Genomic DNA, 71,656 nt, shown 5'->3' with positions numbered 1-71,656 from the left:
CCCTGCTGCACGCGGGTTTTCTTTAGTTGCTGAGAGCAGGGGCTACTCTTTGTTGCGGTGCACGGGCTTTTTGTTGTGGTGGCTTCTCTTATTGCAGAGCAGGGGCTCTAGGCATGCGGGCTTCAGCAGTTGTGGCTCACGGGCTCTAGAGCGCAGGCTTAGTAGTTGTGGCACACGGGCTTAGCTGCTTGTGGCATGTGGGATCTTGCCAGACCAGGGCTCGAACCCATGTCCAGTGCATTGGCAGGTGGATTCTTAACCACTGCGCCACCAGGGAAGCCCTTTTTTTTTTTAATTTATTTTTTTATGCAGCAGGTTCTTATTATCTGTTTTATACATATTAGTGTATACATGTCAATCCCAATCTCCCAATTCATCCCACCACCACCACCCCGCCACTTTCCCCCTTGGTGTCCATACGTTTGTTCTCTGCATCTGTGTCTCTATTTCTGCCTTGCAAACCGGTTAATCTGTATAATTTTTCTAGATTCCACATATATGTGTTAATATACGATATTTGTTTTTCTCTTTCTGACTTACTTCACTCTGTATGACAGTCTCTAGGTCCACCCACATCTCTACAAATGACCCAATTTTGTTCCTTTCTATGGCTGAGTAATAGTCCTTTGTATACATGTGCCACATCTTTATCCATTTGTCCGTCGATGGGCATTTAGGTTGCTTCCATGGCCTGGCTATCGTAGAGTGCTGCAGTGAACACTGGGGTGCGTGTGAGTAGTAATATTCTAAAAGCTCACAAGGTGGGGATGTCTTCCCATGAAGTATCCGTATTGTCCCACTCTCCAGAGTAGGAAATTAGTTTTATTATGAATTGAAAAGTGGTGAGAATAGACCTGGGCTTATAACATAAAGTTATACTTTTAGAACTTGGCATTATTTACCCTTTTTAAAAACAGGGTTTGTTTTTTTTCCTTCCGACATTTTATTAGGAAAAATTTTAAACATACAGAAAAGTTAGAGGACTTGAACCCCATGTGCCCGCCACATAGTTTCTACAATTCTCATGTTGTGGTACTTCCTTTTCTACATTTTATCTATCAGAACAGGGGCTTTCATCCTGAAATATTTTTAAAATTGGGTATGTCTATATTGGCCTTTTTCTAGGGAAAGAGTCCCTAACTTTTACTAGCTTCTCAACTGTGATACTCCCTTTCCCCATAAAAGTAGAGGAGTTTCATTTCTATTTAAGAAAACGGGGCGGGAGCCCTGTAACCACAACATCTACCTCTGGGGCATAGGCTTTACAAGGTGCTGTGCCCGTGGCTCTGTTGATGTCTGAGGTTAGGCGCTCTCTCCTTGGATGGCTGTAATTCACATAGTTAAAGCTGATCAGGGCTACTGTGAAGGTGGCTTTGTTTGGAGGGGCCCAAAGGTAGCACTGAGTACAGGGTCTAGGTTTTTCACTTCCATACAGAGGCAGTATAGTATCCTGGCTAAGAGCTGAGAGCCGGGAGTTATACTGCCTACCTTAAAATTCCAGATTCACAGCTGACTAGCTGTGTGACCTTGGGAAGGTCATTTAACTTCCATCTATGCCATCTGTAATATGGGGGCGATAAGGTTATTATCAAGATTAACTGAGCTAATATAAAGTGCTTAGAACACTGCCTGGCACCTAATGTTTGCTCCTGTGATGATTATGATTTTATTACTGTCTTAGTCTGCTTGGGCTGCTATAACAAAATGTCATAGACTGGGTGGCTTAAACAACAGAAATTTATTCCTCACAGTTCTGGAGGCTAGGAAGTCTGAGATCAGGGTGCCAGCATCAACAGGTTCTGGTCGGGTTTCTCTTCCTAGCTTGCAAGTGGCTGTCTTCTTGCTGTATCCTCACATGAAGGGAGGAGGTGAGGGGGAGAGAGAGAGCGAGCGAGCTCGTGCATGAGCAAGCTCTCTGGTCTCCTCTTATAAAGGTCACTATTCCCATCATGCATGCTTACCCTCATGACCTCATCTAAACCTAATTACCAGCCAAAGGCTCCACCTCCTAATACCATCGCAATGGGGCTTAGGGTTTCAAAGTATGAATTTTGGAGGGACACAAACATTCAGTCCATGACAATTATTATTATCCTGATCCCTCAAATTGATGGTGCCTTAAGGGTGCTAATTACTTAGGGGAAAAAAATCAGCTAAAATTCTCTCATGGCTTTGCAATAAAGCAAAAAAAGCTCTAGAGATTGTGGCAGAAGGGAAGTACAGGCAGTCCCTTCCCATTTCATACAGCAGCGTTTCTGCAAACTCATGGGAAAACCCTCCTGTGCGTGTGTGCGTGTGAATGAGAGCTGAGATGCGCCAGGCCCGAGAGGTCTCTGCAGTGTTCAGCCTGCGGGTTCACACACACAGCATTTATCCAGCAACGCTCATCTCAGGGCCTTGTCCAATGTACTGTGAAAATGAAATGTCAAAGGGAAGTTGCTCTGGGTGCTCAGGCTTAAACAAATACAGGTGAAGGAAGAGATAAACAAAGCACTTCTTAACCAGTTTTTCATATCAATGGATTGTTCTTAAGTCTATGGGTTTGGTTGAGTGGATAGGGTGTCCCGGTGAATGTAACCTCCAAGGTTTGGTTGGGAGGTAGTCCCAGATTAAAATTCCCATCAGGAAGAACCATGTTAAACTTGCTGGGGATTAGGAAGTTAGCTCATAAGAGTAGTTTCCAGAATCTGCTGAGCATATTTCTCACTGTGTCAGGTGGACAAAATAACTCCTATTGTTTTGCTTCTCTGTGTTAGGGGAAAGAAAGGAAATTGTCATTGTAACGGACTCTCTGGACCTCCATTACTTAAAGGATTCCTACTGCTCTGATTATGTATCTCTTTTGGTTTTCAACAGCCAAGCAGGTTGAGTATCTGGTCAATGAAAAGCACATCTATCTGCTGCCAAGTGGTCGGATCAACATGTGTGGCTTAACCACCAAAAACCTAGATTATGTGGCCAGCTCCATCCATGAAGCAGTCACCAAAATCCAGTGAAGAAACACCACCCAAACAAGCACCACCAAAGCGGTCCTCTGTCTCGTGTATTCCCTGCCTGCACAAACCTGGTTGTATACATCACAACTAGATTAGAGACTACTGAGGGACAGAAAAGCTGTTCTGGTGAGGTGATTTCTGTTTAAGCTGGCCCCACGGGAAGAGAACATCTCTTGAAAGGAAATGGGGATCTGGGATTAGAGCCCGTTTGGAGGCCAGAGCAAATTAAGGCTTTTATTTGAGAAGAATAAAAAGGTACTTTGATGATGAAATGTAGATGTCTTGCCCCCTCGCTGGAAGCAGGAGTATTGCCCATGTCACTCGTGTGCTCCTGTGTGTTGCTTTACTCTGTACAAATTCGAGTCCCAAAGATCAAGTTGTCTGAAGAGCCAAGTGTGATTGTGGGTGTCATTTGTGTCATTAAAACTCGTCATCTCGATCCAGAGTGTCTGTCTCCCTGCTCTTTCTGCATGGTTGTGTCCCTGTCCCTAAGCTTGAGTTCTTTAGAGTGACCAAGGTAAGAAATATATTTATATCTCACCCACACATTTAACTGACATGAAAGTTTCACAAAACAATATTTACCCTTGCTATGTGTAATGCATTCTGCTATTTTCTATTCTATTCTATTCTATTCTATTCTATTTCACTAAAGTAATAAAGTGAAAGTGCTGATTGAGGCCCATGGACTTGATTTTGTCATCCGCTAATGGGTTGTAACCCATGATTTAAAGTGAATGCTGGGGCATACAGAATGGACTTGAGGACATGGGGAGGGGGAAGGGTAAGCTGGGATGAAGTGAGAGAGTGGCATGGACATATATACACTACCAAATGTAAAACAGATAGCTAGTGGGATGCAGCCGCATAGCACAGGGAGATCAGCTCGGTGCTTTGCGACCACCTAGAGGGGTGGGATAGGGAGAGTGGGAGGGAGATGCAAGAGGGAGGGGATATGGGGATATATGTATGCATATAGCTGATTCACTTTGTTATACAGCAGAAACTAACACACCATTGTAAAACAATTATACTCCAATAAAGATGTTAAAAAAAAAGTGAATGCTAGAGTGGGATTTACCAGTTGCCAAAGAAAAAACTAAAATGTATTCCTGCAATCTGCCTCCCTTTAGTGAACTCACCATAACACAGCCCTTTGACAGTTTTGTCCTTCAGAGGCCAGCCATCTTCATACGTTACTTAAGAAACTGAACTTCATGGATTCATAGAAGGGTTGACATCACTCAGGGTGATTCTAGAACCCAGTCCCTCCCACTGTAGTTGGAGTACCTCTTAGTCTATTGAAACGATTAGAGCCACTTAAACATAGATCACATTTTCCAAGGAGTCCAAGGGACTCTCCAAATGATGATTTAGTAGAACTTGAGTCTTACTTAAAATAAGAGGGTCTACTAATTGGTGTCTTAAAATACTGAAAAATAATTCTTGTTATGTTAACAGGATCTGCCCCTTTTTAGGATGCCTTTGAGTTGTTATAAAATCCTACAGTCTTTTTTTTTTTCCAGACTGGAAGAATATATTTGCCATGCATATAATAGACAAAGGATTACTATTCAGAATTATAAAGAATTACTGTTATACAGGATTGCTATCTGGGATTTTTAATTTTAATTTTTAAAATCCTACAAATTAAAAGAAAAATACAGATAACCCAGTAGAAAAATGAACAAAGGATACGAACAGGTAATTCAGAGGGAAAACAATCAATTATAAACAATGAAAATGTTCTGAACATCGCTAGAAAAAATGGAAATGTAATGAAAGTAACAGGATACTATTTTACACTTAGATTGGGGAAATGGGACAAATATGTTGGAGAGCAATTTGGCAACATTTTGGAAAGCTGAGGATGTGTGTACTTTACAATCAAGGAATCATATGCACTTTATGTATGCACGTTAGAGAAACTCACTTGTGCACCTGGAGAGAGCCATGAGAGTGACCAGGGCACAGTGAAGAGATGAAAACACAAGTGTGCATCAGTAGGGGGTACATCAGCACCCCACATCCAGTACAGTCACAGGACTGGACATGGCACCAGAGCTGTGTGTGTCAATGAGGGTAAAGCTCACACATAATTTTGAGTGGGTGAAAGGTGAGATGAGATGCCGTTTATGACACCATTTCTTAAAATGGGCTGCATATTGCAGTTGCTTATGAATACATACATATGTAATAAAAATTTTAAATATAGGTAGGAAAGGTACACATCAATCTCAGGAAAGTGGTTACCAGTGAGGAGAAAGGGAGTGAGACGGTGAGGCGCTTAACCTGTAACTGTGATATTTTCTTTAAAAATTATGTATCTAAAAGAAATACGAGGAGAGGACTTATTAATAAAATTAACATTTACTGAATACAATTTGCCATTGTCAGGCACTATTGTAAGCCCTTGTATGTATCGGTTCACTTAATCCTCAACAATAAATCACTGTGGTAGGTACTAATGTTATCATCACCCTTTGCAGAGGAGAAAAGAAGCATAGTAAATCAAGTAACTTGCCTAATATAATATTAGTGACATGACTAGTAGGTGCTAGGATTTGAACCTAAGAAGTCTGGGTCCAGAGTCCATAAGTTTAAGCTATTACTCTACCCTGTTGCTGTGCCTTATTCTCTCTGAATCTCCTAAAGCAGGAAGGGCGAGTACGGAGCAGTTCTCAGGGGCTCAGAGCGTAGCCTGTGATTCGCTCAGCGTCGAGGGCAGAGTAGCCTACATGGCTTTCTCTGTCAGAATTCAGTCTTTCTGAAGCCTAATCTGGAACTCTGTGATTCCAAAAGGTACAGGGTGGCCACGTTCATCCGAGGCCGCCTCCTACACCTGCCTCTCCCTTCCTCAAAGTACCTGTCTGTTCAGTCTTCCACTCTTCCCTGTCAGGAAGAGGGAAGACACTCCTCACCAATTCCTTCTTCAGGATCTGCCAGGAATGGAACACCATATATCTCCTCATGGCTCCTGAGTTAGCAAATGGCACAACAGCCCCTTTGCCTTTCAAGGGTAGAACCACAAATCTTTCCCCAAGAATCCAGTTGTACTAGAAATAAAGTTTCCTTAGTGGCAAGGTAAGAGCTCCTCTCCATTCCTCATATCTGACCAACAGTGGCTGGAAGCCTTGTTTGGACAGATCTCATGTCACAATGGAGGATTCTGGAAGGAACGGGGGGGGCAGTGGGAAATAATTGGAATCTGGGAATCTAATGTTTACTGAGAACTCATAGGCATTATCTTAGTTAATCCTCACAACTACTACAAATAACCCAGAGGGACTTCACACCCAGTCCTTACATGAGGCTGAGGCTCAAAGTAGCTAAATGACTATGAGTCATGGGGCCATCTTAAAGTGGGAGGCTTCTGGGCTGGAGGTGGGGGCACCCAACACCTCAGCCTGGGGACCACTCTGAGGCTTAGAAACGAACCCCTGGAGTGTAGGTACAAGGCACTATCCTGTAAATCTTGTTAAGTCAGCAAATCAGGAACACTCCGTGTTGGGCTGCACACCACAGGCCTGCAAGCCCTGTACTTACCCAGCCTCAAGACCGAAGAAATAAAATCCTACAGTCTTGAAGGACGATCAGGGTCTTAGAAATCATTAACTCCAGCCTCTCTCCCAGTGCAAGAGTCTCTTCTATATTGTCCCTGACTCATCACTTTTAACTGGGGTGGGTTGGGTTCTTTCTTTTTTTTCTTTTCCCACAGCACGTTTTACATGCTTACATTAAATTATATGTTCATTTATTTATTTTTAATTTTATTTATTTTTTATACAGCAGGTTCTTATTAATTATCTATTTTATACATATTAGTGTATATATGTCAATCCCAATCTCCCAATTCATCCCACCACCATCCCCCCCCCCCCCCACTTTCCCCCTTGGTGTCCTTATGTTTGTTCTCTACATCTGTGTCTCTATTTCTGCCCTGCAAACCAGTTCATCTGTACCATTTTTCTAGGTTCCACATATATGCATTAATATACGATATTTGTTTTTCTCTTTCTGACTTACTTCACTCTGTATGACAGTCTCTAGATCCATCCATGTCTCTACAAATGACCCAATTGCATTCCTTTTTATGGCTGAGTAATATTCCATTGTATATATGTACCACATCTTCTTTATCCATTTGTCTGTCGATGGGCATTTAGCTTACTTCCATGACCTGGCTATTGTAAATAGTGCTGCAGTGAACATTGGGGTGCATGTATCTTTTTGAATTATGGTTTTCTCTGGGTATATGCCAGGTAGTGGGATTGCTGGATCATATGGTAATTCTATTTTTAGTTTTTTGAGGAACCTCCATACTGTTCTCTATAGTGGCTATATCAATTTACATTCCCACCAACAGTGCAAGAGGGTTCCCTTTTCTCCACACCCTCTCCAGCATTTGTTGTTTGTAGATTTTCTGATGATGCCCATTCTAACTGGTGTGAGGTGATACCTCATTGTAGTTTTGATTTGCATTTCTCTAATAATTAGTGATGTTGAACAGCTTTTCATGCTTTTTGGCCATCTGTATATCTTCTTTGGAGAAATGTCTATTTAGGCCTTCTTCCCATTTTTGGATTGGGTTGTTTGTTTTTTTACTATTGAGCTGCATGAGCTGTTTATATATTTTGAAGATTAATCCTCTGTCCGATGATTCATTTGCAAATATATTCTGAGGGTTGTCTTTTCGTCTTGTTGTAGTTTCCTTTGCTTTGCAAAAGCTTTTAAGTTTCATTAGGTTCCATTTGTTTATTTTTGTTTTTATTTCCATTACTCTAGGAGGTGGGTCAAACAAGATCTTGCTGTGATTTATGTCCAAGAGTGTTCTTCCTATGTTTTCCTCTAAGAGTTTTATAGTGTCCGGTCTTACATTTAGATCTTTAATCCGTTTTGAGTTTATTTTTGTGTATGGTGTTAGGGAGTGTTCTAATTTCATTCTTTTACATGTAGCTGTCCAGTTTTCCCAGCACCATTTATTGAAGAGACTTTTTTCCGTTGTATATCCTTGCCTTTGTCATAGATTAGTTGACATAGGTGTGTGGGTTTATCTCTGGGCTTTCTATCCTGTTCCATTGATCTATATTTCTGTTTTTGTGCCAGTACCTTATTGTCTTGATTACTGTAGCTTTGTAGTATGGTCTGAAGTCAGGGAGCCTGATTCCTCCAGCTCCATTTTTTTCCCTCAAGACTGCTTTGGCTATTCAGGGTCTTTTGTGTCTCCATACAAATTTTAAGATTTTTTGTACTAGTTCTGAAAAAATGCCACTGGTAATTTGATAGGGATTGCATTGAATCTGTAGATTGCTTTGGGTAGTATAGTCATCTTCACAATATTGATTCTTCCAATCGAAGAACATGATATATCTCTCCATCTGTTGGTGTCATCTTTGATTTCTTTCATCAGTGTCTTAATATTTTTCTGCATACAGGTCTTTTGTCTCCTTAGGTAGGTTTATTCCTAGGTATTTTATTCTTTCTGTTGCAATGGTGAATGGGATTGTTTCCTTAATTTCTCTTTCTGATCTTTTGTTGTTAGTGTATAGGAATGTAAGAGATTTCTGTGCATTAATTTTGTATCCTACAACTTTGCCAAATTCACTGATTAGCTCTAGTAGTTTTCTGGTGGCATCTTAGGTTTCTCTATGTATAGTATCATGTCATCTGCAAACAGTGAGTTTTACTTCTTCTTTTCCAATTTGTATTCCTTTTATTTCTTTTTCTTCTCTGATTGCCGTGGCTAGGACTTCCAAAACTATGTTGAATAATAGTGGCAAGAGTGGACATCCTTGTCTTGTTCCTGATCTTAGAGGAAATGCTTTCAGTGTTTCACCATTGAGAATGATGTTTGCTGTGGGTTTGTCGTATATGGCCTTTATTATGTTGAGGTAGGTTCCCTCTCTGCCCACTTTCTGGAGAGTTTTTATCATAAATCGGTGTTGAATTTTGTCAAAAGCTTTTTCTGCATGTATTGAGAAGATCATATGGTTCTTCTTCAATTTGTTAATATGGTGTATCACATTGATTGATTTGCGTATATTGGAAGAATCCTTGCATCCCTGGAATAAATCCCACTTGATCATGGTGTATGATCCTTTTAATGTGTTGTTGGATTCTGTCTGCTAGTATTTAGTTGAGGATTTTTGCATCTATATTCATCAGTGATATTGGTCTGTAATTTTGTTTTTTTGTAGTATCTTTGTCTGGTTTTGGTATCAGGGTGATGGTGGCCTTGTAGAGTGAGTATGGGAGTGTTCCTCCTCTGCAGTTTTTCAGAAGAGTTTGAGAAGGATGGGTGTTAGCTCTTCTCTAAATGTTTGATAGAATTCACCTGTGAAGCCATCTGGTCCTGTACTTTTGTTTGTTGGAAGACTTTTAATCACAGTTTCAATTTCATTACTTGTGATTAGTCTGTTCATATTTTCTATTTCTTCCTGGTTCAGTCTTGGGAGGTTATACCTTTTTAAGAATTTGTCCATTTTTTCCAGGTTGTCCATTTTATTGGCATAGAGTTGCTTGTAGTAGTCTCTTATGATGCTTTCTATTTCTGCAGTGTCTGTTGTAACTTCTCCTTTTTCATTTCTAATTTTATTGATTTGAGTCCTCTTCCTTTTTTTCATGATGAATCTGGCTAAGGGTTTATCAATTTTGTTTATCTTCTCAGAGAACCAGCTTTTAGTTTTATTGATCTTTGCTATTGTTTTCTTTGTTTTTATTTCATTTATGTCTGCTCTGATCTTTATGATTTCTTTCCTTCTATTAACTTTGGGTTTTGTTTGTTCTTCTTTCTCTAGTTCCTTTAGGTGTAAGGTTAGATTGTTTATTTGAGATTTTTCTTGTTTCTTGAGGTAGGCTTGTATTGCTCTAAACCTCCCTCTTAGAACTGCTTTTGCTGCATCCCATAGGTTTTGGATCGTGTTTTCATTGTAATTTGTCTCTAGGTATTTTTTGATATCCTCCTTGATTTCTTCAGTGATCTCTTGGTTATTTAGTAACGTATTGTTTAGCCTCCATGAGTTTGTGTTTTTTATGTTTTTTCCCCCCTGTAATTGATTTCTAATCTCATAGCATTGTGGTCAGAAAAGATGCTTGATATGATTTCAATTTTCTTAAATTTACCGAGGCTTGATTTGTGACCCAAGATGTGATCTATCCTGGAGAATGTTCCGTGCACACTTGAGAAGAAAGTGTAATCTGCTGTTTTTGGATGGAATGTCCTGTAAATATCACTTCAATCTATCTGGTCTATTGTTTCATTTAAAGGTTCTGTTTCCTTATTTATTTTCATTTTGGATGATCTGTCCATTGGTGTAAGTGAGGTGTTAAAGTCCCCCACTATTACTGTGTTACTGTCGATTTCCTCTTTTAGAGCTGTTAGCAGTTGCCTTATGTATTGAAGTGCTCCTGTGTTGGGTGCATATATATTTATAATTGTTATATCTTCTTCTTGGATCGATCCCTTGATCATTATGTAGTGTCCTTCTTTGTCTCTTGTAATAGTCTTTATTTTAAAGTCTCTTCTGTCTGATATGAGAATAGCTACTCCAGCTTTCTTTTGACTTCCATTTGCATGGAATATCTTTTTCCATCCCCTCACTTTCAGTCTGTATGTGTCCCTAGGTCTGAAGTGGGTCTGTTGTAGACAGCATATATATGGGTGTTGTTTTTGTATCCATTCAGGAAGCCTGTGTCTTTTGGTTGGAGCATTTAATTCATTCACATATAAGGTAATTATCGATATCTATGTTCCTATTACCATTTTCTTAATTGTTACGGGTTTTTTTTTGTAGGTCCTTTTCTTCTCTTGTGTTTCCCACTTAGAGAAGTTCCTTTGGCATTTGTTGTAGAGCTGGTTTGGTGGTACTGAATTCTCTTAGTTTTTGCTTGTCTGTAAAGGTTTTGATTTCTCCGTTGAATCTGAATGAGATCCTTGCTGGGTAAAGTAATCTTGGTTGTAGGTTCTTCCCTTTCATTACTTTAAATATATCATGCCACTCCCTTCTGGCTTGTAGAGTTTCTGCTGAGAAATCAGCTGTTAACCTTATGGGAGTTCCCTTGTCTGTTGTCATTTTTTTCATGTTGCTTTCAATAATTTTTCTTTGTCTTTAATTTTTGTCAATTTGATTACTATGTGTCTCAGCATGTTTCTACTTGGTTTTATCCTGCCTGGGACTGTCTGTGCTTCCTGGACTTGCGTGGTTATTTCCTTTCCCATGTTAGAGAAGTTTTCAACTATAATCTCTTCAAATATTTTCTCGGGTCCTTTCTCTCTCTCTTCTCCTTCTGGGACCCCTATAATGCGAATGTTGTTGTGTTTAATGTTGTCCTAAAGGTCTCTTAGGCTGTCTTCATTTCTTTTCATTCTTTTTTCTTTATTCTGTTCTGCAGCAGTGAATCCACCATTCTGTCTTCCAGGTCACTTACCCATTCTTCTGCCTCAGTTATTCTGCTATTGATTCCTTCTAATGTATTTTTCATTTCAGTTATTGTATTGTTCATCTCTGTTTGTTCTTTAATTCTTCTAGGTGTTTGTTCTTTAATTCTTCTAAGTCTTTGTTAAACATTTCTTGCATCTTCTCGATCTTTGCCTCCATTGTTTTTCCGAGGTCCTGGATCATCTTCACTATCATTATTTGAATTCTTTTCCTGGGAGGCTGCCTATCTCCACTTCATTTAATTGTTTTTCTGGTGTTTTATATTGTTCCTCCATCTGGTACAAAGTCCTCTGCCTTTTCATTTTGTCTGTCTTTCTGTGAATGTGGTTTTCCTTTCACAGGCTGCAGAATTGTAGTTCTTCTTGCTTCTGCTGTCTGCCTTCTGTGGGTTGGGTTCTTTCAATGCTTGGTGAAACATCCCATTCTACTGATGGAGTAATTTCATTACAAAGATCTTTTACCTTGATCCAGAATTTGATCTCCAACTGTCCTACTCACCCAGTCCCCCTCTTCTCTTCCTTTAAACCACAGACACTAATTGTACTGGCACTTCTAATTGATGACTTTTCAAATATTTGAGAATAGCGGTTGTTATCCCTTGTTTTTGCTTCTCCCTGTGAAAATCCTCCCTCCAAGATTCTGCAGTGTTTGAGCACAGATTATGGTTTCCAGATCCTTCACCACCCGGCTGGCTCCCTAGCATTCCTTCAGAAAACATGTGCAGGTGCATGATTGGGTCTAGTGGATGGGAACAGATTTCAAGTGATGAGATGACCTTGCACTCAACTCTTCATTACTTTCATTCTATTTTTCTTTCTGTCAATATTTGTTCTTCCTATTTAAAGATGCTTGCCCTTCATAAGGGAAGAATAACAAAACTGGAGTCAAATGATTCTACATTTTGTCAGTCTTCTATCATTCTTCTGAAACACAGCTTTAAACCATGAATTCTCAACAAGGGTGATAGTACCCCTTAGATAGGGGCTAAAAATTGGTTCATGGGGACAAAGAAAGTCCGAGATATTAAAGTGGTTTTGTAGTCCTGCAAAGCACAATCTTACTTGACAAAATCTTATTTCTGGGTATTTAATTTCTCTTGTTGGGGAGAATTTGAACTTAATTTTTGTCTTTAGGGGGATTGCTAAAGAAAAACCAGTTGAAAACACTTCTTTAAGTCAAAGTATACCTACCAAAGTTCTCAAATGTTTTTAGTATTTAAAAAAGCCCCAATCTCAGGAGTTCCCTGGTGGTCCAGTGGTTAAGAATCTGCCTTCCAATGCAGGGGATGGGGGTTTGATCCCTGGTTGGGGAACTAAGATCCCACATGCCATGGGGCAACTAAGCCTGCCTGCTACAACTAGAGAGAAGCCCATGTGCCACAACTAAGACCCAACTAAGCCAAAAATAAATAAAAGCCCCAGTCTCAATAGGAATCTGCCTTTCTTCATTCTCTTCTTACATATATTCCCAACAGCGTGTTCTTTTTCCCCACGAGCGGGGGCTCTGAGCAAGTCTGGGAAAAGCCAGGCTAAGTGAGTTACACAGGTTTCTTTACTGCAGGGCTTCTCGGCGCCTCTCACATGCAGCAACGCTCATTTCTTTCTCAAAATCACCCTGGAAAGGAAGTTTCACAGCCTGCCCTCTTTTACAGTCTATGAAATAGGCTGGGAACAGTTAGGTGAATTGCTCAAGTTTCCATGGCCAGGAAGTTGCGGAGCCTAGGGGTGTGAGTGCTTCCTCACAAGCGTGGACCAGTCCTACCTCTGAGGTTCACAGTGCACACCTGCTTAGCACAAGACCTGGCACATAAAACCCTCAGCAAAATAGTTGTATCATTTATTTACTGTTAATGAACTTAACAGCCTATGGAGGCTCCTGAGAAGAATCATGCGTCGTACTGGTGCAGGTCACTCGCTAATTGTTCTGTGTGGTGGTTGAAGACTTTGGTAGTAGGTGTCAGATTCCAACCCTCTGCAAAGACCTTAAAAGCCCCAACACCTGTGCCCACCTGTCTGGCTGTCCCCTCGCTCCTGCCTTGGTTTAAAACTAATCAATAAGCCCTGCCCGCTCCCTCGTTCCTTTTCCCAGCCTTTGGTTGGAAAGTGCTGAAATTAGGCCACTTTTGCTCCTCTCCAAAGGGCCTACAGAAGTGAGCCAGTGTGACCAGCACATTGTCTCAAGTGCTAGACTGGGTTTTGGCCTCCAAGACCTTGAACTTAGAAGGCACCCAGCCCAGTGCCTTGCACATCACGGGGCTCTGGCAAACGCCAGCCCTTCTCATTATCATCCTTGTTCTTCTTCCTTGTCCAGAAGTCACACTCTGGCTTCTCATTTGGCTTTTACTTTCCATTTCTGGCATTCGTTCTTGCAACATCTTACCCATCTGATATCCCAAAGCAGAGCGCGAGGGCTTTTCTGTAACCTTACCTGCAACCTCACACCTGGTCTCAAGAGGGGTGCCTCTTTAGGCAGGTGGGCCTCAGGTAAGATAATTATGTGTGCACCACCCACCCTGCACCTCAAATGAAACCATGTCAGAACACTGAGATGCCGGGGCAAGGGAAACAGCCACATTCCAGGAAAAGCATTTTTATTTTATTTAAAAATTATTTACAGTTTATTGAGCCTTCACAAATGCTTTATTTTAAAATCCTCTTTTTTTTTTTTTTAAATCTGAAGAAAATCTTGGGTTGGGGTGGGGAATAGGGAGGGGAGTGGTGACAGGGCTCCTTAGGGATTTTGCAAAGGGATGGATTAATGCAACAGCAGTGGTGTAAGGGGTAATGAAAGGAAGACTAGACAGGCAGGCCCCCTCAGGCCAGTGGCCAGCTGGGCAAGATGACTGCATGATGGCAGTCGTTGTTTGAAACTCACTGTTTACTGGTTTGGGTCGGAGCACCCAGCACCAAGGGCTGACACTTTGCCTATTTCTACCAGGCAAGAGTAGGTATTGGGGGTGGGTGGTAGCTGTGAGTTATCTACAAGAAGTCATGCACTGCTGAGCCTCAGGCAGAGCCAGGCAAGGGATGTGAAGTCAATAATACATTGATGAAAGAGGCATCTCCAGCTGGAAAGTCTACTTCCACATGCTGTGTCCATCCTGTTGGCAACACCTGCTCTGGTTTGGTGGGGGAGGGGGACCAAGTTATGTCGGGTGTAGGCTGTACAGCACCACAGGGTGTGTCAGGGGTTTCTGACGACTTCCACGTGGTGGGTGCCAGCTTTCCCTATCGATTTGATGGACACTTGAGAAGAATCTGTCTCAAACTAACCAGTATTCACTTCACTCTGCACTGCAGAAACTCTGGGCTGAAAGTTCCACTAGTTAAAATAGTGGGTTTTAACACTTTGTGGGTCTGAGACCTTTGAAAATCGTATGAAAGCTTTAGCCCTCTGGAAAACACACATAAGAACACAGACACTAAATTCTGACAGAGTCAGGGGTTTCACAGACCCTCTGAAGTCCAACAATGGACCCCCTGGAGCAATGGACCCCAAGTTAAGGACCCCCTGAGTTAAAGGTTCCTCTGGGTATTTTCTTTTGAGATGCAAATAACCCAGAGGAATTATCAGCCTCCCTGCTCCCCATGTGATTATTGATTGAGTGGGTGGGGGGAGGTGAGAGTAATGGTTTTGGAGGAAGGGAAGGGAAGCCCGAACAGTATACCCCAGAGAAAAGTTAGGGAATGGTTTGGAGATCAGCAGGTAGCACTGGATCACTGGATCCCTGATCTAGGGGTGGGATATACATCAGAAAGGGGGGCAGGTGTCCCAAAGACAACCTTCACTTACTTCCACATTTTCCCTAAGGCTGGCTGTGTGGTTCCGGATCAGAACGAGTTTGTTCTTCAAGTAGGTCTGTGCAGTCATCCTGCCATCTGGTGGTGATGCTTGGAATTGCACCTGCCCCAACATCAGGTGCAAAACCAGAGATCTAAGATCAGTACGTTCTTAGAATAAAGTACACTCAGCTGACTTGCTGGAGTGGAGTAATGGGTGGGGGTGGGGGGAATGGATGAAAAAAGAAGAGTGATTCTTCAGTGTTCCAGTGTAATATACACTGAAGTCCCATGAGAGCTTGCATCCTTCTTGGCCGACCTGGGCACTCTTTGGTTTGTCATGGCTAAAAACTTTCCACATATATATATTTTTTGAACTTAAAACCTGAAGTTCCATCTCTGGCTCCCAAATGGGGTTCTCTGCTCCCTGCTCCTCCTCTTCCAGAGCAGATTTATTGTTGGATTGATGAGTACTGATCAGGAGCCAAAACAGATGTGTCCCTGGGAAACAACAGTGACTTGAGGTTCCATCTCACATTCTTTCCATTCCAGCTGAGACACACCTCCCAGGCTGCTGGAACCCTTATCTAACAGGAAACTGGTCACTGACAGTTTTCTGTTCTGTAACTTCACATGCCAATGTGACTGTCCCGCTGCTCTAATGTTCTGGAGGAATTCTTGGTGCATCTCCTGAACTAATCTTCCCATCTGCTGCTCCAGCCTCCTTTGTGCCCGTCTGCCAGTGGCACCTTTTGACCTAAGCTAAGTATGAAATATGGTGCCAGGGGACACCAAAGAACAAAAAAGGGCATCAGGGATCCTCGAGTGGCACTGTTAGCCTGGGGTCATTTCTTCTCCAGTCCCACACTGTGCTGTGGATAAAACCATTTCTAGCATGTTCCACTGAGGCACCTCCTTCCGTTATGGCTACCGCAAGGCTCTGAGTCAAACTGGAGGGACGAGGGAAAATCTGCCAAACTGACAGCTCGGGGTGAAGAGGTGGTGAGGAAAGCGAAACGCGCTGTCGCCTGTGGGAGGCCTTGGGGAGAAGCAGATGACGGGAGGGCGGGTTCTCCCCAAAGCTCTGGAATCTCACGCACCCAGCGAACGCTGACTGCCCTGTCATGTGATGAGAGGGGTTAAGTTGGAGTTCTCCTCAGAGGTTCTCTCTCCATCTGGTGACCTCTTCCTTTTTTGACCACCTGAAAAACACAGCTTGTAAGGATCAATCTTTAAGACTGGGAGGACATTGATGGTTACCCCACGTACCCCAGTGCAAAAGGAAAGCAATATCTCTCGGTGGTCTAAGCTTTCTTCAAAATAGAAGCAGGAATGGAGACAAAGCCCTTGATGTTTGTCAGAAGTAACCTGCGTTGTCTCCTGGTGCTGACATCAGCATATTTACATCTTGAAGGATTAGGATGTGCCTTCCACCTGAGATGACGTCTCCAAAAAGCCGCACACCCAGGCTAGTGCCAGTGGAATGGAGATTTCCTGGAGGGGACTGAGTGAAGCCCACACAATGCCTCAGGATCACGCCCCACCATCCCCAGCTCAGATGACTGCCAGACACCCTCTGAGAGAGGGCTGGTCTCACGGACTTTGATGTCCCTGAGCCAGGGGTGGTGGGTGTAGCTGGGAGCCACCCCCGCCACCGGGGACCTACATTCTCTAGATCAGAGGCAACCTTCCTTTTGCACTGGGGTACGTGGGGGTAATTATATAACTGCCCTCAAGGATGGAAGGGCACTCTGTTCCCAGCTCCACTGTTTTTAGGAAGGAGTATTTTTCACCTTGTTCTCTCTGCCATGGACTTCTTTCCACGGAGGATAGTGCTTTCCTTTTTATTGAGTGTCCCAAACACAAATTCTTTCCTTAAAGGACCAGATTGTAAATGTTTTAGGTTTTGCAGGCCATTTGGTCCCTGTTGCAACTACTCAACTCTGCCATTGTGGCCATCAATAACAAGGGGGTTCTACGATCCAGTAAGTCTTTATTTTTTACAGGAATGGGCGGGGGAGGGAGCTCAGGATTTGATCTGTGGCCATGGTTTGCAGACTCCTGTCCTAGACGACCACCGAGTGGGACAGCTCCCCAAAGTATCAAAGGTGCAGCACTGCCTGAGCCCTATTATGGGTTTCCACAATTGTACCTCATTAGGGTTCCCAACAGGAGTCAATGGTTCCTCCTCCAGGAATAAGATCCTAACATGTTTTTTGTACTAACCAGCTGGCGGGCCGTTTTCATCTGGGTGAAGAGCTACTCACTCAAGGTTCTCAGCAACTTCTGGCCCATGGTTTCCTCAAAGCCGCTGCTGCAGCGGCTGGTCTCTGTGTCCAGGTTGATATGACAACATTCACTATCTGATGCTGAGAGAAAGGGAAGAAGGAAGAACACAAGCCTCTCCCACCTACACACCCAGGGACCCAGGTAGGGTGTTTTGGTTGAGGTTCCTCAGCAAGTGAAAGTTCAAAACCAGCTTACTAGCTAGTCTCTGGGGCCCAAAGGAAGGGACGAACCTTGTCAGTAAGAGTGATGGCTGACCTCAGTTTCCTAATGTGTAAATTAGGCCTAATAATAACTATTGATACCTAACATTTAGGGAGCATGGTACCAAGTACTATGATGTGCCCTCCTGTAAACATTGTCTCATTTACGCTCAAAGCTACTTCATGAGCTAGCCACTGTGATTTATATCTACTAATATAAGGAAACATATCTATTAAGATAAGGAAACCTAGTGTTAGGTTAAAGTAACTTGCCTAAAGTTTCAGAGCTCCTAAGTGCAGAAGCCAGGATCCAAATCCAGGTGGAAACCTAGCTAACAGTGTCCTACACACTGCTTTCCTAGGAGAATGGATTAAGATGGGTCTGACGCATGGTAGGTGCATAGTAAGCCTTAGTTTCCCTTCCCTGGTGGAATAAGGAGGTGGGAAGTTTTACATGGGGACAGGGGTCCCAGACTTCCCTCACATGGCTCACCCTGGGCCATCCCAGCACCTGGTGGCCTTGACACCACCCCCATCTGTTCCTGCAGGGCGCAGTTTCCCTCCCTGACCTGCTCTCATGGGAACAGCTGCAGGAGACAGTGAGAGTTGCTGCGTGCTCTGCCCCTCGAAGTCTGTCATCTCCTCCTGGGTGAAGGCCATCTCCTCCATCCTCAGGTACATGACCTCACTGGGGCTTCTCAGCCCATCTGAACGGCTGCCTGGGGAGGACAGTGAGTGCGTCACCTCCCTGCTTTGTAGAAGACCTGGGGCCCCATGAGGACAAGATGGCAGCTCTGGGCAGGACTGAGGAGGAAGGTAGGGCCGTCCCTACCCCACGGTAGCCCGGCCCATCATCCTCCCAGCTGACTTACACGGCAGGCTGTTCCTGTTGCTCAGGAGGGTGACGGCAGGGTCATCCTTGGGGGTCTGGGGTGTGCCCCGGGTCATGGGGGCCTTGGTGGAGTCTCCGTCAGTGAAGGCCTCCACGTCGGGGGACTGAGGTGAGCTGTCCATGCGGCAGGCGGTGAGCGCATTCTGGTACTGCTGCCGTGTGATCTGGAAGGAAAGGGCAGAAGCTCAGGAGGAGCTGGGCAGAGCCCTCCCTGGATGTAGTCTGCCTCCCTGAGCTCAGAAGCAGCCCCATTAAGGTGCTTGGGAACGCCTGGCCTTGGTGGCCCGGGATCTATGATCTGGGGGCTTTACCCAAGTTGTACCAGCCCAGCAGTTAAGGGACAATGAGGGGACCCTTTTGCTTGTTTGCCACCAGAGCTCCCTCTGTTCGTTTTTATCGGCTCTGGACTCTAGCACCTGGCGGAGCCAAGCCTTCTCCTGAGACCCAGGAGAGGATGGAGGGCATCTTCAGTTAGCAGGGTGGTTGCCCACTGAGAGGTTTAAAACACAGGCTTATACTGTTGCCAAGGACCCTCTTCCTAAAGGGCAGTCAGTGGGGACTCGGCAAGAGCAAGACCCCCAGCTTGTGTCAAGGGCTGAAATAAGAAACCTCCAAATGAAGAACATAAACTGGCAAAACCACCGATGAAGCCAATTTATTACTATTATTTTTTTCTGATGCCTTCCATAGTCATATAGGAATCTATCTGATAAATCCTTCATGAAATTAGTGCCAGGAATAAGCTCCTTTCTCTAGATGAATTATATACTTTCTTATATTGGATGAGAACTCAAATATCCACTAGGTTTCTCCTTTTTCCTTTTATGACCAGGAAGCTCACAAATAAATTTATTTACTTGCAGTAACAAACTCATTCCTGATAGCGTTTTTACAAAATTGCTTTGCAATTTCTTTTCAATTTTTTATTTAAAACATCGTTGGGTTATTTCTTTTGGGAAACCCTACATATTACTGAAAGTTCTACAAATATCCTAAAGAGATGGAACTGGTGATTAGATTTTCAGACGCTGGTGAAAGCTCTAGTGCTAATGTTACCCAAGAGAGCTTGCTTTTGCAGACAGATGTTGGGATATGAGGATGGAAACTTCCAGCCATACAGTGCATTATGGCTCACAGAGCACTTAGGAATGTGTTGTCTCCTTTGGTCACAATGACTGCATGGGGTAGGCATGCGAGGTCTCGTGATGCCCATTTTACAAATAAGAAAATGAGGTCCAGAAAGATGGGGGACTTGCCTAAGGTTTGACAGTTAGCAAGCCTTCAGAGTCCCAGCCACGTGATGTGTGTTCTGCCTGGGAAAGTGCTATTCATTCTTTGGGGCCAGGGAGATGGAAGATGGAAGTGGGAATGTGGAACTCCAAGTTCTCAGAGGGGAAACTCCAGGGTCTGATAATGGCACCCCTTGCAATCTGGGCATTTCACTTTAAAGGGCCTTTACTCTTGCTCTCCAGGGGAAATCATCTGAGCTCAGCTCTGTACACTGCAAACACAACTGGCTGCATTAGGCTGCCTTTCACATGCCCACGGAGGCTGCCTTTCACAAAACTTTAGGGGAGGTTCCCCCAAAACTGCTGTTTTTTTGGGGTCCATAGGCATCAGATGACTGAAGAGAAGCTGGCACATGGTCTGAGCCAAGGCTATCATCAAAACTCAATTTTCTAATGTGCCCATGGGTTTCTAAAGGTGAAGCTTTCTTTGGAGTCTTGCAGGTTCTCCTGGCTTGAACAGGAAGATTTCCTAAATGACACTTCATAAGCCCGAAAAAGCACTTGATATCATTGTTTGGGTTCTTTTAACTAGTTAGTTTAGATTTGGCTTCCAGTTTAGTTAAAGAAGACCCTTCGCCTAGAAAATGTGGTGTGAAACACACTGCCTATTCAAGACAAAGGCACTGCCCATTGGTTACCTGCTCTAGGCATCTCACAGCCTTGCTTTGACATTGCTTCCTCTTTTTAAGCTAAAAAAAATATCACAAATACCATGTCAATGTGTCACCTTGAAAGAAATTTGAGAAGGGACCTCTCTGGAAATGTATTCAGGGAATCTCCCCAGCTGCACTTCTAGATTCAAGCATCACTTTTTGTCAGTTCCCTCCCCTTGTTCACCTATGAAGCCTTTTCTACTACTACAGTACTGTCCAAGAGAAAAATAATGTGAGTCACATAGGTAGATTAAAATTCTCTAGTTGTCACGTTTTTAAAAGGTAAAAACAAACATGTGAAATTAATTTTAATAATACATATATTTCATTTGACCCAATGTATCCAAAATCACTTCAACATGTCAGCAATATAAAATAATTAATAAGGAATCTTACGTTCATCTTTGTACCAAGTCTTTGGAATTCAATATGTATTGGGTTGGCCAAAAAGTTTGTTTGGTTTTAAGTGAGACTAAAAGACACACTTTTCATTTTCACGGAGAACTTTACTGAACAACGTATTCACTAAACGAATGAACTTTTTGGCCAAACCATTATCTTACATTTTACCAAACATCAATTTGGATGAGCCACATTTCATGCGCTCAGCAGTCACATGTGGCAACTGGCTACTGTATCAGACAGTGATGGTCCAGCAGGTCAACTAAACGGCTCTGCCCAGTTTTGATAATACAGGCTTGCATGGCCATAGTGTCCCACTGCTTGCCAGTCAGAACCACTGGTCCAGCTCAGCTCCTCTTTCATATTCCTTGAATGCGCCATGTTCACTTGCCTTCCATACCCCTATTTATCAGTGTTCCCCACTCCTCGCTCTTGGCATTGCCTTCACTCTCCTCTTATTCTTTCCTAATTCTTAAAGGTCCAGTATATTCTCTAGACAAATTAGTGCTTAAAATAAAGTGCCATACGATTTTGTAATCAATTAGATACTACCCTGCATTGGTTACTGTCATTTGACTTACGTTTCTTCTCCCCAACTGTATTTCTTGAGTATTGGTCATGTTGCCTAGAACCAGCCTTAGTGCTCAACAAATACTTACTGATTGGCATTGAGGGAATCTAACCACTGTTCCAAAGACAATATGTTCTTATTCTTTTTTCATTGCTGTAGCTACAACCATTTCTTAACAACAGCTTGAGTTAAAGTTGCCTTATACTCTGGCCAGTTAAGAACTCAAGCATCCTCTAAATTACATAGGAAATGGAGACCTGTTTATCTTGAAACTAATAGGAGTTAAGAGTACCCTTTGGGACATTTTGACTTAGCAGTCAATGTGTCCAGAAGTTAACCTTTCAGCCAGTGTGATGTTTCCAATCATTTTATGATGTTCCATTTACATTTTCAACTTTCAGGTGGTTTCTTCATCCCTCAAAACACGATTCTGCAATTTAGAGATTCTGCCACCAGATGGTGATGGGGCATCTTGGCCATGGTTACACAATTCTGTCTATACGACATCTGCCAAATATTCTTAATTTAAAAATGATACTTACAGAATACATTTAAAAAATTCATAAGGATTCTTTGGTACCTTCATAACTTATTAACTACTATTAGTCATGGCTTTAATACCTTTCCCAGATACTCACTGGATACACCTTTCTTTCTAATTTTATCTTGAACTCAAATTACTACTGGACTTAATGAACAGTTCTAGAACTTAGTCTGTTGGACAGGAAAAGCCCTTGCAGACAGTCACAGGGGCTTTGGCCAGTGAAATCACCCCTTGAGCTTCCGCAAAAACTCTCTAAATGTTAAAAAAAGGCGGGTTTGAGGAGGCGAGTAAAAGAGCAGCCTGAACATGGCCCTAAAAGTCCATTCAGTCAGGAGGAAAAGAATCTCAGCGTCAGTTTACTGTATCATCTTATTGATAACTTACATTAAAAAACAAAAAAGGGCTTCCCTGGTGGCGCAGTGGTTGAGAATCTGCCTGCTAATGCAGGGGACACGGGTTCGAGCCCTGGTCTGGGAAGATCCCACATGCCGCGGAGCAACTAGGCCCGTGAGCCACAACTACTGAGCCTGTGCGTCTGGAGCCTGTGCTCCGCAACAAGAGAGGCCACGACAGTGAGAGGCCCGCACACCACAATGAAGAGTGGCCCCCGCTTGCCACAACTAGAGAAAGCCCTTGCACAGAAACGAAGACCCAACACAGTCAAAAATAAAAATAAATAAATTAAAAGAAGGCTCAACATTTAAAAAAACAGAAAAACAAAAGAGAAAATCAAACCCTTGTGTTAAACAAGAGCTTGAACTCACAATGTCCCCTTCTGTAGAACAAGCCATTGCAACTGAAGTTTTTAAGAGACTAGAGCCACAAGTTGAAAGAGGTTTCTGAATTATGCTTTAACTGTTTCTGTCCTCCCCTCAACTTCCACTTTTGACATGTAGTCTTCTCAATTTCAAAATATCTAGGTAGAAAAACGGACCATGTGCTGTGATGCTCAGCTGCCCTAGTCACAGCAAGGTCCTCTGGCCTGAGAAAAAGGATGACACCTGCACCTGAGAATTGACCTCAGATTTGGAGTTCTCAACACCTCACTGGCTCATGTCAGGAAAGAGACTTCCCTTTTATGCTCCTTGTTATTTATAGAATGTTCCCTTTCCTTATGTTTTAGGGGTGGATATATGAGATCAACTGTAAGTTTTAGGAAAATCCTTACAGTCTTAGTGTCAGGTATTCATCCTAACACATTCCTCTTGGAGGAGTTGCCAGATCCATCTCCTGAAAGCGCTCCCCAATCGATGCCCAGAGGTGTTTCAAAAAACTCTGGGCTCATCACAGTTGCTCATTAAACACCACTCCTCAAAATCTCATTCACTTTTCTCCCCAAAGCCTCATATGGATTTTCTCAACTTAAGATATAAATGGTGTTATGGACTGAATGTTTGTGTCCCCTCCAAAATTCATATGCTGAAACCCTAACCCCCAAGGTGATGGCATTAGGAGGTGGGGGTAATTAGGTCATGAGGAGGGGGAGACTTCATGAATGGGATTAGTGTCCTTATAAGAAGAGAGCCTTCGGGCTTCCCTGGTGGCGCAGTGGTTGGGAGTCCGCCTGCCGATGCAGGGGATGCGGGTTCGTGCCCCGGTCCGGGAGGATCCCGCGTGCCGTGGGGCGGCTGGGCCCGTGGGCCATGGCCGCTGAGCCTGCGCGTCCGGAGCCTGTGCTCTGTGACGGGAGGGGCCACAGCGGTGGGAGGCCCGCATACCGCAAAGAAAAAAAAAAAAAAAGAAGAGAGCCTTCTTCTTCTCTCTCTCCTCCCCGCCATATGAGGATACAAAGAGAAGACAACCATTTTCAAACCAAGAAGTGGGCTCTCACTAGACGAGACACCACCTGGATCTGCCAGCACCTTGAACTTGGAGATCCAGCCTCCAGAACTGCGAGAAATAAATGTTTGTGGTTTAAGCCACCCAGTCGATGGTAATTGTGGTAGCAGCCCAAATGGACTAAGACAAATGGAAAGACCCGAGAAACAAGCTTAACAAAAATTCCCAATGCACTTAAAACAGAATCCAGACACCATACTCTGGCCTAAAGATGCCAGGCAACATTGCTGCCAGCGCTCCATTCCCAACTCACATCGGCCTCATCTTTGCACATAACGCGCCAGAACAAAGATCCTCCTTGGACCACCAAGCTCTTTCCTGCCTCTGTTGTTTCTATCTTGAACATTCTCTCCACATCCCCTTCCAGGTCTCAACAAAAGAGACCTGCTCTCTCAGGCTGCTCTGACAACCATTTCTAAAGCAGCTTCCTTGCCAACTCTGCCCAATCACTGTTTATCCCATGATTCAGTTTATTTCCTTCATAGCCTTCATCACTCCCCTAGATTACCTAGGTTATTTATGTAGTTACTTGTTTATCATCTTTCTCCCCCTAGGAGCATGGAAGCTCTAGAAAGGTAGGAGCTTGCTGTCTTGTTCACCATGGTATCTCGCTTATACCTATACAGTGCCAATCACGAGCAGGTAGTCAGTAAATACCTGTTGAACCACTGACTCATATAGCGACATTCAGTTTCTTTTCCCACAAACCATATGCCCAGTACTACAAACCACTAAGAGTTAGTTATAGCAGAATTTCTCTTCTCCCATTTTTTCCTACCTCCACTTCTGAGGAAGGTCTGCAATGAGAGGGCTTCAGGGCTGGAAGCAAGAGGGAGGAGAATCGTGGGCTGCGGTTTTCTGAGGTTCATTCTCACTGTCACGATAGACTAGTAAGTGTCCACAGTCGTACACATCGTGCATGTTGTTGGGTTAGTGCCTAAAGCACTTCTCCCGGGCTCTGTCAGCTCTGATTTCTCTAAACTCTCCCCAAAGCCCAAGGACTCGAAGGCTTGGACTCTGGAGACAGAGAGACTCAATCTGAAGTTTGGCTGTGCCACGTCCCAGTCACGAGACCTTATACTCCTCAAGCTCCCACGTCGTCTATAAAGTGGGGATGACACAGCACCTACCTGTTAAGGTGGTTGTAGGACTCAGTGGGAAATTCGTTCAAGGACTTAAAGTGCGTGGCACGCAGCACCCCACCAACAGTCATTGTCCCCGCCCACCCCCCAGGAGTGACCCCTCTTCTCCACGGTTACTTTTCTCAAGGCTCTTGAGTTTTAGTTCAGGGTGTTTGCAGAGTTCTGGAACATAGAAAGCCAGCCAGCACACACCACCCTCAAATAATCAGGGTCAGTGTTCTGAACAGAAGGAAAGGACCTCCTCCCACCTTTGTGATTTCCATACACCTCTCACCCGGCCTGCAACTGGGATGACTGTTACCAAGTGAGTGCGTTGGGTGTTTAGTTGGACTCGGGTAAATGGGTTCCCTTCTGATCTCAGGCCAAGTGTGTAATGGTTTGTGGAATGCTAGCAAACAAAACAAACAAAACCTATCGAAGCAAGAGAAAGGAGGGAATCTTAGAATGTTTCTGTCCAAAACCAATCTCAATGAGGGGTATGAAGAAACAGCTCTCCTCCTTAATTACAAGGCGATAAGCATTGCTGCCTCTACTGCACTTGCAAAGCGGCTCTCTTCAAATAGCTCAGTGACAGCAAGGGGGTATAATAATATTTACAGGCTGAATTGTGTTTTAGACTTTAAATATTAATACGTAAAATCTTATCCACATGTAAAATCATAGCAGGGTTTCTTCTATACCCTTGGTTTATTAATCACCTGCAGAGTTATCTTGAATAAATAAAATCAACCTGGTGCCAATGGCGGGGCATCCAAAGGAAACAGTTCTGCCGGCAGCTTGTCTCAGGCAAGCTAATTCCCTATCGCTTCGTGCCTCAGTTTCTCCACAATGAAAAATGGGGATCAGGAGATCTTAATGAACAATCATGGTTCAAACGAACAAAGGGACAATAACGGTGACAAATAATGAACAGAATAAAGCTAACCGAAACCAGGGCCTTTAGAAAGCCAGGGAGCAATTGCCACGCAGCATTATCTTGGAACAGGGGGAACAGGATGCTGCTGGCTGGGAGTGAGGGGACAGCCCTCCCTGCGGAGCTACCTTCACAAACTGCACGTCGCTGAGGATGTGGACTGAGTAGTCGGGTGTGTAGAGGTTGTTGCTGCTACTGCACAGCTGGGTGTTGCTTCCCCCAAAGTCGCTGCGCTCACGGCTCGGAGACTCGGAGCGGTTCAACCCGCTGCAGCGGGAAGGGGACCGGTTTACTGCAGAGGGTGAGAGAGCCGAGAGGGAGGAAAGGCAAGGAGGGAGGGGTGGGGAGGAAGGAGAGGGGAACAGAAAGAGGGAGAGAGAGAAAGGGGTGTCGTTTACCGAGGTCTCGCAGTATGTTTAGGTGATGGCAACACCGGGTGGCAGACTGGGCCCTCTCCCCTCCCGTCAGAGCCCAGGAAAATGCCCGGCTGCTCCATTTATGAGGAGCAAACGCCTAAGGCCTCGTGGCCCCACTCAGCTCAGGTTCCTGCTCCCCACGACCTCTAGCAGCGGGAAGCTGGGTGCGCCGCTGCCTTTCTCGGTTCTGGGGTACGTGCAGGAGATGAGGACCCTTCTATGAGTGTGGGTTGCTACCCCAGACCATGAGACCCTCTATTGGGGTGAGTTCTTTTATATAAACTCCATTCACAAACCTTCTTTTAGGAAGGCTGAGGCCTTAGGTTTGCCCTAAAAAACACCTGTTGCAGCACAGGTAAGCAGCCCTCACCACGGTGAGGCATTTCAGAGGGGATGACGCAGGCCCCAACACTGGCAGGGCCGGGGACAAGGGGAGGCCCATAAACCATGTGGATAGATATTTAAATCACGTCAATAAACTGTTAAAATACGTTCTATCCTTGTCTTTGACAAATATAACTTCTGAAAAACCTAGCAGGCCAGATGAGGCTCCTTAAGAGTTTTGTGCTGGAAAATGGGCTGTAGAGGGAGAACCAGCTCTGCCCTAGGGCTTTCTGGCCCAGTCTCCCAGAGCTGTTTGGGTGGGGAATTCCATACCTGAAACGTGGTCTAGAAGGAAGAACACAGCTCTGGGTGGTACATCCCTTTGGCTCTGTTAACTACTCACCCCACAGAGAGGTGTGGAGCTGAGGAGGGCCAAAGAGAGGCCCCCTAAAGGGTGGGTCTAGGGAAGGGCTCTTTCTAGGCTCAAAGGCCGGAGGCTGGAATAACCCTCCAGGCCTTCTGTCAAAGGTCTCTTAAATGTTCAGAGCCGGCTTCTTTTTCCATTTTCAAGAACCACTTCTTGGGAAAGTTCAATTAAGACCACATCACTTGGTTTCAAAATGGACTGTGTGAACTACCCTCCCAGGATCAACAGAAGAGAAGAGAGGTTCTTAAGGTGACCCTAGCATTATCTCCACCACAGAATAACCCTGAATGAGAGACCGCAAAGCCCCTCCCACCCCTCTGCTTCCCAACTGTCGCCACTCTTCATTTCTTGCCCAAAAAAGAGAAATGGGAGGCTGTCAGCCTCTCCTCACACAGAGTCAGTTCAGGGGCTCCAATGAAGAGTCTGATTCCTCAGAGATTCTGCTCCTTGGTTCTTTCAGGGAAGAACCTTGGGAATTTAATTCTGTCTCTTAAGGTAATGCTGCCATCCATCAAAATGATTAGCATCTATTTGGAGTGACTTCTGAAGGTCTGTCGATGCGTTTAGCTGCCAGGCTGTTATTGTTGTCTGGCAAACCATGTAGTAGTGGAAAGACTAAAATGACCATAGGTTGAATCATTTTCTCATTAGAGCCAGAATAATCACTGCCTTGATCAGATTATAGAATTAAGGGTTCCACCTCCAGTTTTCTCCTTCTCAGTAAGTGTCATTCACATACATGCTGTTACTTAAACCAGAAACCTGGGAGTCTCCCGTGACTCCTGCCAATCTGTCAGCCCCACATCAAGTCTCCACTTCCCCAACATAATAAACTCATCTGCCCCTACCTCTGTCTCCACTCAAGTCCCAGTTACCATCACCCTCGCCTGGACCACAGTCTGGTCTCCCCAGTTATAATCTCATAATCTGTTCTCACCTCAGCTGTCAAAAGCACATTTTAAAAACACAAATCAGCTTCCTGTTGAATCTCAATAAAATCCATACTCCTTGCTGTGACCCCTAAACCCCCTATGACTTGAGCCCTGCTTTCCTGTCTGATCTCATCTTGGGGCTCCCTCTTCTCGCCTGCTTGTTCTACTCTAGCTTACTGGCCACCTTGGGGATCCTCAACCATGTAAGCATACCCACCTCAGCAGATGCCATTTCCCCTGCTCCCCCTCCCCCCATTTTAGCACCATTCCCACCCCTGCTCTCACTTCTCAGTCATTAGGTCTCAGCTGAAACACCGCCTTCTCTGAAGACCCGGTCTGGCCACCCTAAGAAGATTACCCCTATTTTCCTCTATCACTGTCCCCTGTTCATCTCTTTAAAGCACTTTTCACAAGTTTTACTTAATTACATGTTTGTATTTATTTGTAATGTCTACTCAGTTCAATGATAAATTCTATGAGGGCAAAGACCTTGTCTTTTCTGGTCATTGTTGTACATCCGGTACCTAGCACAGTGCCTGGCCCAGAGTAGGCACTCAATAAAAATGTACAGAATGAACAAATCAGCACCTAAGAATCCCTGAAGGAGTTTTTATTTAGAATCTAAATTTTGTTTTAAAAAGGTTTCAGGGCTCTCAATCACCCTGGAATCAGAAGGCTTTCCCCCTGCAACCTAAGTCATTTTAGGGAAGCTGACTTCTTGAAGTGAGGGGTGGGTAGAAGAACACTCCAGAAATGCACTGGAGTGTTAAATAGTGTGCAGTGAGAATCCAGGGGCACCAAGAAGCCTCAGGCCTTGGCCCATAACTTGAGGAAGAGGCCGCAGCGAGCATCAAGACCTTCTGTCTGTCTGTCTGTCTGTTTAATAAGAGCATGTGAAACGGGGGGTCCTGGAGTCAGGTCTCCTACTTATCCGCTGGGTGACACCAGAGTGACCAGGGACCAAGAGGGACAGTGATGGTGCCATGGAGAACAGAGTGAAGCACCAAGGTGACTGTAAACAGCAGTAACACTGGGCAGAGAAATACCCATTTCACGTCTGGTCCTGATCCCTTGAAAACAAACCTATGAGGTCTGGCTTGCCTAGGCCCACTGTGGCTGTTCTGAGGCGGTGACTGACTAAGTAAGTCGGTGGTATTTCCTCAGGGCTGTTGGTTGTGGAAAAGGGGGGCAGGCAGTCCTGCAGGAGTGCAGCTTCTTTGGTGTGAGCAGAGTCTGGAAATCACACCTTGATCTGGTGGGTTTTATCTTCAACTCAGTTTGGAATGAAAAGAGAGTGTGGGCAGGCGTTTGTGGTTTCATTTACCCTGAGGAATGACCATTGCTCCTTGATAATCCTCCACCTTGCCTGGTGGGACATGTGCTTCACATACCCCACATCTGCTGTTCTACATCCTCATCCCTTATGTCATAATTCAAGATAGGGTCAGGGAGGCTGATAGGGAACCACAACCCTATTGTATCTACTAAACAACTTCTGCCTGAATCACTTCTACTCCCTGTTGGAAACAGAGGAAACAGCTTCATCCCTGATCTCCCCAAAGCTCTCATCTTCACTGGCACCCAGCACAAGCATGTCACCCTGCTGTCACTCACAAGGACCCACATGTCAAACACAAGTGACATCACTGTTGTGCTGGGAGGAAAAACATGTCTTTTTTAAAGTAAAAACAATGCTATGGAAGCTTTATTCATAAAATCCCAAAGGATTCCCAACACCAGAAGATACAGCTGTCTTACAAAGGTCGGGTATATAAAAGCAATTTTTAAATGACAAAGGAATCCTCATTTCATGACAAAGAAAGTCCCAGCTCATCTGAGTGTTGTGCAAGATCAATGCTTTTGTGTCCCAGAGCCTTACATTCCTCAACAGGTAGGATGCTGATGACTCGGCATTCTGGTAACTGTGCACAGACACTCAAGAGGTTCCTGAGCAAGGGAAATGGAAATACTCTTAATAAAAAAAAAAGAGAAGAAATCAGTAACAGACGAGTGTCCCAGCAGCATGGCAAACTACTTCAAGTTGTATAATTCCCCCTGGCATTTCCTAAGAGCACAGAGGCACAGCTTGGGGGAGTGAAGAGAGAAGGAGAACCCTAAGCACAGTGCAAAGAGGTCTAAGAGGCGACAGATGAGCATGAAACTGACCACAGGACCCCTCAACAGGGCCCAGGCCAAGCTTCCGACATATCCCTTGCCCACTCGTGCTCTTACATCATACCCTCAAGCTGGCCCTGGAGAGACTGGCAGGAGGGCAACCCTGGCGGAGGGCAGGGTTTCCTGCTCTAGACCCCCAAGTGCTGTGGAGAAGTGTGGCAGACCTCATTCCTGCAGACTTCACATGGTCAGTCTGCAAGAGATATCTGTCCTGGATGGCAAGTTGGAGTTACTGAGGTTGGGTGGAGAAGACACCGGGGTAAAATTGGGTCGGGGTGGGAGAAGGGGAGGAAGAGGATTTTAAACTGCAATTAGGACTGGATGGAATCTCCCCTCATTCTGCACTGATGGGCAGGGGCCCTGAAAACCTATGCACAGTTCTGCTTTACTCATGACACCTGTGTCTGGAGAGCTTTCGCAACTCTATCACAGGGGCAGGACCCACGACACAGAAGAACATCCCACTCCCCTTTTCAGTCTGGGGATCTGAGAGGAGGTAGGGCTCACCAGCTGCTCGCTTACATCTTTCAAAGCATCAGTGAGGGATGGGGAGGAATAGCTCACTCTGGTCATTGTCACTGTGCCACGGGGCATCTGTGTTCTCTAAACTGGATGGGGGAATTTAATTACATAGGCTTACAGGATTACAAACTAGGATTATTAAAATTCATCATTCTGGGGTAATATTCAACATCAGACAACCAAATGCCAAAAGCTCTCTGTCAAAGCTACAATGTGAACCCTGCAAATCAGCCCAAGTTAGGAGTCCAGATGAACTCACTCACGTTACATGGAGCTTTAATGGTTCCCAAATGTTTACTATGCAAGAGCCGACCCAAAGGAATACTTCCACTTACCACATTTCACAAAGTAAAAAGATTATTTTTAGGTACTCCCTTTATATTCTGGGGAAGATCTAACCTCACTGATCTCAGAGTACATCACAGATGGACAACTGGGCATTGTAAAAGGACCCTTGCTTGGGACCTCTCTCCTGCCTTTGTGCTTTTGTGGAAGGACTGCCATGGGGAACTTGGAATCATCTCCACCACTGGGAGAAGAAAAAAGGGATGCATCTGGGGAGATCTGCAGTGGGGCCGTGTACTCTCAGCAGCTTTGTTTTTAAATGAAAGCACCTGCAAATCTGGCTAATTACACCACACTCTGGAGGTAATCCACACACCACTCTGCTCTCCTTATTTCAAATAAGGCTCAAATAGAAGGAAACTGCCTATGGGTAATGGTGGCAATATTTGGTGTAGGGACCACCGGCCTCAACCCAGAGGGAGCACCTTAGTTCATTAGCACAGCTGTTTTCAAAATGCAAACAAGTCACAGCCCTCTAGAGGGCACAACACGCCCACGTTCAGAAGGGCAGCAAGGTCCCGGCCTAGAACAGGACCTCAGAGACTTGGACACCAGTCCGCATCCCTCTACCTTCTTACTACACCTTTGACAGTGACCCAACGGCTTAATTTCTCAGAGCTGCTTCCTTACCTATTGTTGCCCAGCAATAACTCCTAACTTCCAGGGTTTATCTAAGATGGGGGTAAGACATAATATACGTAAATTAATGTATCTGGATCATAAATCAAGTATGGGACCAGAGTGTGCCCAGAACTGCTTTCCATAAAAATCCAATGACTAAGGCTTCTTCTGCTGATATGGAACAGAAGCAAGAGCTACTGGGAAATACCAAATTGTAGGTCCTGGGGATGTCACCCGGTCCATATGAAAGCTTGGCTGTTGGCTACAGAAAGAGGTGAGACAGAAGATGGTGGGAAGAAAAGAGCCGAAGGAGAAGCAGAACGTTCCCATCTCTCATTTTCTCCTGCTGTGCCCATCACTGCCCCACTCTGCAGAGTTAAACCAAGGGTGGGAATAAGCTGGCCCTGCCCTCCCCTGCTTCCTATTGGGTTGAACACACACAGTCATGGAAAAGTGGGGGGAAGGTTAAAAGAGCTCTCAGGAGCACATGGCACCAGCCAGAGTTGGATCGGAAGACTCAGTACCTCCTATAGGGGGACTGCACAGCAGAAATGAGTCACCTTAATTTTCATAATAAATACCGATGAACTAGAGCTAACCTTCATAAGTAGGAAGTTATAATTAACTAGGTTGTCTGGTTAACTAAGGGTTAATTAAAAAAAAAATAACTCCTGCTCTCATGCTGTCATTCTTCTTTTTTTTTTTTAATGCTTTGATCCTTTTCGTTGAAAATCTTTTAAAAATGTCCATCTTTCCTTTCTGCTGAAGCTTCCTAGCACGTTCTTCATTCACCAAGATTCCTCACATTGGAAGGATCTTGAAGGTCCATGATGTGGTCATTTCTAATTTTATGGGCATGTGGGGGTGACCACTTAGCTGGGGAGGGTACCAGACTGGCATCTCCCATTGACAGTACCCCTGTAGTCATCATGAAGGCATGAGCTCTCACAAAGCAAGAAAAAAATTTATTTCTTGGTGGAAAACCTCTACTAAGTAAGAGAGAAAACTTTGGTGAAATTTGAGAAGGTGATTAAGTCGTCTCGTCCAGATAAACATGGGAACCAGATGGTTTTTGATGGGAAAATGTGATTTGTGAGAAAGTAGAAATCAACATAAGTAGTTCTGAAGTTGCAAATTTGGGGGTTTGAGGTCCCAGAACAGAGCCTTTTGAATGTTGAGGGTCTACAATACAGACAGTGAAACATAACTGGATTCTTGATGCCTGAGACTACGGTGGGGCCTCAGAATCATCGCCAAAGCATTGGGATAAGGGAGACAGATGTAGAGGGTATGGGAAATTGGGCTGTGCTTTAACTTCAAGGTAACTTAACAAACAAATTCTTAGTTTGGTCATTACTTGCTCCATGACCCTAAGAGAGCAACGTCTAGGGATGAAAACAATATAAACACTTAACTGATTGTTCAGATTTATTACATTCTACTCAATCCTTGAGTTACTGTGTGGCTCTGTGAGGAGCTACTTTACCTGATTAAAAAAAAAATCCAGTAACTTTTATTTAATTAACAAGAGAGGTTAAGCCTGATGAAAAGTTGTTTTGAAAACTTTACATATAGCATCCTTTGTATGAGCAGAGCTAGAGGGAATACGGTCACTACACAGTAACATTACTAGAAAGATAAGGAGGGGTTAGTGGGTTAGCTAAAGGCAGAGACCACGTAGAAGAAAAGATGGAGGAAAAATAGGAATAAAGCATAGTCTTTCATTGTTTCTTCGTATTTTTCTTCTGCTGCACCCCTTATCCCTCCATTCTGCAGTCAGACAAATGATAAGGAAAAATTCACACCATTCCTCACCCCACCATTTCTCCATCTACGTACACAGATATATCCTTCGGGGCTAAGTTCACACGTGACACCATTGAACCAGCAATGCCTGGTCAGTGAGTACAAGTGAGTGTTAGCCGTGCAACGTGCTGTGCCTTGGTCCTGGGAGAGACTAGCTGGGAGAGACTAGTTTTCATGTGGGACAGTGACAGAGACCAAAGGCCTCTTGCAAACCCCATGGATCTATGGAGATCGAGACCCCATGCATGTTTACCTGGGGAGCCTGCCAGAGAGTCCCCTCTGCTGAAGACGAAGGTACGAGACACAGAGACGGGCACTAAAGAGTCAAGGATTTGTGAGTTGCGTAAGGGAAGATAAACATAAAAGGAGAGAGACAAAGAGCAAAGCGTGTGAGACAGTCTGTTCCCGGATCTTCACAACATCACATTTCTCTGCCAAAGTGAATCTTGCCTCTGGAAACATGAAAATTGCATCCTCTCACAAAGTCACTCTCCAGAAAGAAGAAAATAAAATAGACTTTGCTGAAGGTCTTCCAAAAAGATGCACAATAATTTCTGAGGGGATCAGACCCGCCAATGACAAGAACAGGCAGTGCCCCAGCAGGGAGTGTGTGTGGGCAGTGTTCTGTCTGAGGCGCCTTTTGGAGCCAGCAAATGTGCTGGGAGCCCAGCACTGTATTCCCGCCGGGCTCTCCCAGCTGCCTCAGGTCTCCAGCTCACCTGTGGGAGGGGTGAAAGCAAGTGCATGCTCCTACTAGGGGCATCTTCGAGGAAGCTGTCTCCTGCCTCAGACTCCTAGGAGCTCCCTCTGTGGTCACAGTGCTGGGGGAGAAACTGTGCGTGGCTAGAGCCTTGGGACACAGGAAGGGCAGCATTTCTCGCAATCTTGATGTAAATCGACTTGATAAACTAAATCAGTCATTTCTTTGCAAGTACAAGTGCTCCAAACCACCTCTCTTCCTATCCCCTTTTCCTTCTCTCTCTTTCCCCACAGAGTCTGAAATGGTGCTGGCTATCGCTTGGGGCCTGGGTGGGGTGGAGGGTGTAGCAATACTCCAGTCCTTTCCCGACCTTGACCCTGATCAAGTAGTGTTTCTGCATAGGAACCTGTTTTCACCTCTCTTATCTGGTCATTCCCAGAGTCTCTTCCAAGGAGCTAAATGAAGTCAGAGTGCAGGTGACAGCACACTGAAATAGGTGGCTTCCATAGTCTTAGCAGCTGAGCCCGATGACTTGCCTGAAATTATCCAATAGTACAAAGGAGTGGGGAGGGGAAAGCCTTATACCTACTTGATAATCATTTGCTTTGTCAAATAATCATATTCTTTGTCAAAGAATATTTTAACAGGCCCCTAGTGTCACGAGACACACTGGAATAAGAAACCCCATTGTCTCAAGAAGAATCCTAGCACTTCTGGGCCACAAATTACATGTATACCCAGCCAAGCAGATAGGAGACTTGTTCTCTCTCCAATTGCACACCACCGTGGGCATCTGTTCTGGTCACGCTGAGCTCAGGCCCCGTTCCTCCAGAGTGCCAGGCTCACCACGGTCCTCCTGGGTTCCCTGGCAATCAGAACCAAGACAAAGGAGATAGTGCTGACTGCGCTCCCTTTGCCCTGCACAGGAAAACCAGAGGGACTTACTTGTAACCTCGAGTTCAACTGTGAGGCATCGGTCACAGGGCCAGTGTTCTGGCAAACTCATTGTCTCCTTTATTACCCTCAAGGCTGACAAAGCTCTAGGCTGGCATCAAGGACAGGGGTAGTTTGGTAGACTGAGACCCTACAAGAGTTTACTGCCTTGTGGCTCAGCTTAAGCTCTTCCTCAACCTACACGTGAGGTCCTTGGCTAGTGAAAGATGCTGGGTGGCTGGACCTGGGCTGAGAGTGGACCTGGAACAAGGGGGGGCAGGTGGTGGGGTGGTGGTCTTTGGAGTTCTTCACGCTTTGCTGTATTAGGTAAGGAGGGCTTGGGGGGGAGGATGGAAAATGTCTCCATACCCCTACAGGCTAATTTAATTTCTTTTTCCTCCTGAAGATTGATAAAGATGCTCAGAAGTGTGGGGAGGGAAAGAGAGGTTAATATTTCTTTTTAGTTAACCAGTTTTGAAGGAGAGATTAATGTTGCAAATTTACTGTGTCTCACATATAAAATGGAAGGATTTTGATAGAAAGAACTAGAGACAGGAAGGAAGGAAAGGAGGAAACCAGATGACATCTTCTTACTACTTAAAAAACTTTTTTTAAAAGAAAGAAAGTCATCTAAATCAGATGGGCTTGGGAGCTTTAGGTAGCTCTTTTCCCCTAGAGTTCCCACATCTTTTGGTCTTATGGAAGAGCCAGAATAAGGCCAACATGTCTAGGTAACATTTCATATCCCAGGAGTTACTCTACCATGAGCAATCCCCAGTGTGATGGATGGTGGAAATCTCCTTTAGAGAACCAAGGTTTACCAGGTCCTGTAGACCATCCCTCTCCCATCTAGATTTCTTGTTCTGAGAACTGACACTTCCTTCATCAACCTTAATTGAGATTTGTTGGTTTATATAAGTATAATAATGTACGAGGATGTTTTATTTTACAGCTCTCCTTCAACTCATCTTGGACCACCCCTTGGGTGTGGGCAGCTACTTCAACTTCATTTCAGACATCTGCTGGGCTAGGATGTGAAGTTACACTGCAAATTGTTCCAATATTTCCACATAGAAATTACATTCTGGAACATGATGGATTTAAAATCTCTATTTCATTGTGCTGTGTGAACTAGTCAGGACACCGGAATGCATCTAGGTAAATCACCAACCTGCTGGGTGATTTGGAGCAAGTCATTTCTTTAGTTTCTCTGTGTTAAAATGGTATCTACTTTTCATGTGCCACGGATTGTGATATCAAGCTTTGGGTCCCTCTGATAAATCCCAGTAAAAAGCACTATGTAAAATCTTTCTTATGATGAGAAAAAACACCCCTTTGGCATTAAAATGGCCACCATAAACACTAAGAGCTGAAAGCAATGCAAAATTCAGACCGGTGAATCAAAGATAAATCTAGAGAAATAATGCTTTCTGGATCACACTTATATCACAATAAATGCCATGCTCTCTAAGCACAAGTGCAATAACTTATGCAGGAAACAGAGAGAAGGTAGAGCACAGAAGGCGCAGAAGACACCCGCCAGCAGCCCCGTGCCAGCCCCCACCAGCATGCACGGCCAGCTGCAGACACTTCTCCACCAGCTGAGATGTGGTAAACGAGGAAAGAGAAGCAGATAAGCAACATACGCACCAGCCTGGGACTTACATCCTAAGATCTTGCAGTCACTTCTTACTAACCGCCACAGACACAATAATAGCGTATTAGGGTTTGCAAGTAAAGGACAGTGGGTGAATTATCACAGCAGCGAAGGAAAGGCTGAACCTCCAGCAGAGCACACAAACCACCTGCCTGCATTCCCTGGCAGGTGACAATAAAAGGTGCCTCCCCTCACAACCTCCCTCCCCCGTCATTCGTCATTTGCACTTGAGCAGAGAAGCAGCAGAAAACATTCCAGACACGCAGAAACTAAGCCCCCTGTGGTCCGTGGGTACCTGGCAGAAAGCAGTGTTCCTGGCAGAGCATACAAAGAGGCTGCCAGCATTTGTGTTAGCCCTAGCCCAGGCTGAGAGTGCTCGGTCCAGGTCCCCAGAGTGGGCTGAGGCGGGACCACAGCAGGGAGGATGAGGGAGGGGTTTGAGAGATACATACGAAGGACAGAGGATCCAGCCAGACTTCCAACCTTCCGCACATCGTTATCTAAGGACAGAAGGATGCAGTGTGTTTCAGAGGCAATTCAGAAAACACACCTTCTTAAAGGAATTCTCCCTCTTCCACCCCACCCACAGCACCAATCAACCCTGTAAAAACAGGGCAATCAGGTGGAAGTGTAAAAAGTAAAATAAACTTGTCTTGTCATATTGAAAATTACCACTATCCATCCCTAACACTGGGTAATGTTACAGTCTACCATGTACTTCCACATCTAAAGCCTGGGAAGGTAAAAGGCTTGTTCAGGGTCCATAACGGGAGTCACAACTTGAACCCAGATGCATTTTCTCCACTGTCCCACTGCTTCCCCAATAAGCTATGGCTTGGAAACTGGAATACCTGAGCAAGCAGTGGTCATGATGGCTGGGACACCATAGTAGGTGAAGGCTCCGTTCTCGAAGCGAAGGCCTTCCTTACCAACCTCCACCTCCACTTTACCCTGGAGAAAGAAGGAAGTGTACTAAGGGTGTGGACAGCACTTCCAGATCTACTAGTGATTACGACCCTAAGCACTTCTGCTTGGATAGTAAGTGGACTTAAAATCTTATCACAGGGAAATGTGAATTCTGTCTGGATACGTTTCAGAAACAGCAACTCCAACTTCAGAAGGCCTTGGCAGTAAATTACTTGCTTAGTTCATAAAGCAGCATCCTGTCATGTACATCCAAGCTTTCCTTGCAGACTGTAATGGCTCTTCCATGATGCGGGTCCGGGCACCAGCTAGCCCAGAACCCTGTAAACTGGCCCACAGGTGTAGTCTGAGACTAAACCATCTCTAAGTCTGGCTGAGATAAAGCCTGATTCTGTGAGAAGCTTGTGCATATAGTGTGCGTCTATGGGCCTGAAATCCACTGCATGGATCCGCCCACACCCTATGAAGCCTGTACTATTTTTATCCCCAGTTTATAGATGAATCATTTCTGAGGCTCAGAGAGGTTAAATAGCTCGGTCATGGTTAGTTAGACTTTAAAGCTAGATCTTTCCAATTTCTGAACCTACACTCTTGCCACTACATTTTACGCCTCCAAGATTTATTTGAAAATGGTTAAGTTTATATTAGGCATAAGACTCTATGTGTTCCTTGTGTTATATAAACGATGTAACAGGACACTTCTCCATTTCCAACAGTAAAGAGTGTAACTCCATTTCTGGAGAAGAGAGGGCATTTTACTGAGGCTATCTGGAAGGATGGGTGTGAGGCACACTACCGAGTCCGAGCAGACAGGCTGCAGGGGAACGGTAACAGAGAGGCCCTTTCTAAGTCCATGTGAGTTTAATGAAGATTTTAAGACAATCACTGTATTTAGGGTTCACCAGATTCTGTTGGAAAGAGACAGGGAATAGGGACGGAGTTAATGGTGGAGCCAGGCCAGGACAGCAGCACTACCTAGTGCTGGAACCATGCCTGACGCTTATTTACAGGCCTTTCCAGGCACCCAGGGCAAAGGGTGACTGTACTCCTGTGAGTACCGGGAAGATGCTGCCCCTCTTTCATTTGCTCGTTTGCTCCCTTCCCAGTCTTCTGAAGGAGGAGAAGATTAAGGGACTGCAAAGGCTGAAGTGTGCTAGAGAGAGCGGATGTGTTCTGTGCAGAGCAAGGACCAGTGGGTGGAAATCAGAGATGGTGAGATTTCAGCTCAACAGAGAGAAGGGCCTGAAACAAGAAGTGCCTGAAGTTTGGGAGGCAGTGCACAGTTGCATTCCCGGGCATGGCCAAGCAGAGACAAGGAGGTGTTAGGGATTCTGTAGGGCAGCAGGTTCAGAAATTCAGCGGCAGAACCCCTCTGCTGGGAGGTACCCACTGCATCCCACCACAAACATCGCTGATGTCAGATTAAATGCCATCAAGATCCCAGCACTCCAGGACGCCAGCCAGTCACACCTGTCCCCTCTGAGCGTCGCGGACAAACACCCACACCAACTGGCCTTGCTCCCAGGGCAGCCAGCCGAGCCTTGGAACCTGGCACAGAGGAGGCATGGCCGTTCCTCTCCAGTCTAGAGAGGTCCTGTCTTGCCCTTGGGGGGGGGGTCCATGGCTTTCCCACTCACCTGCAGAAGTAGCACAAAGTAGTCCACAGGGCGGTTGCGCTGGTACAGGTAGTGTTCCGGGGCCTTCTTGTTCTTCTCATCACACTTCAGCTCCTGGATCACGTTGGGATGTTTCAGGAGCCGCAGCAGGATCTTCTCCGAGAGGTACACAGACTTAAACGGCTCCACTTCTAGGGGAGACCGGGAGGCAGAAGGATTGGCAGCTGGGAGGAGTCAGGATGGGCACAGCCAGGGCCATTCATGCTCTCAGGCACCAAGCTAGCAGGATTCCTGCAGTTCCCTTGGGTGGGTGGGGGTCTTAAGCCCACGTGTGTGTCTCAGGCCCTCTGGGGATGTGTGTCCCTGCAACTGGCACCTCAGGAGAAACAGGTCACCATTTTGGCAATGTCAGTTTTGTTATTATTTTTCTCCTTGACTTTATTTAAAGCTGCACATAAACTTAAAAAAGAAGAAAATCCTGCCATTTGTGACAACATGGAGGAACCTGGAGGATGTTATGCTAAGTGACATAAGCCAGGCACAGGCACAAATACTACTTGATACCATTTATATGATGAATCAAAAATAGTAAAATTCATAGAAGCAGAGAGAATGGGCTGGGGGAAGGAGGTAATGGGGAGGTATTAGTCAAAGGGTACAGAGTTCTGGTTATGCCAGATGAATAAATCCTAGAGATCTACTGCTCAGCCTAGAGAGCCTAAGAGCAATACTATCCTGTATACTTAAAAATTTGCTAAGACAGTAGATCTTGTTTTTTTTTTTTTTTGCGGTACGCGGGCCTCTCACTGTTGTGGCCTCTCCCGTTGCGGAGCACAGGCTCCGGATGTGCAGGCTCAGCGGCCATGGCTCACGGGCCCAGCCGCTCCGCGGCATGTGGGATCTTCCCGGACCGGGTCACGAGCCCGTGTCTCCTGCATCGGCAGGGGGACTCTCAACCACTGCGCCACCAGGGAAGCCCGGACAGTAGGTCTTATGTTAACACACACATGCAAAAATAATAATAACAAATAAAGAGGGTGGGAGGAAGCTCTTGGAAGTGATGGATATGTTTATGGCATAGATTACGATGATGGTTTCCTGGTGTATGCTTATCTCCAAGCTCATCAAGTTGTATACATTAAATATGTACCGTTTTTTTGTATATCAATTATACCTCAATAAAGTTGTTCAAAAAGCAACAAGAGGGACTTCCCTAGTGGCACAGTGGCTAAGAATCCGCCTGCCAATGAAGGGGACACGGGCTCGAGCCCTGGTCCGGGAAGATACCACATGCCATGAGCAACTAAGCCTGTGCGCCACAACTACTGAGCCTGTGCTCTAGAGCCCATGTGCGACAACTACTGAGCCCACATGCCGCAACTACTGAGTTGGACGTGGATAAGTAAGCCATGTAAACATGGCTAAAAAAGTTTTAATGCTACAATCAAATGAAATACAGAAAATTTAATCTGACTTATTTGTATGACGTGTATCTGTTGAATGAAATGAAATTTCAAGTTAACAGGAACAGTTAATTATTTAAGTGGGAAGTTCTCAATAATGAGAAGCATCACTATCATATTTACATATTAATAGATATTATTATTCATATTGCTATGTTATACTACACTATATGGTATATCATTATACTAACAGATACAGCTGTTTTGTTCTAGGAAATCAGACAGCCAGTAATTAAAAGAAATCTGTATTTAGAACTAGATAACATGTTGAAAACCCTAAAGAAGCTCCAATTTATTTATGTATTGATTTATTGATTTATTGATTTTCTTTATGACCTGAACTTTTAAAAAATTTTTAGTGGAGTATATTGATTTACAATGTTGTGTTACTTTCTGCAGTACAGCAAAGCAAATCTGTTATACATATACATCTATCTACCCTGTTTTGGATTCTTTTCCCATGTAGGCCATTACAGAGTATTGAGTAGAGTTCCCTGTGCTGTACAGCAGGTCCTTATTAGTTATCTATTTCATATATAGTAGTGTGTATGTGTCAATCTCAATCTTCCAATTTATCCCTCCCCACTCTTACCTCCTGGTAATCAAGTTTATTTTCTACATCTGTAACTCTCTTAGAAGCTCCAATTTAAAATTTTCTACTTTTTAGTAACTGGAACAGTACTAGCACTCATTATATACTCAATAAATACATGTTAGATTAATTACATATTGAACTTAGTAATGTGTGTGATCATTCTAGGTCAGCACATTAATTAGGCATGGGTGAGAATGTTAGACGGTTCAAAGACAAACTTTACTTTCTTCACAAGAAGAAGTTTATCTTTGGATCCTCTCTTTTTTTTTTTTCTTTCTAAAGATTCCAGTATTCACAATCCACATCTGTATTTGAAGAACTCGTAGCTCACAGGCCTACATGGCCCCTGGAGGGTCTGGGCCCCAGGGCCTTTGTGGCTGCACAGGACATCGCCTGTCCCTCCCTGATGAACCCTCTGGGGCCCACCAACTCCTGCCTTGAAGCAGGTGGAGGAAGGGAAAGTGCAGCGGTGAATTCCTCAGCCCTTTTTTCGAGTAGAAGAGAGAAAAGCAGAGTAGCATTATGCTCACTTCCCCACCTAGAAGATCAGGCCTGAGGCTGAAAATGACAGTATGCGGAGTCCTGTCGCCCCACCTAAGATGACCTCCTCTCCTGGTTCTCAGTCCCAGAATTGGAATTAGGTCGTAAGGTATTAAAAGTGATTGGTGCCTGGGTCCCACCCTCCAGAGCTGCCTTGCCTGCCTGCGGTGGAGATGCGGGCGGGCAGAGTCATCATACCTGTGGCCATGAAGCGGTGCGTGGCCAGCAGAAGCTGTGGAGAGATCTTCACCCTCATCTCCGAGTCAGAAAGCTTAAACAAGGAGAAGTCGTGCCGCTTCCTCTCCCTGTGTGGGACCCTCTGCTTTTTCCGATTGTCGGCTGTCGGGACAGGGGACACATTGCAGCTATCTCAGAATCGCTAATGGTTTTTGGAGGTTTCACCATAGCCACCTGAGACAGAGAGCTCCTTTGGGACCACAGGGATTTCTGGAAAGTGTCAACTGTAGGTGGCATCGCAACATCTCTTTCCCAGAGACTGGAAGGATGTGGATAAGGGATAGAAGGTGGGAGCTGCTGCCATGTCTCAGTGTTACTTGCACTGAAGTGGTGAACAGTGGAAAAGGGGAAGGCCAGCCTGGGGCTCCCAAGTTCAGGCTTCTAGGGCTGGCCTCCCTGTTTACGAGCTGTGCAAGCTCTCTAAGCATCAGAGTGTTCGTGTGTTTTAATCTATACAATAAGGTTAGTGATTAATCATAATTTTTCTGCTTATCTCAGGAGTCTCTTATTATGAGACTCCAATCTGAACCTATCTGTGAAATGCTTACAAAAAGGCATTCAAACGCGAGGAACTTGCACGCTTAGCCTCAAGGACTTTGGCAGGGCCCAGGGGGTTTCTGCCTCTGCCTTTCTCCTGTCCCCAGAGCTGAGCTCACCTGGTCTCTTCCTGCTGATTTAAACCACACTGTGAGTGGTACCTGAGGCATGCCACCCAAGGGAGGAGGGCAGTCACCCCCTCTCCCCACTGACAATTCTCTTGCTTCAACCCTGGCCCCTCCACGGGGAGAGAACTGGGGGAAATAAAGGAAAGAAGGAAAAAAAATGGAAATAGCTCTGTAATCCATAAAGGTGTGGCCTCTGGGTGGCGGCCTCAGGCAGGACTATTGTGATTACTAATTGAGAAAATCTCTGCTTTTTCCAGTTTAATTTTTTCTTCCTGCTTTTTAAAAGCTTGTCTTAAAAAACATGTTTAGGAGGTAAGGGGAATGTTTTCTTTGGTCATGTCTCTTTTGCTTTCCCTTAGTATTGAGTAAAATTTTGAAACTTTAGTCTATCTTAACCTGTGCTAAGGGGAGCAAAGAAACAGATTTGGGTTTTCTCCAAAGTTGGCCTAGAGAAAAACAGGGCTGCAGGGAACTTTCAGTGCAGGCTGAGAGGACACAGTGGAAATGAAAGGGAATGAACTCCAGGGACAGGGTTTCCTTTGGACTCTCCCCCTCCCTTTGGAGCTCACCCCACCACACGATTGGGGCTCCCTTCTAGAGGGAGAAAGTGCCTTCCACCGCACTGCTCTCTTATGGGCCTGCCTTGGACTCTGGGCCCTGGCTTTAACACTCCTTGTGTCTGGCTGCCACAGTGGTGAGATCCAGGCCCAGCTGCCCTGGGGGGTCAGGGTCCAGGGAGAAGCAACACTGTATTCCTGGCTCCTTGGCCTTCTCAAAACTCTTAAGAATTCATGCCAGAGTGGGAAAACCCTCTCCTTTAGAGAGAGGACGGTTAGGCAAGACAGCAGCAAATATATGTATCAGACCAGTCCTTTTGTGTGACTAACGTTCCGATTTGCATGACACGTTTGTCTAAATATCCCCTCTCCCTCCTCCATCAGAATGCCACCGAACAGTTCATCATTGGAGAATCAGTCTTCTGATCTCCCTCTTCATTCCTTCAATTTTATTAGTGTGCATTCGAGTATTAGGTCGTTCAAACAAAGGCCCTCAGAAGAGCTTACTCATTTAGACCCCTGTCACTACTATCAGCCACTAACACTTTAGTGTGAATGTTTTCACCACTGTATCTATTGAGACACTTGGGAATTCTAAATCATGAGCCATGGGCAGAGGTGGAGAAGGGAGAAAGGAATGGGGGAGGGAGAAATTAACCCCTAACTCAAGAAGATGAGCCCCCCCCCAGGGCTCCACAGCAATAGCAGACACTGGGACACTCCTGCTATGTTTCGTTAAGGCCTGACCCACCTTTTAGGTCTCACCCCAAAGTGAAGCACTCTCTCTGTACCACTCACTGCCTTAGAGTCTCAAAACCTTTTCTACAGGGAGCTAGTCTCTGAACAGCTGCCTCTAGCAAACTAAGGATAGGGGTCCGTCCGGAATGGGTTATCTGAGGGGAGGAAAAGGGACTGCTGTCCCAGGTGATGCAATTCATTCGGGAGGAGGAAACACTTCCTGGCCTAGGGACTCCCATGGATTTAGATAACACTCCCATCCCTGAGGAAAGCAGGCCTTTGTAATGTTTGCAAGCAAAGCTGTGATAAGGCTCAGTAACCGAAAGCAGTCACTACCTGCAAGAAGGAGTCCGTGTTGTTCCTGAGGGGGAGTGGGGAGGGGGGCGAGGAGGCCAGAAAGGAGGGAGCAGGGACCAGAGCCAGGGGTGGGACGGGGGGAGAGGGAGAAACCAGGCGGCAGGGCTGAAAACGCACAAGGGACAAGAGCGACTAAAAGGGCGACTTCAGGTTTAGCTTAGGTTGTGGTGGGCAGTCTCGTGAGCCTCTACGGCTCACGGATGTTTTGAATGAGCGGATCCTGAGTGGAACCCCAGGGGGTGCTGGGGTCTGTGTCTAGGTGGACGAAGAGACAAACCAGGAACAGCACAGGGGACAGAAACAAGGGCAGAGGGGTCATCCGAGGTGCACTTTATTTCCTTTGGTTCCTTTTCCATCCAAAGGCCAGGAGGTCTCCTTTTCATAGTCTTGGCTGTGTTCCTGAAGGTTCCCTCTGGATAAACATTTAGCTAGCACACTCTCAGTGACTCAGGGATGGTTCAAGTCAGGGCATCTTGCCGTGCCGGCTCCTGGCAGGAGGGGGCTGACACACAGCAATGCCTGGGGCTTGTCCTGACCCCGTTTTACACTGTTCACCAAACTAAGCCAGCTCTGAGAATCTCAGAGAAAAATATGATGGCCTTGGACAAGAGCCAAGGCTGTGCACTTACTGTAGAGGTCAGTTTCATCCAGGATCTCCGACTTGATGATCTCCTCTATGATGTCCTCCAGTGTGACAATGCCCATCACCTCATAGAAGGGGTCCCCTTCTCCCTCATTATTCACCCGCTGGACAATGGCCAGGTGAGACTTTCCTAGAGACGAAGGAAGTCACAGTTAAGCATCTGGAACATTTTCAGAGAACTTTCCTTGTGAGAAAATTATACTAAGTTTACCTCTGACCAGTCTTGGGACTCAACCCATCCCAGGACCTCTTTAAAATATGAAGTTTGTGTACAAGTTCTTATAAATGCAAACTTTATACTTTTACATCACCGTCTCTTAAGAAAGTTACCTAATATACACAATGTATTTTAAATGTTTTTTTCTGTAACTTTCCTATGTTAGCAAGTATATCTAAGCTGAAGGACAATGAATAATCTAATTGAGAGAACAAGAATTTGGCGTCAGAAGAATTAGGTTAGAAGCCTTTTTCCTCCAGCAAACTTCCCTGCCCCCACCCCCTACTATCCCAGTGACTATCTGTGCAACTGATCCTGGATAAATCATTAAACCTGTACTGAGCCTCAATCTTCTCATCTAGAATTAGGGGATAATACCAGTATGGTGATTTTCAAACACGGCCCCCAAATTCTTTGATATGCCTTCTACTGAGAGGTGTGGTCTAATCCCTTCCCTTGAGTCTGGGCAGGCTTGTGACTGCTTCAACCAATAGAGAACAGGGAAGTGTCGGCTATGAGGCTTCTGAGGCTGCGTCATTAAAGGCATGTATCTTCTGCTGTAGAAACACTCTAAGAAGTCCGACAACTATCGTGAGGCCACCATGGTGCAGAGGTCACATGCAGGTGCTAAGGTGACAGTCCCAGCTGAGCCTGGCCTTTCCGCCATCCCACCAAAGCGCCAGACAGGTTAGAGAAGAAGCCATCTTGGCAGTGGATCCAGCCCCACTGCTGGTGTCCTCCCCAGCCATCCAAGATGTCTCCAGCTGGGGGCACAGTCACAGAGAAGCAGAGATAAGCAACTCCCACTGTACCTTGTCTGAATTCCTGACTCAGGAATCTGTGAGCATAATAAAATGATTGTTGTTTTATGCTTCCAAGTTTTGGGGTGGCTTGTTAGCAGCAGTGGTAACTAGGACAACCAATATCCATAAGGTAATTGTGGAGCTCAAATGACTTGGTGGATGTGTGAAAACGCTGTGTAAACTATGATGTGTCATAGGCAGTTAGTTAACTGACTGCCCAACCACTGAATAATAGTTAACATTTATTGAGCTCTAACTACGAGCCAGGTACTATTCGGAGCACTTTACATGTATTAGTTCATTTAATCCTCTTAACAACCCCTGAGACAAGTACCATTATTATCCCTATTTTACAAGTGAAAGAACTGAGGCACAGATTGGTTAAGTACTAAGCCTAAAGTTACACAGCCTGTAAGTGGCAGAGCTGGATTGTGAACCCAGGTAACAGGGTTCGGTCCTAACCGAACGACTGAGTCTTACCTAACAGTCCTGCTTCACCTTGATTTGTTTTCATTTGCTGATAGATGCATTTCCTGGATCTGTTTCTAAAATGTCAATCTGGGTGGTTCTTTTCCTTGGCTAAGAGAACATCTCTTTAAATTAGGAGAATATCTAGGGTACTGACTCAGATGTTATTCTTGCCAGAAAAAAAAAAAAAAAGGAAGTTCATGCCTTATCATTACTACCCTTTATAAACTTTTGCTTGGCCATTGCTAAAAATATCAGATAAGAGGAGTAGTCAGTTTGCCAGAGGCATAATTAACCATTAACATTTAAACAAATGAATTTCTGTATCAAATACCTCAAGTCACAAGATAGCTACTTAGTGGGATTTTTAATAATGGGAAAGATGGTATCCATATCACTCAAGAATGGTCTCTAATTTCCTCTCTACCTTCAACCCATCTCTCAACTTGCTCCCAAACTGATCTGATCAGGCCACTGCCCTGCTCAAACACCCGCCAAGGCTCCCTAGTGTGCACAAAATCAAATCTAGGCTCCTTAGTTCGCTATTATCAAGACTGTAAAATGTAGCTCTTCCCCATCTTTCTGACTGTGTGCCTGCTGCATCCTCTAATCATTCTGGACTCCAGGTGCACCAGGTTACCTCCAGCTCCTCAACTTCCTCCACGTCCACTCTCCAAGTCCTCACTCACACTGCTTCCTTCTCCTACTCTGTCTCCACTGACCCTTTGAGTTCCAGCTCAGGTGCCAGCTCCTCAAGAAAGCTCTCCCAGATTTGCCCCATTTTGTATCTGAATCAACCTCTCCTTGCCTGTGTTTCTAAGCCCTTGATAACTCCATTAGAGCATGGATCACAATTTGCCGCTTCTCGTATCTTGCAATGTGTGTGTCCTCTACTGGACCACGTTTCCTCCTCAGATCATAAGCTTCTTCAGGACAAAGGCTCATACACTGAGACAGGGTTCTCTCCATATAACAGGCAGCCAATAAGTGCCTGAGGAACTGAAGTAAGACTGAATAAAAATCCATAGTTGATGTAATAGATGGTATTAAACTCAGACACTAAAACCTTTTTAAAAAATAAACTACAGGGGCTTCCCTGGTGGCGCAGTGGTCGAGAGTCCGTCTGCCGATGCAGGAGACACGGGTTCGTGCCCCGGTCCGGGAAGATCCCACATGCCGCGGAGCAGCTGGGCCCGTGAGCCATGGCCGCTGAGCCTGCGCGTCCGGAGCCTGTGCTCCGCAGTGGGAGAGGCCACAATGGTGAGAGGCCCACGTACCGCGAAAAAAAAAAAAACAACCAATGTGTTTAAATTAACATTTAAAATGCATCAGTGGTTCTAAAATTATCCTTTGAAACAACTACATCCTGCCCAATTGGACTGAAGTGTTTTGTAGCTTAAATAAGATTATGTTAACTGTTAGTATGTGCTCAATTTAAAGTTGTTTTTTTAACACCTGTTCTTAAACTTCTGGCACCTGTTCTCACTTTTCTGCTAACATGTGCTAGCAGATGACAAAACAAATGACTACCATAACGGAAAAAACTGGAAAAGTGATTTCTTTTTTTTTTTTTTGAGGTATGCGGGCCTCTCACTGTTGTGGCCTCTCCCGTTGCGGAGCACAGGCTCTGGACGCGCAGGCTCAGCAGCCATGGCTCACGGGCCCAGCCGCTCCGCGGCATGTGGGATCCTCCCGGACCGGGGCATGAACCCGCGTCCCCTGCATCGGCAGGCGGACTCTCAACCGCTGCGCCACCAGGGAAGCCCTGGAAAAGTGATTTCTTAAAATTATTTTCTTTTTCTTTTAATTGGGGTAGCATTGTTTTACAGTGTTGTGTTAGTTTCTACTGTACAGCAAAGTGGAGTTCCCTGTGCTGTACAGCAGGTTCTCATTAGTTATCTATTTTATACATATTAGTGTATATATGTCAATCCCAATCTCCCAATTCATTCAAAATTATTTTCTATAATTGGATAATTTTTGTTACGTGGAGCCCAGAACATATATAATATAGCCATGCTTCCTGCCACTAAGAGATTAGTTCATATAATGGGATTAAATAAATTAACATCTTATGTTGTTTCACAAAGAGTGCCATAACTTCCATGTGAAAATCCACCATTTGTGTACACCTTATAAGGTCAATTTGAGGACAAGCTATGTGATCACCAGGCAGTAGAGATTTTAAGTCCTAATTGTAATATTCAAGACAATGTACTTATGTAACCTATTTAGAAACATTTTAAATTCACAATCAGCCTTTATGATTCCCTCAAATGCCTGCAGGGATCTACAAACAAATGAAGGAAGTCATTGTTTCTTGGGGACAGACTGGAACAGGAATCAGCAATCACATAACCCTGTTCTGAGCTGACACCGGGACAAGAAAACCAGCTGTTCCCATGACACACATACCCGAGGTCCTTCCCTCAAAAAGGCTGGCCTTTAAGAGACTACCTCCTGGTACTCCTTCTCTTCCTGGGCCCCAGAAGTGTTGGGGAGCTGTGGGCCTGAGGCATAATAGGTTCACGGCTTTATCAAAGATCTTATCAACCCTGAGGGATGACTCACAAGTATTTAAAACTGGGGCAGCGGGGGCTCAAATTTCCCAAGTGTTTTCACCTTTTTCTGGGCAAAAGCTGGTTTCCAATATGCATTATTTCTCCTCCCACGGATGAGTGTTGTGTTTACTTCCTAATGGCATACTTGAGGGAGTGGCTTAAATCTTGGCTAATCCCCTCTTCTGCCCTTCTATGAGGTTCTGTGAATGGGAACTGTGGCCTTTTCTGCTGAGCTGTCCCTCTACAGACCAGCAGAATTTTTCAAGTTCCTTCTCACGACTACTAGTCTATTGATTTCAGTTTCCTTCCAACTTACTAGAAAAGCGGGATGTCTGTGAAATAATTTAGGCTGACAATGATGATCATTAACATTTATATAGAACTTAACAATTTGTTGAGAGGTTCCACACAGGGTACAGGAGAGTCATGGAGATTGTGAGCAGATGTTCCTGAGAATTGTGAGAAGCCCTCATTTTGTGAATTAGAAATGTTTGGCCAGGTCCCCAGCTCTCTCCAGAATCTATTGAGAGACAATAAGAACTGATGTCTTATGCATGTTTCTTGGGTAGGTCCTGTTCCAAGTGCTGATGATATATCAGTGAGTATGACGTAGGAGGAACAGTAAAGGAGACTGAGAAGGAGTTCCAGAAGGTAATGAAGTCTCATATTTCCCTCCTTCCAATTTTGGGTGTATAGTTCTTAATTTCCATGCCCTCATTGTATCCTGGATGACTGTACTAATATCCTAACCAGTCCTCCTTTTGTTTTTTTTTCTGTTCTAAGGCGTACTATCCACTAAAACCAGATTGACTGCTCCCAAACATTGCACTTATGAAGTTATTCCCCATCTCAATAACATGGACCAATAACCACGGAGGGTCATTTCTGAGCTCTTTTTCCTGTCATTAGAGGCCTCCATGGTTTAGGGTATATACCTTGCCTTCTTTCCCACTACTCTATCAAAATATAGAGTATTCTGAATGCTTTTGAAAATATTTCTGAATGCTTTTTCCCCATTCAGAAAATAACTGATCTAAGGATACTCAGCCAATAAATGGTGGAGTCAAAATGTGAACTCAGGGAACTGAAGAGGACCTACCCAGCTAGGATTTGTGGAAATCTCTGAGGCGAACTAAACAAGACTGGATATTTTAACCTCAGGCCTTTTAGGCACAGAACTGGCCTAGGAGGCTGCCCATGGGGTCGATTTGACTCTCTCCAGGTTCAGGCTAAACATAACCAGGATCCTCTGCTTAACAATCACCATTGGCTAAGCTTTGGCAGATGGCGTCATTCTCAGGCCACAGAGCAATCTCAGATATGAGGAGGATACACGGAAGGGCCTTTGTTGTCCAGCAGATCTATTAGTTCTGAGCCAGCCCAGGGGCTATGGCCAAACTTGGCTAGTCTCTGGGAAAAGAGAGAGATGTGGCTCTGGGGGCCCTATCTGAAGGAAGCCAGACACCTGAGGTGGCCTGAAAACCCGCTATTCTGAAGGTGCTCATTCCAGGTGAAGACCGCCTACAGCTACTCCGACGTTCTCCAGACTGTTTCTGATCTAAACCAAGCTGACTCCTGAGAGCACAGGTCAACATCCACTCGATTTTCCAGTTTTTGCCATGGTGGTGATTACCACACCTACTGTAAACTGGGGTCATATGTCACCTCTGGTCTTCACCATCTCTTTGCAGAATGCGGATTGTTATTACTAATATGAAGATGAGGAAAATGACACTCAGAAAAATAAGTGACTCACTCAAGGCCGAGAATTGGTACGCCATAAAGCCAGGAAACAACTCAGGTCCGTCTGCCTCCATAGCCTGTGCTTCTCCCAGTACACCTTGCTGACTCCACATTTCAGGCCAGATCTCTGGTTTCCTGTCCCAGGTGTGTTAAGAGAAATGGGAACTTATTTTGTAAATGGCTGAAAGTATGCAGAACTAATGCCCAGCACCTCACAAAGGCAGAGGAGGGCTTTAGACTGTGAAGGGGAAAGGAGGAGTCACTGTCCCCCCACTCCTCGGCACAATACGTCTGCCTTCCGGCTCAACCCTTCCCACGTCCAGCCTGATATTTCATTTTGTGGACTGCTTGCAGCTTTAAGGGGTTTCATTGATCCGGCTGTGATATTTGTTTGTAGGTTAGTTTTTTTTTTTATTTGCCTGGGATGTCTGAGGAAGGGCAGAGTGATACAGGAGGAAACTGAACTGATGACAGGATAAAAGAAATATAAGGAAATTTCCACAATCAATTTTGCTCTCCTGGGCCCTATCCAAAGTAAACAGCTCTCACTTTTATTTTCTTATTATATACAATGACTTCTACATGGGCTGAATCAGAGAAAGCACTTGTTATACAAAACAACTAACTAGACAGAATTCATTTAACTAGATCAGTGAGGAGAGAGGCAAATGGTGGAATGTCTTAAATGCTGTACAAGCATTATCTTTAGCCTTTGCGTTAAGCTTACAACGTAGGATCAATATTGCCATTTTAAGAAGAAGGAAGGTAAGCCTCATTCAGAGTGGTAGAGTGACCTGCCCCAGTCACACAGCTGGTAAACAGATGAACTGGGCCCGGACTATCTCTGTCTGTGGCTCCACAGTCTGAGACAGCAAGTCACAGATGTGGCTTCCTGTTCTGCCTCAGTCACTAACACTGAGCAGGACACTTGTGTCTCCAGATTCCATGTGCCTTGTACAAAATGGGGATAAATTCTACTGACTTCACATGCATGGTGAGCACAAAATGAGTTACTGTTTGGAAAGATCTTTGCAGAGGTAAATGCTTTGCAACTATAAGGGATTATCATTGCTATTTTATAATTTGTCTTTTCTGGGCCTCAGTTTTCTCCGCCTTAAAATTAAAGGATGGGATCAGGTGATCTCCAGCGTGCTTTTTTCTGGCTCTAAAATTCTATGCTTTTATAAGGCTAAACAGTCCTGGGCTACAAAAACAGTTTGGCTTAACAGAACGTTTCTTTGTGATGATGTATGACATACCAGAATTTTAACAGTGCCAATAGTTACAGCCTCTTGAGTTTACAAAGGAGCTTGAACTCCTAGTGTTTGTATTTTAATTTTAAGAATAAAATGAGAAAAATTACCTTGACACATGCTAGACTTTAAAAAAAAATTTATACAATCAAATCAAATCACTTTCTATGAAATCAGGACGAGAAACACAAAAAACGTTATCCTACCAGTCCTGCAGCAATCACCTAAATTTGGAAAAACAAAACAGTCCCTTTCTCTAGCTTAAAAAAAAGGCTGTACTTTGTAGTAATCCTGCTCTACTTCACCAGAAATAGAGTAATCAATGCATTTATCACCAAAAATTTCTCGAGCCACTAGAAGGCAATTATAAAAAAAGCCAGGCATGTCACCCAGAACACCATGGTAACCAGCATCACCAGGGCATGAAAAAATAGTTGTTAGTCACTAGACTCTAAGCTGGTTGGCAGTTTGGCTTGCTAAGCAACACTGCAAAAATAGCAGAGTAACGACCCATTATCTGGAGGTCTGACTTTGCATGGTCTTGAATCTGGCCCCAGAAGGAACTATCCCAGGTCTATATATCAACCCCATACCTGAGGCTCCCAGTCAAAGCCTAATTAATAATTTATTCAACAAATATTTATTGAAGCCTATCGTACACCAGGCACACAATTCTCAACATACGTATTTACTTGGTTTCTCAGTTAAATAGAATTGACACAGAGTGGTTTTGTGATGAGTGAGGTGAGGGTAGGGATTTGCTTGAGGCCGACTCAAAGAGAACTAGAAGCTGACAGCCAGAGGACAGAGAAAAATGTAAAAGTAGACGGAGAACTGCTTTATAATACAGCATAAAATAACTACACTCTCATGACCATGATCATGCGTCATCAAGAAAAGATTGTTATATTTAGGATCCTTTGTTAAGGAAGGCAGGAATGGGTATAAAACATTTTAGAAACATCATCACCAAAAATAGTTAAAATATACAGTTTCGGCACTTGGAGGGAATGTAAATTATGTTTGACAAATGCCTCAATCTGCCTAGCTCCCCATTTAGCTGGAAGAAAAGCAACATTATAATCACGGTTTTACCAGCTTTTGAACGTTGTCTCGGTTCCCTGTCTGCCTTTATTTTTCTAGCTCAAGCTCCCGCCTCAGCTAAAATGCCCTTTCCCTTCCTAACTGCTTATCAGAGTCCCTCTTCAGTTACTTCCTCAGAGAAGTTTTCCCAGGTCCTTCCAGGGAATTATTTCTCCCTTGCCCCCTCACCCATAGATGTTGTCTGGATGCCCTTCCCTGTACCCCAGGTTGCTTTGTATCATTTTCATCCCTCTTTTCAGCTCCTGGATATTTATATCCATGTCCATCTCCCAGAGCCCTGGTAGCCCAGCACTCAGATAATGTTGGCAGAGGGAATGTTGGTGGCAGAGGTGGCGCTTTCCCTAATGGGTGTTAAATGGCCTAGGAACCCTGCCTGGCATGCACACAGCCCTCTTTCCTCAGAGCCTTTGGATGTCTGTTCCCTTCTCCCGGAAAGCTCTGGCGAACTCCTTTCCACACTTTAGGATTCAGCACAAATATCTCTGAGGGGAGAGGGGGGAGTTTATCCTAACCTATAATACCAGGTCAGGCCCCCCTATTATAAGCTCTCATAGTTCCCTATACTTTTTATTCAAATCACCTGTCTTCACTTGTAACTGTTTATTGATTCGTGTATATCTCTCTATTTGACTGTAAGCACCAGGAGGGCTGGAGGCCTCACACAAGATAACGTCACATGGAAGGAAGGAAAGGAGGGAGGGAAGGAGGGAAGGAGGAATTGAGAAGAATCTCAGTTTGGAAAGGAATAGACAACAGAAAATAGAGGATTGAGAATTGTTATTGAAGGTCCAGGGGTGGCTAAACGTGGGCCTAGAGGTAAACCAATTGAAGAGAGTACTAGGAAAATCCACAGGCCCCCTGCCCTGAGACACCAAATGCTTTAAGGGAGCCAGAAACACAACCAAATGTATTTGGTTGTTAAAAAATGGAATTGAGGTGAGCTACTATATTCTCCAAATAAAAGAGGACTCACAAAGCATGATAAAAAGAGGAAATGGAATTTGACTGCAGCCTGTGGGATTTAGATTAGATAAAAAGAGAGTCTGATAATAAAGGCTGTTATGTCCTGGAAAGGATAACTAAATGTAAAAAAAAAAAAAAAAAATGTGAATTAGATTCTCTCTCAGATTTCTCAGTGCCCCTTCCAGCTCAGATTCTCTTGTTACCTGGTATTTCTATTGCCAGGCTAAGAAAAAACCAAATATTGCATAACAATATTACAACAATCATAATGAAAAATTGTAAAGAAAGAAATATAAACCAGCAATGTTAGAACCTTGTATAATTTATTGTTTTTCACTTTTCCTTGTTTCCTTTTGTTCTTCCTCCCTGTAGGGGAGCATGATGGACTGTGCTTTGCTTACTGTCTATTCTAATTATTGTTTAGAAGGTAAACATCTCATTCTAAATTTTACTAATTATTATTTAGCAATGTTTAACACATTTTAAAGCATATTACATCTAATTATACCAGTGAAATGTAACTTTGAGTGAAATAACTTTTTATTTTCTTTTGTAGAAGACAAAGAATGGAGCACTAATGTTTTGGCAGCTTTTTATAGAATTAAGCAGTGGGATGACTTTCTGCTAAAATAGCTCACACTGGAATTTGGAGTGATAAAGCAACACACTGACTGAAAAAGTGGTCCACATCAAAAACATCTTTAAAAAAAAAAAATCCCTCTGAGGATTAGAATGGGATATTTGATCTGTGCAAGAAGGCAAGACCATAGGGTTTTTCTTTTTTTTTTTTTCTGTTTAAGAATTTGATTAAGGTTGTTATTGCATGCAATATATTTTTAACATGACAGAGTATTAAAAGTCATTATTTCAGGACAGTGGGATGATTATCTTCAGGTGATTTTCATACTTTGTTCTATATTTTTCAATTTTCTATAATGAATAAATATAGAAATTTATAAACTTTAGTATAAATTTTATAAAAGCAAAATAACCCTATCATAATTTCTCTCTTCTCCATGTTCTCATTGCATGTTAGTATTTCTATTATTGCATGTTTGCTTTAATGATTTAGGTACCAGTCTGTCTTATCCACATTCTTATATGCTGAGCTATGACTTGCGAAATGTAACATTGTTGGAAGTTGGGGGGAAAGGTGAGTCCAGCCTGCCTTCTAGCTTTATAAAGGGGAAAGCTATTCTCCCATTAGGCTGAAGGCTCTTTGGGAGCAGGGACTGTATCTCGTACACCCAACTCTTAGCACAGTGCTTTGAAAAGGGCTAAATAATTGTTTCCTAAAGAAGTAAAGAAAGATAATACATAACACTTTTCTTCTAACATTTAAAATTTGACTTTGGCCTTCTGCATGGTCCAAAATGATTGGGCTGGAGATAATGAATGATTCATTTACTAGAGCTCTGCAGATCCCTTCCATTATATTAAAGTTTAACCCCTTCCAGTCATTCATTCAGTCATTCAATAAAGATTTATTGAAAACTTACTGTGTTATATCCATCGTTACGGGCTACAGCTACAAAGGTAGATAAGACAGTCTCTGTCCTCCAGGTGCTCATTATATGGATGGGCAGCACTTTCCATCACATACTAATAATACAGCCTGTTAGTTCAATAATATAGAGATATTGAACAATTAAGTTGGCCAAACTGGGGTTTATAGGAGAAGTTTCGCAGAGGAGGTGGCCCCTGTGCTGATGTTAAAGGAGGGGCTAGACTAGGGATTAGTCGGGTAATGTATATTCCTGACAAAGAGGACAGCATGAGTAAAGGGACAAAGCCAAGAAATAACACAGTGTGGCTACGGAGTTCGGCATTGCTGGAGCGTAAAGCTGTGGTAGTGATGAGTGATGAATCTGCAGGGGAGGGCGGGGAGCAGGTCATGACCGCACAGTTTAGACTTTATCCTGCAGGCAGAAGTGTTTGAAGCAGGGGATGATGACACCAGGGATTACTTATTGGCACTGGAGAGGATGGATTTGAGGGTGAAAATAACTGGAGGAAGTAGAACTTCTCAGGAGGCATTTGCACAAATGAGTATGTAACAGATTTGTGTTTATATTTAAAAATTAAAGCTAACATTTATTTAGCATTTATTATGTGACAGTTACTAAATAAGCAGTATTATGCAATATTGTCTTAATATTTCAAACAACCCTATGAGTAAATACTATTATTACCCTTATTTTACAGCTAATGAAGCAAAGAGTTAAATAACTTGCCCAAGGCCAGGATGCAACCAGAGCAGTCTGGTACCAAAGCTTATGCTCTTAATTTCTATCTCATTTGTTTAATTTCTGTCTCCTGTATTAGAATGAAAGCTCCATTCAGACAGGGGCCCTATTGGTGGTGTTCTCCACTGTGCCTACACAATAGGTGTATAGTAACGATTTGCTGAATAAAATTAATGAATAACCTAAGTGGAAGAAATAGCAGCCTAAGTTATGTAACGGTACAAGAAATATGCAGTATTGGCATATTTTTTGCAGACTTTGTTCCAAATATTTGGCCGACTTTGGAGATTATTATGGACTGACAATTTGTGTCCCTTCCCCTCTCCAAATTGATATGTTGAAGCCCTAATCCCCAGTGGCCCTCTAAGATTAAATGAGATAACAAGGGTGGGGCCCTAATCCAAAAGGATTGGTAGTTTTATAAGAAGAGAGACTGGAGCTGTTTCTCTCTCTCTCTGTGCTTGTGCACTAAGGAAAGGCCACGTGAGGACACAGTGAGAAGGTAGCTAGCTGTCTGCAAGCCAGTAAGAGAGGTCTCATCAGAAACCAAATCAGCTGGAATCTTGATCTTGGACTTCTAGCCTCCAGAACAGTGAGAAAATAAATTTCTGTTGTTTAAGCCATTCAGTCTGATATTTTGTTGTGGCAGCCGGAAAAGACTAAGACAGTGATTAGTAGGATGAGGGTGGGGAGTGAAGGAGAGGTTTCTTCCTTGGTAGACTGGGGGCACAGGTGTGCCACTAATTGGGGTAGATAAACTGGGAAGAGGAAGATTGATTATGGTCAATGGAACAACACTAATTATCCTGTACTTAAGGTTCACCTCACTCAAACATAGAAATACAACTGAAATTAGCTATTTAAGATCACTTGTTCAATAAATATTTATTCATCTTCTAGCCACCAAGGTCACTGTGTTTGTCCTGAGTATACAAAGTAAGTAAGATTCATTCTCTGCCTCAAGGAACTCACAGTCAGGTGGGGAGAAATATTGTTCCTTTTTGTAAAGCTAGCATGCTTGCTTTCCTTTTCCCTTACTTCTAAAGACCTGGAGCTCATAAGAAATATATATGTATAAAATCCCATATGGATAAGAGCTTTGGAATCACAAGACCGGGACTTGAATCTGGGCCTTGGAATAGACCAGGTGAGTGATGATCTTAGGCAGTACAAGTAACGCTTCTTATGTTCTTATGGTCCTCACCTATACCTGCAGAGTTGTTTTAAGAATAAGAGAGGTAGGTAGAACTGTTTTGTAAAATGCAATATGCATGTTAGCAATTATTGTAATTATAAAAAGCTACATTCCCAACCTGCAGAAACTCAAGGGTAGCAAGTCATAGGCAGCAAGTCAGAGGTGAAAGGACAGCTTTGAACCGTTTGGGTGGCAGGAGTTTTGGGATGGGAGATGGAATAAGAACAGGCTTTGGGGTCCTGTGATCTGGTTCAAATCACAGTTCAGTCAGTTATTAGCTGTGGAAAGTTGAGCAAGTCATGTAATCAATCTGAGCGTTAGTTTCTTCATCTGTAAAATGGAGGTAATAATACCTCCCCAGGTGGGTTGTTCTGAGTATGTCAAGGGCTTGGCATTGGGCCTGGCAGGGCTGTTGCTCAATTAATGGTAACCGTTGTTCCTATTAAAATTACTATTTTCCTCTCCTACTTCCTAAGGGGTTTGTTTAGGTGGTTAAGTTACTTGAAGTGCAAGGAAGTGAGGGAAATGGAAGGGCTATTACGACTTGTTTAAAACGTTATTTTTAAAGGTAAAGAAAAGTAATTCAACTCAGCTTTCCTCTCCTAACCTATGATGCAAACGTAACTCTTATAGAAAATGACCACCGTATTATATGGCTTGGAGCCAGAGAACACCTACCTTGATAATTATACCTTGTATTTATTCTATTCTAAGTTAATCTACGAATCATTGTTAATAAGGTTCTCTGAAGACAATGCTTCTGAAAATTTAATGTACACATGAGTCACTTGAGGGCTTGCTAAAATGCAGAATTTTATTCAGTGGATTTAGAGTGAGGCATGAAAATATGCATTTCTAAAAAGGTCCCAAGTGAGGCCCATGCTGCTGGCTCGTGGACCACACTCTGAGGAAAGAGCAAGGCTCTACAGGGGCATGGAAATCTCTTGGGGTGGTGTAATGGCCTGCTTCTCTTTAGGGATCTACCTAATTGCAAACTAACCACTTACTGACAGAACATTACCGTTCCTTTTTTTTTTTTCTTTTTTTTTTTGCGGTACGCGGGCCTCTCACTGTTGTGGCCTCTCCCGTTGCGGAGCACAGGCTCCGGACGCGCAGGCCCAGCGGCCATGGCTCATGGGCCCAGCCGCTCCGCGGCATGTGGGATCTTCCCAGACCGGGGCACGAACCCGTGTCCCCTGCATCGGCAGGCGGACTCTCAACCACTGCGCCACCAGGGAAGCCCTACTGTGCCTTTTTTTAGACCAGATTTAGAAATTCTGCAACAGGACTCATTTCTGATCAATAGTGACTTTTTCCAGCAGCCTACTACATGGGAGGCACAGTGCAAGATGCTGGAGATACAGAGGTTAGTAAGACACAATTTCTGCTTCAGAAGACTGCCTTTATTCTAACACTGTCCACCCTTGTAGACTGTTAATTTTCTCAGGGCAGTCTTATTGTTTCCCCTGTTGCTTAGCACTATATAGATGCCCGTAAGTACTAAATGAATGAGTTCCCAGGAATTTCATTAAAAATGTTGTCTGGCAGAGAAAAACAAATGCTGTATATCACTTATATGTGGAATCTAAAAAATAAAACAAACTAGTGAATATAACAAAAAGAAACAGACTCACAGATATGGAGAACAAACTGGTGGTTACCAGTGGGGAGAGGGAAGGGGGAGGGGGCCCAATAGGGGTAGGGGACTAAGAGGTACAAACTACTATGTATAAAATAAGCTACAAGGATATATAGTACAACACAAGAAATATAGCCAATATTTTACAATAACTATAAATGGAATGTAACCCTTAAAAACTGTGAATCACTAGGTTGTACACCTAAAACTTATATAATATTGTACATCAACTATACCTCAATAAAAAAAAATCTTGTCTGGCAGCACGTGACAGTGAACTCTATCTTAGCTATCACGCGTAAGAGGTGGTTAAATTAAAAAGGGGCTGATAGGGTGAGCCTTAATCCAATCTGACTGGTGTCCTTATAAGAAGAGATTCAAATACAGAGAGACTCCAGGGCTGAGCACACACACACTGAGGGGCAACCATGTAAGGACACAGCAAGAAGGCAGAGCCATCTGCAAGCCAAGGAGAGTGGCTTCAGAAGAAACCAAACCGGCCAACACCTTGGTCTTGGACTTTCAGCCTCCAGAACTGTGAGAAAAGAAATTTCTGTTGTTTAAGCCACTCAGTCTATGGTATTTTGTTATGGCAACCCTAGCAAACTAATATAGATTTTCATAGCTTTTATGCCCAGAACCAAGACTCCCTTCTGTAGGGTACACAAAATGTTAAGAAAAATGCTAAAAGTATATGGATGAACCTCTGAATGCAATGGGAATGAGTCATGGAAGGACTGGGGGGAGACAGACAGAAGAGGGTGAGACAGTAGCCAGACTGGGCTAAAACAGCTGCAGTATATATACATTTCCTTCCCCTTCTCATGATATCAATACAAAGCATAGGGCTGTTCTCTCTCCAAATCTGAGAGACTGAAAGTAGCTTTTTGACTTTTTCCCCTTTCTCAGGTTACTTTTTGATATTTAACACAACTTCACTTGTCTTAAAATATTGTGGCAGGAGGAAGACCCCAGATTTCTCTCTGTATGCAAAGTCTTTATATACAAAGAGTACCTGTGCTGATAATGAAATGAGATTGAATTTTTGACAAACAAAGAAATGTATCAAAAACACATAGTCAAATGAGATTCCTGCTAGCCACAGGGAAGAAGCTACATTTGAAACCTGATTCTAAAGTCAGGGGATTAATTATTTGCTTTGTTTTGCTTTCAATAAACATGCCAACTCATAAGTACAGATGAATGCCTCTTTCAAAATAGTTATTCTGGGAGGTTCTACACTTATTCTAACCATGTCACTGTTCTCAAATCATTTCTGGAATTGCTTTCAGGGTCTGTGAGATAGTTTTCTGAACGCTCTCAACTGTGACTCTGGAAGGTAGATTTGATTTTCAAAAACAACCAAGGGTCGTTCTGGGTCAACTCTGGTTACTAGGGGGACCAGTCAAACTGTGTAATGTCAAGAGGATCAACCCTAAAGTATTCAGGCTGATTTTTCTGGAGTGAATTGTTCTCAACCTCAGAAGACAGTTTCCAAAGGCAAACCCCAGAAATGGAGTAAACATGTTATAGGCATGACGTCAAGGGCAGAGGATGTGACCGCTCTGAAGGAAACCCCATTCATTTGGATATGCAGGTTTTTTAGTGATTCCCTTTACCAGAATATTTCCTCAGGTCTAGATCTACCTTACTTCATGGGACCAGAGTTCCCAGAAGTACAAGGACCTCACTGCCTTAGTCAATTTTTAATCTCCAACCTGGGTACTTGATGTGTGTCCAAGGCATAGTTGATGGAAAGATGAATATGGGGGAAGAATGGCTAAGGTGTCTGGGGCTTACTCTATGTGATTCAAAGGGCAGAACTAGGGCCCACAGAGAAGCTCTGGAGACATAAATTTCTGCTCCTTGTAGGAAATACATTTTCAGCAGCTGGAGCTGTCCAGCAATGGAGTTTGCCCTGGTATTGGAAATGGTGAGCTTCCCACCCAGAGGAAGCAAAGACTGCTTGTTATGGGAACCCTTAGAGGTACCTCCTGCAATGGGGAGCTACGCAGTGCCCTCCAAGGGCTATCTCCTGAGTCCTATCCGCACAATACCCGGCAACTGGTAGGCCCTGAAAAAATACTGGAATGCAATGAATGAGGAATGCAGTGCATCCTGTGAGCCAAGTAAACGGGAAGAGGCAGGGACTCAATCAGCCTCCAGGAAGGTAGGGAGAAGTGAAATGAAAAGACCCAGGGAGCCATGAGGTAGGGCCTTCCTTGAGTTTTTGGTACCATAGGAGAGAAGCTGCTTTGGGTACCTGAAGCCTCACGTGTTTATGAGAGGGTAATACTTTTTAAGGGGGTAGGAGTTGAGGGAGGAGATTAGACCACATGCTCACCCTTCTTAAACTCCTCCAGCACCGTGTCCAGCCGGGTATCATTGAAGACGCAGTGCAGGGGCCGGTTGTAGAAGCGGGTGACCGTGAGAAGCGGCGTGCAGTCGTCGGGGTCCACGAAGGCCAAGTCCTTGACAAACAGAATGTCCACAATGTTGTGCCGCTGGTCGCCCTCGTACACGGGGATGCGAGTGTAGCCGCTGCGCAGGATCTCGGAGACAGTGGCGAAATCCAGCACAGCGTCGGAGCGCAGCATGAAGCAGTCCCCAAGAGGGGTCAGCACCTCTTCCACCACCTTGGTGCGCAGCTCCAGGGCGCCCTGGATAATGTTGAGCTCCTCTTTCACCAGGTCGCTGTAAGGATCCGCGGCCCGCAGCGTCTCCAGCAGCTTCTCCCGCGTGTAGAAGGTGCTGATCTCCTGGCGCAGCGCCCAGTCCAGCAGGCGGCTCAGCGGGTAGCACACGGGGAAAGCGGCCGCCATCAGGAGCCGGGTCAGGCACACGCTGTGGGAGGCGATGGCCAGCCCGTGCCGCGAACACACCGAGTAGGGGCAGATCTCTGCGCCCAGGAACACGGCGCCGGTGCACACGAGCGCCGGCAGCCAGGGGAAGTGAGTCCCCGCGTCGCCGTAGTCTTCCCCGGTGTCCCCGACGCCCGGCGGCAGCGAGGCGCACAGCCAGCCTGCCAGGGCCGCGTTGGCTCCGGCTTGGCCCAGGAGCAGGGTGCAGAGCAGATGGGTGCCCCTGCCGCGCACGGCCTGCACTCGGCGCGCCTGCTCCTGCTCGGCGGCCGAGCCGCTGTTCCGCAGCACCCGTAACTCCACCGGGTCCAGCGAGAGCAGGCTCAGGCGCAGGCCGCTAAACAGGGCAGACAGGGCGAGCAGCAGGAACGCTCCGAGCGCCCGCAGCCACGCGGGGGGCAGCAGGTCCCCGCCCGGGCCATAGAGCCGCGGGCGTACGCGCAGCAGGAAGCCGCCGGCGGCGCCGTGGTGGTGCCAGGCGCGCCCGTCCCAGGCGCACAGAGAGAAGAGCTTCCCGCCACCGCTCGTGCCGCCTCGCTCTGCCTCGCCCTTACGCAGTTCCCGCACCCGCACCTGGACTAGAGCTGAGCCCGCCACGCCTCCGGGGCGCAGGGGCCCCAGGACCTCCACGTCCGATGCCCAGTCGCTCTGCTCGCGGCAGCGCTGCGACCCCGGGGGGCGCGTGGGAACAGCGCTGGGCGCCGCGCCGCTCCCGCCCGGAGGCTCCTCGATAAACACGAGCCGTGGAGCCCAGTCGCCGGTGCTATTCTCCCCTGGGGAAAGGGTGGGTGTGGGCACCGGCTCCACGGGCGCCGCGGGCCCGGGCTGGAAATAGACGCGCAGGAGGAAGCTGGTGCCTTCGGCGGCGCGCAGGGTGCCCCCCTCCAGGGACACGCGGCCTCCAGCGGTGTCCTCGGGCCGCAGGCCCAGCAGCCAGGCGGCGGCGGTCGGGGGCCGAGGGGACAGGGAAAAGAAGAGCAGGAGCACAGCGCCCCTGCTGCAGCAGTCTCGGAGCCTGACACCCACCGCTGCTGCCGCAGCCGCCATCCTGCACCCGGCGCGGCTGCACGTGATACTGCAGAAAGCCTAACGTGAGCTGGAGGGAGGAGGAGCCGGAGCCGGGAACCCGGCCCCAGGCAGGTCACCACGTGTACGCACCCCTGCGCGCGTGAGCTGGAGGCGGTGGGGGTTCAGACCCTGCCCGGGCAGTGGGTCCCGGCGGGAGGCTGGAGATGGTCACGCATCACTGCACGGTGCGTGACCCCGACACACTTGGGTACGGCAGAGTTGCAGCCTCAGGAAGGCTTGTCTTGAAGCACGGCCTCCTATTCCAGCAGTAGGGCGCCCCTCAGCGAACTCCTACCGGGCAGAATTTCCCATCTGGTCCTGCCACTTCACCATTGGCCAGGGAAATTTCCCAGCATTTCGCCTCTCCTCCTGCCTCTTGCATTCCCCCTTCTGGTCAAAAGATATTCTGGAGACGAGTCCTGAATCTGTGTTTGGTCTCAACTCCAGCTGACCTTTCATGTTTTAAAAATTTACAAATTCTTAGGTTAAATTCCTTGTTAAGATCCAAATATCCATTAATAAGAAACTGTTGAATTAAGTTATTATACCACTGTGCGATCGAATACTGTGCAGCAGAAAAAAATAATGATGTGGATCCATGTGTTTGTGATATGGAAATATCTCCAAAGTAATAGCTGCAAAATATCAAGGTGCAGAACAGTGTGTAAAATATGCTACTGTTTGTATTAAAAGTATGTAAGTATAAATGTATATGTACATATATACATATATAAAATATTAGATTTAATATGCAGAGGATACACAAGAAATTTGTAATAGTGTTCACCTCTGGGGAGCAGGCCTATATTGTACAATGCCAAAAGCAGGGAATTGGCACTGGTATAATGTGTGTGTATAGTTTTGTCTCATTTTACTACATGTATAGATTTATATAATCATTGCTGAAATCAAAATGCAGAACTATTCTATCACCATAAAGAGCTAGGAGGGAGACATTTTACTGAATTCCTTGTATTGTTTGAACTTACCATGGGCCTGTTACTTTACTTTTATGCATTTATTTAAGAAAGTTATATAGTAAAATTCACTTCCTGGCGTACTGTTCTATGAGTTTTGGCAAATATTCATGGAACGATCACAATCCAAAATAGTGCCATCATTCTCCAATATTCCCTCTTTCCGTCTCTTTGTGGCCACAGCTCTCCCCCCATTTCATCCTCTGGCAGCTATTGATTTGTTCTCTCCTACAGTTTTCCTTTTCCAGAATGTCGTATTAATGGAATAATACAATACGCAACCTTTTGTCTCTAGCTTCCCTTACTTAAGTTAGCAATATGCATTTGACAGTCATCCATGCTGTGTTTATCAATAGTTCATTCCTTTTTATGGCTGGGTAGTATTCTACTACATGGATATATCACAGTTTATCCATTTACCAGTTAAAGAATTTTTGAGTTATTTCCAGTTTTGGGCAATTATGAATAAAGCTGCTATAAATGTTTGTGTGCAGGTTTTTGTGTGAACATATATTTTCATTTCTCTTGGGTAAATTTACCACAGGTCTGTATTACTTTTTAAAATAATTTTATTTTATTTATTTATTTATTTATTTATATTTTTTGGCCGCACCGCATGTGGGATGTGGCACGTGGGATCTTAGTTCCCCGACCAGGGACGGAACCTGCGCCGCCTGCCTTGGAAGTGCAGAGTCTTAACCACTGGACCGCCAGCGAAGTCCCTGTATTACTTTTTAAAATATAAAAATAACAATAATTAGGCATACTACCTTTGACATCTCTAATTAAAAAAAAAATCATATGTGAAATCTTATTTTTCATAGGACTCCAAAGATATTGACTGAGAAAGACTTGCAAAGGATAAAGCTCAATACAAATGGTCCCAGCTAAAAGTTACCTTCTTTTCATAACAAACTCTTATCATCCAGAGTGGAAATAGCCCCTTCCTAGTTTGAGACTAAACAGGCCTTAGTGGGTTGCTGCTCACATAGGCTGCCTTTCACACTTTCTGACAGGAGTGTGAAACAAACCTGCCACTGCCTTAAAATACACCAGATCTTGTGCACTACAAGTTGCCTCTTGCATGGGCTGCTTAAGAGACGGAAGGAAGGTTTAATCTAGAGAGAGAACATTGAGGCATTTATTGGAAATGTAGGGGAAAGAGCAAAGAGGTGTCAGGCATGTGATTGCTTCTGTTAAGTATTGGCAAAAAAATATTCTCACTTTTGTCTTGACACTTAGATCTCTCTCCTCTCCCAGCCTAAGCTCCTCAGCACAAAGGTACCTGTTATCCTAAGGGTTCTCCCACCTCTTTTTTTTTTTTTTTTGCGGTACACGGGCCTCTCACTGCTGGGGGCTCTCCTGTTGCAGAGCACAGGCTCCGGACGCGCAGGCTTAGCAGCCATGGCCCACAGGCCCAGCCGCTCCGCGGCATGCGGAATCTTCCCGGACCGGGGCACGAACCCGTGTCCCCTGCATCAGCAGGCAGACTCTCAACCACTGCGCCACCAGGGAAGCCCTCCCACCTCTTTTTGGTCACAGGACTTAATCATCCTTTATCAAGGATGATAAAGGATCTTTATCAACCTAACACCTTTATCAAGCTTTAGAGTTACAAAGGGATTTCATATCTATTGCTTCATATACACACACAGAGCCCTGTGAAGTAGATATAATAATAACCATTTTACAGATCAGGTGAAATGACTCGTAAAACTTCTTTGGACTCTAGGTTTATGCTCCCTCACTCCACGGGGTTGATCTGTACCAAAACAGAAGCTTTCAAAAATATTCAATTAGGAATTTAAAAACCTAAATTTCTGATATAAAGTATTACATTCCTATTGAAAATAAAGTTTTAATGCAGAAAAGCTTACGTAAAAATAAACTATAACCCCACCAACCAGAGATAAACACTGTTAATATTTTGACACATTTCCTTTTTTATCTTCTACATAGATAACCGAGAAACAAACACACACATATATAATTGAATACATATTATGCATACAAGTTTAGTCTGCTTCTGTCACTTAACATATCAAGAACATTTTCCCTAATGTAATAAAAATTCTTTCATAAACATAATTTTTAATGACTGATGCTGTTACATTATTGGATATATTATATTGACAGAGAGAGAACTGTAAGGATGATATCATTTCTAGTTATACCAGCTCTATTATTAACAATGTTAGGCTTTCAACTCACTTTTCTGGACCCACTTTCTTATCTGTGAAATGAAAGACAGTTTTAAGGCCCCTACCCTTTCATGAGACAGTGAGTAAGGACTAATGTACACCAGGTGAAGATAATCTAGAGAGACTGAATACTTTTCCTTTTCGGAACAGGGGTTAATCTGGAAGAGTACTGGGTTTCCAAAGCTCTACTGTAGCTGAAAGGATTCCTGGGGACAGGTTCAAGCAGTGTGATTCTAGTAAGGAAGAGCTGCCAAAAACAGCTCCCCAGAATCTGAATGTTGACTATCTTCCTATCTTACAAAATGAGCAACTCCTCACTTCCCAGAGAGATGAAGGAAATGACACTTGCCTTTAATCTCATGACTCTGCTATTTCAGAACGTATGTATTTAAATGCTTTTGTTTATTTCATTACCTGTTCATTCATCAATAAATACTTGTTAGTCAACAAAGGGCTAGGCCCTGTGCTAGATGTTGTACATAGACAGATACCATCCTTGCCATCACTGAGTTTAGATTCCACTGAGGACGACAGATGTGAACCAGAAACTGCTTACCTATCTAATTAATTAATTACTCCCATGAAAGAGATGTCAAAGTGCCATGCAAGTATATAACCTGAGGACAAAGAGGAAGGTCTGGGCAGACTATTCCCAAAATGAAATGAAATGAAAATGGAAGAATTTATACATTAGGAAGAACATGAAGAATATATTTTGTACCTTCTATTCTTTTTTGTAATACTTTTAAAACTATGACAATGTACTAATAATATCCCTAATAATATAACCTGTTGACATTTATCAAGTGCTTTATCATGTGCCAAGTATATTATCCCTTTTAATCCTCACAATAGATGAGAAAACTGAGGCTCACGATAGGTAGCTTTGTGAAAGTCATGTTGCTGGTGGGTAGTGGAGCTCAGTTGGATACACAGTCTGAATCCAGAGACTATAGTTTAAAAAGTTAAGAAAATAATGCCAGCTAACACTTACATAAGGTTTACTATGTATTAGGCATAAATCAACTCATTTAATTCTCATAAGAACTTTTGGAAGTAGGTATTATTATTTTCACTTGATATGAGGAAGCTAAGCTACAGAGAGATTAAGTACCATGGTGGCCAAGATTATGCAACCAGTGGCAGAAGCACTGCCACTATACCCCACAATTTTACATGATACTGTACTATAGCTACCTGTCATATTTTTGCCCATTTACATACATCATCTTACATAGTTGCACATATAATATTCCTAAAACTGTTGTATTCTATTTCTTTTCATTCATCATTATAGCATGGTTTCCCTCATTAAAACTATTTGTGAACATGTTTTTCCTTTTTTTCTCCCCACCCCCATACTCTGTTGTTATTGTTGTTTATTGGTTGGTTTTATCACAGGCACAAAGGATTGAGTTAATCAACTTCCTCAGTCCATGGGCTTTGAAAAGGCCTCCTCTACTCCATCCTAATCCCAATCCCATCCCCTCCCCTTTCAGGCAGCCATTCCAACTTTTTGATATGTCCTTAAAACAAGTAGACAATATTGGTTTGTGTGTATTTTTTCTTTTATTGCAACGTGATTCACATACCATAAAATTCACCCTTCTAAGCTATACATTTCAGTGGTTTTTAGTATATTCATAAAGTTGTGCAGCCGTCATCACTTCCTAATTCTAGAATATTTTCAGGCACCCCCAAAAGAGACCCTTACCCATTAGCATGCTTCTCTTCCCCTGACCCAGCCTTTAGCAACCACTGATCTACTTTGTCTGTCCTTTTAATTTTCACTTGTTCTGTTTATCACATTTTCACTCAACACTATGCTTGTAAAATGTGTCCATGTTGCTGAATGTACGCCTGGTTTGATATTTCTAAATGCTGGGTGGTCTTCCACAGTGGATAGCCATAACATTAATTTAATCCATTCTCTTAGAGATGGACACTTAGATTGCCATCAACTTCCCACTACCACCAATAAAGCCACAGTGACATCCTTACCATTCCCTACTGGACCAGTGGGGGATTCCTGTGGGATGTACCCACTGTGGGACTGTTCGGTCACGGTATATACATACACTTAATTTCACTCAGTACAGCCAGATTACTCTCCACCAATAGTGCCTGAAGTTTCCTGTTTTCCTACATCTTAGCCTACACTTAGTATTATTCACTTTCCAAATTTGGCCAAGCTAATGGGCGTGAAGTGCTATCTCATTTAAAAAATTGGAATGTCTCTGATTTCTAACAACTTTGAGCATGTCTTTATATATTTGTTAGCCTTTCGGGTGTGAAATTGAATGGAAAGGGCTAAAGTTTGGAGCAGGCATTAAAAGTGCATCTGCTCTTTTATAGGACATATATTCAACAGTGCTTCATATCTGAAAACACTAACCCATGCTTTACTCAGCTTGAAGCCCTGGACCAACTCAGACGGAAGCATGGAGATGGAGCTTCCTGATAGAGCAAGGGTAAAACAGCCTGCACTTGTTAATGTCTACAATAAACAGTTGTTTGTGGGGACTTCCCTGGTGGCTCAGTGGTTAAGAATCCACTTGCCAATGCAGGGGACACAGGTTTGAGCCCTGGTCTAGGAAGATCCCACATGCTGTGAAGCAACTAAGCCCGTGCGCCACAACTACCGAGCCTGTACTCTAGAGCCCACGAGCCACAACTACTGAAGCCCGCGTGCCTATAGCTCGTGCTCCGCAACAAGAGAAGCCACCGCAATGAGAAACCCGCGTGCCACAATGAAGAGTAGCCCCTGCTCACTGCAACTAGAGAAAGCCCGCACACAGCAACGAAGACTCAATGCAGCCAAATATAAATAAATAAAATTTTAAAAATTATATAAAAAAAGCCTACACAAACAGTTAATCGTGTGCACAGCATTTCTCAGATATAGGAATTTCTATCAGTTAATAAGAGAAGCCCCTGCCCAGGGCAGGGAGACTTCTTTTCCCCAAAAAGGTCAAGAGCTTTTTAGGGGAATGATTACTCTCTAGCATCTGGGCAGTCAGAAGCTCGGCCCCACTTTGGTCACGAACTAATCAGTTGATTCAACACCTGAATCAAGAAATCCAGTGGGGGGTACCAGCCTGGGTCACAAAGAGTTGAAAGCGGGGGCAATAACCTCCAGTCAAACAGAAGAAAAAAAACCACTGAAGATGTTTTCTTTACTGAGAGGGGGTGGGAATTGAAAGCTATTGATATGTGATTGGCTTGTGTATTGTTTTCCGGGATAATTTGGTTCTCAGATGGGCAGGAGAGAAAGTCAGTCTTATTAAGACAGTCTTTAATTCAGGCAAACATTAATTTTTTTCTTTGTAGATCAATGATTCTCAAATTTTTTATGCATAAAAATCATGAAAATCACTTGGGAGTTTTTTGTTTTTTTTTTTAACAGATTCTAGAAGGATACACAGGAAACTGCTAACAGTGGTTGCCTCTCTGAAGAGAAACTGGTAGTTGGGCAACAGGGATAGAAGAGAGACTTTTCCCTTTTGATCATTTAAATTTTGTACCATTTACATTTCCTATTCAAAACCAATTTACATTTAATTTTAAAATGCACATTCCTGTCTCTATTTTGATTCTGTGGATCTTGAATAGGACCCAAGAATCTGCATTTTAACAAGCATCTCATGGGGTTCCAATACAGCTGACTGTTGCTTCACTTTTTGAGAAACAATGATATAAAAGAGTGGTTTTTAAACTTTTTTGGATTTACACACCCCTATGAATTTTAATGAAAGCTACAGGCCTCTCCCTAGAAAACTGCACATGTACTCAAGGACACAATAACGTGAATATGTTGTGAATACAATTGCAGGCATTCATGCCATCCAGTGGCATTGTGCCCATCCATGATCCTTATGTTAGGGACCCCTGATATAGAGATTTTGTTCTATGTAATGGCAAGGAGTTTGTTTGCTTTTTTTTTAAGAGAGGGAAATTCATAGAATTGAGAAGATTTTTAAGTGGGTGAATGCGTGTGTGCATGTGTGTGTGGGTGCATATGTGTAAGAAAAGAGCAGAGGCAATTTCTACTTTTGATGACGGGGTTCCTTCTCCATTTCTAGAACCAGTTCCTAATTAATAAAGGAACAGAAGATGGATCCCTCAACAATTCCCTTCCAGCTACATCCTGTCCACAAATATGCTAATGAAATTTGCAGATGACCCCAAAAGAGGATACACTCCAAACACCAGGAAAGCCAAAGAAATTACATAAAACATTAGCAATATGGCAAAGAGAATGACACTCAACTTGAAAAAATTTCAAGTTGAGGCATCTGGGGAAAAGTAATTGGAAAGAAAATTTTTCATGGGGAGGGCAACACCTGGAAAATAGTAATGTCTGTAAGAGGCCCAAGGGTGACGCTAAATGGCAAATTAGATACATGTCTGTTGTATAATATTGTGAGAAAAATATAACACTGACCTTTTGTCACAAAGCACAGAGATAATGGCTCTTTCTGTTTGGCTCTAGTAAGATAGCACCTGGGATGCTGTTTTTGGTTTTGGACACTTCATTAGTGGAAAATTGTTGATTAGCATTTGGGAATTTGGAGGCAAGAAACAAGAAACAATTAAAAGCATACATTTGACACGATTAACCCATTCAAACAACAGCACAGAGCAAAAGAGGAAAAATGAAACTCCGCATTTAAATTGTGTTGCTGAGAAATCAAATTAATCAAAAGTCTCTTCATTTCAACTTCAGCATAGAACCACTGATTGTTGGAGCTGCAAGGGACTTTGGAGATGAATTTTGCTAGACTTTAATTAAGTTCCTTTAATTAAGTGTCCTTTCATTTCAGCTTAAAGAAACCACTTTAGCAATTCTTGCAAGGAAGGTCAGTGGTGATCAATTCCCTTAGCTTTTGTTTGTCTGGGAAGAGATCCATATGTATACAACAGAAATCTGATTATATCAATCCTCTGCTTCCAATGGCTCTCTATTGCTTATGACATGGCTTATCAAAATCCTTCATGAACTGCCTTCTCTCTGCTTCATCACCTTGCTTCTCAAGGGTGGTAAGTGGCAGCGCTGGGATTTGAACTCATGTAATTGACTTTCAGAGCCAATATTCTTAACTGCTTGCTTGCATTGTCCCAGCAGTCAGCCATATTGAATGTCCTTCATCGTCTCCCATGAACTATGCTTTTTCATGTCTTTAGGCTGCTGTAGCTTATGCTTGGACTTTTCTCTGT

The 71,656-nt window shown here is 44.2% G+C and overlaps 2 protein-coding genes across 5 annotated transcripts in view; one reads left to right on the top strand and one right to left on the bottom strand.

Moving 5' to 3' along the window:
* GOT1 (glutamic-oxaloacetic transaminase 1) overlaps positions 1-3,676 on the top strand; it is a 30,296-nt gene extending 26,620 nt beyond the window's left edge. Inside the window, exon 9 of the mRNA XM_029245811.1 lies at positions 2,857-3,676. Coding sequence (XP_029101644.1) covers positions 2,857-2,996 — 140 coding nt within the window. The 3' untranslated portion in view covers positions 2,997-3,676. The remainder of the gene's footprint in view (positions 1-2,856) is intronic.
* A 10,391-nt stretch (positions 3,677-14,067) lies between these two features.
* CNNM1 (cyclin and CBS domain divalent metal cation transport mediator 1) lies at positions 14,068-63,264 on the bottom strand. 4 transcript variants are annotated; one of them, XM_029201027.1, is made up of 12 exons: positions 61,677-63,264; positions 45,127-45,270; positions 42,142-42,282; positions 39,367-39,536; positions 37,657-37,756; positions 37,258-37,305; positions 33,769-33,831; positions 26,076-26,239; positions 18,575-18,758; positions 18,272-18,421; positions 17,481-17,582; positions 14,068-16,415 (listed from the first exon to the last, which is right to left on the bottom strand). In XM_029201027.1, exons 1-12 carry the CDS (start codon positions 63,238-63,240, stop codon positions 16,336-16,338), a joined length of 2,910 nt encoding a protein of 969 aa, XP_029056860.1. In that variant the 5' UTR covers positions 63,241-63,264; the 3' UTR covers positions 14,068-16,335. The 4 variants fall into 4 exon arrangements, with proteins under 4 accessions (XP_029056860.1, XP_029056862.1, XP_029056861.1 ...); XM_029201029.1 differs by lacking the exon at positions 18,272-18,421; XM_029201028.1 differs by lacking the exon at positions 33,769-33,831.
* Between the last annotated feature and the right edge of the window lie 8,392 nt (positions 63,265-71,656).

The sequence above is a fragment of the Monodon monoceros genome, unplaced genomic scaffold (genome assembly GCF_005190385.1).
Source record: "Monodon monoceros isolate NGI ecotype Baffin Bay Population unplaced genomic scaffold, NGI_Narwhal_1 Super_Scaffold_4, whole genome shotgun sequence".
NCBI lineage: Eukaryota > Metazoa > Chordata > Mammalia > Artiodactyla > Monodontidae > Monodon > Monodon monoceros.
This window is presented reverse-complemented; position numbering and strand designations above follow the sequence as displayed.

Bases quoted from the DNA above. Each gene is read 5' to 3' on its own strand.
- CNNM1 (XM_029201027.1), bottom strand. From the start codon at position 63,240: ATGGCGGCTGCGGCAGCAGCGGTGGGTGTCAGGCTCCGAGACTGCTGC. The intron at 39,537-42,141 runs GTATGATGACTC...GGTCTCCCCTAG, and splicing joins GCACCGCTTCATGGCCACAG to AAGTGGAGCCGTTTAAGTCT. The intron at 16,416-17,480 runs GTGAGTAGCTCT...TGTGTTTTTCAG, and splicing joins GAAGTTGCTGAGAACCTTGA to GTGGTCAAAAAAGGAAGAGG.